General features: G+C 35.4%; 1 pseudogene; it reads right to left on the bottom strand.

Annotated features, from left to right (window-relative positions):
* Positions 1–47,188: 47,188 nt before the first annotated feature.
* LOC122229233 lies at positions 47,189–55,616 on the bottom strand (annotated as a pseudogene).
* Between the last annotated feature and the right edge of the window lie 16,473 nt (positions 55,617–72,089).

Here is a 72,089-nt window from a genome sequence, read left to right as displayed (position 1 = left end):
GTGACCAAATATGAGCATGTTCTTTTTTTTTCAATGTTTATTTTATTTTTGAGACAGAGAGAGACAGAGTGCGAGTGGGGGAGGGACAGAGAGAGGGAGACACAGAATCCGAAGCAGGCTCCAGGCTCCCAGCCATCAGCACAGAGCCTGATGCGGGGCTTGACTCATGAACTGTGAGATCATGACCTAAGCTGAAGTTGGATGCTCAACTGACTGAGCCAACCAGGCGCCCCATGAGTACGTTCTTATATATCACCTAGATATACATGATTTACATAAGCAAATTCTTAGAAAATGTACCTGAAGGATAAAGACGTACCCAAACAACAAGGGTCGCTATAGCTAACATGGAGATTGGCAACAAAGATGGTGGTCAGAAGGAAATTGTCTTATATTTTTATTTTTTGAAACTTGTATGTTGGTAATATTTATATTTTGATTGTGTAATTAAATATATAATATATATTTTAAATTATATTATTCTGAGATATTATTGCTTTGCAGTGTCCTATAGGAAATAGTAATTCAACTATGTGTTGAGTAATTTTTTTTTAATTAAATGATTTAGTGTTTCACAGAACTGATTTTCCACATAAATAATTTAAAATTAATATCCAAACTTAATTGTCTAAAAGAAAAATAAAGCATATTAAAAATCCAGAAGCAACATAAATGTTGATGAATGGTAATTAGATTTACTATAAACTTATTCAAAAGACAAATTTTAAGGTTTAAATATATGTGGGATATGAATTTGCTTTTTCTTGATTATTTAGGCAAATATCTGCATGTGAATTTTTTAATCTCTTTCAGTGACCCAAATAAACTTCAGAAGAATTTTGGGTTGTTTCCTACTATGTTATGTTAATAACATATGTATATATCTCTAACTATATGTCTGTTATTTGTAATAAATCTATGTATTTTTATGCTGATATATTTTATTATATGAGTGTTTTGGTATTAATAAAGCTTCATATGTGTATTCGTTTGCTAAGGCTGCCATAACAAATCACCATAGACTAAGTGGCTTAAACAACAAAAATTTATTCTAGGGGTTCTAGAGGATAGAAGTTCAAGACCAAGGTACTGGCAGGAGGGTTGGTTTCTCCTGAGGTCTCATTCCTTGGCATGCAGATGCTCCCTCCCCTTCACTCTGTATCTTTTTCTCTGTGTACACTAATCCCTGCTTGTGGGGAATAGGTTTAGGAATTCCCTGAGCTTGCACCAATGGGTTAACAAAGTTTAGGATGAAAGCATCCAAGATTAGGTAAACAGGGCCAAGCGCCCCCAACATAGTACAAAAGCAGAAAGCTGTTTTCACAGGAGGGAAGGTCCAGAATAGGTAAACAAGTAAACAGGGCTATAGCCACAGCAGAGTGAAACTGCACAGAGCAGATCTAATTAGCAAAAGAAAGGTGCCTTGTTGACCCTGAGGTAGTTTGCTGTATCTGTCTGATTCCCTAGGCAAGTTAAGATAAACATAAAGGTGCCTGGTGCCTGCTGTAAACAGCCATCTGCTCAGAGCTGGGATTTTGTTTTGTATTGACCCAAACCCCTAACACCGCATGACTTAGAAACCCCCTTTGTCTCACACACGAGTTAATGTTCACTATTTCATTGTCTCTTTGTGCATATCCATCATGTCTGTAAACCGTCTGATCCTCATAAAAACAGAGCAAGGACCCTTACTCGGGGCTCTTTTCTCCTCCTGGACATTAGCCTCTCTCGCATTTCAATTCTGCATCTGCTTTCTTGCTGGACAAGAGAGAACTCCAGACTCAGAGTCTACAACACCTGCCGTCTCTCTATATCCTAATGTCTTCTAAGGACATTATTCAGATTGGGTTAGGACTCACCCTAATGGCCCTGTTTTAACTAAATGATTCTTTAAGGGTCTTATCTTTAAATACACATATATCGATGGTTAGACCTTCAATATACAAATTTGGGGGGAGGGGGAACACAATTCAGTCCACAATAATATGCAGTTTTAAAAATATAGGTAAAATATTATTCACTATAGCATAATTACAAAATATAGAAAGCACATGAAGAAATAAAATAATCTATAATCCAATACTTTAATATAGCTATTCTAAATCCAACACTGTATAGCGTAGATGAGTTTGACATATTTAATGACTTATTCTATTGTATCTTGCAGTTATGTAAATAATCCCCCAAGTTAATTTTCAGGTAATTTATGTTTCACTATTATATATGTTATTTCAAACCATATGTCTGTGTATATATATATACAGTTTTTTGTCAACACTTGATATCATTTTTCTATTATCAATTTTCAACCGGGTAATCAACTTTTTTAGAAAGATTGTACAATTCATACTCATGTCAGCATTGCAGGTACGCCTATCTTACTGTATTGGGGTACTGACACTCTTGTAAGAAGCGAGAAAGTAAGAATGATACAATTCATATCAAGAATTAAAGGGAGAGAGAGGGGCGCCTGGGTGACTCAGTTGGTTAAGCATCCAACTTCAGCTCAGGTGATGATCTCGCGGTTGGTGAGTTCGAGCCCCGCATCAGGCTCTGTGCTGACCACTCAGAGCCTGGAGCCTGCTTCAGTTCTGTGTCTCCCTCTCTCTCTGTCCCTCCCCCACTCATGCTGTATCTCACTCTCTCTCTAAAATAAGTAAACATTAAAAAAAAAAAAAAAAGAACTAAAGAGACGCCTGGGTGGCTCAGTTGGTTGAGCAACCAACTCTTTATTTTGGCTCTGGTCATGATCTCATGGTCATGAGATCAAGTCCCACATCGAGCTCTGAGTTGGGCACAGAGCCTGCTTCGGATTCTCTCTCTCCTTCTCCCTCTGACCCTCCCCCACTCACTCGTGGGCATGCACACATACACACTCTCTCTACCTCTCTCTCTCTCAAAAAAAAAAAAAAAAAAAAAAAAAAGAATTGAAGAGGGATGGTTTTGTGGGGATCCCAAGTAATGAAAAGCTTAAAATAATCCTAAGGGTTGCAAAATAAGGTAACCCTTTTAGAATAATGAATCCTCTTTTAGCAGAGAAAACACACTGTCAGTCTCTTCATTGTCTGAACCCAATGATGTCCTTTGGATGGACTCACTTCACTGTGCTTTCAGCAGCTCCTTCAAATTACGCTGGTCTCTCAGCCCATATCACCAAACCTCGCTCGCTCCTTTCTAAAAATGTCTTTCTTTTACCTGCAGTATTTCCTGAATACTTTTTAGGTAGCAGACATGGTTTTGGTGTTGAACTTTCTATCTTCTTTTAATATAGATCTCAGCTTTGCCTTACTCTGCCATTTATGTGTCTTTATCTGGGTCTCAAATTCAGAGAGAGAATCTAAAGTATTCTGCCAGTTAACAACCAGCTACAATTTCTCTTATGGGGAGAATCCCCATCCCTGTTTACTTTATAATGACAAAATAGCTAAAGTGGCTACCTGTGGTGTAGGCACCTCCTTACTTTTCCTTCAAATCAACTGTTTCTAAGTTTAAGTAAAGTATCATAAAGCATGCTGCCCATTGCTGACATATTGAGGATTATTCCAAATGTATAGAAAGGTGTGAAGAACACTATGACAACCTCTCATAGATCCACCAACCAGACTTAACACATTTAATGATTTTTTTGCTGTATTCACTTTAGATATACATTATTTAGTTTAACAAGAAAACAAAAACAGATAGAGTTCAATCCCTAACATTTTATTCCATTCCCTTCACTTCTTGAATACACTAAATGATATAAACACAGTGTAGATTCATGGTGAAAAAAAAGGTACAAAAGAATGCCCACTATAGAAACCTACTAGCCGAAAACTGTTGGATCAGTCTTGTAGTTGAACTAAATTAGTGTCTGCGAAATAGGGGGAGCCATCTCACCAGACACTGTGTCTGCTTGCACCTTGAGCTTGGACCTCCCGCCCTCCAGAATGGTGAGAGATGAATGTTTGTTGTTGAAACCACCCAGTCCATGGTATTTGATTATAACAGCCTGGACTCACTAAGATAGTATGTGTATGTAATATAGTTTTAAAAATAATGATATCTGAATTTGGACTGACAAGACTAGAATTACAGTTTCAGCAGAAACAGAGTTTTTCCCTTTGTTTTTATTTTTCAAAATCTTTCAGGGAAGGTCATAAGATGAATGGAACTTTTAGCCTCTCTTGATTTTAAAATAAAATATAGCACTGATATATTTGTCACTACACAATTAAATATTATTTCTATTCCAATGAGCCATAATTGTTTTGATTAAATTATTTGTTCTTTTTGAAAAATATATTTTCATAACCAATTTATCTCTAGTAGGGAGAGAATAAGCCAATATTTTTTCCTCATTTGAAATATGTAAAAGATTTGAAGAACTATATTTGATTTTGCATTCTAGCATAAATATTATTGCTTGAGCATCTGCATATAAAAGTAAACATTTCCCATAAGGACATCTTAATGTACCACCAATGGTGAATGTCTTGGGAAAAAGCCTAATGGCTTATTTTTCTTTGCTGAACCACTTCAAATAGTAAGTGAATAATTCTGCTGCTCTCTTGCAGTTAGGCAAAGCAATGCCATCTCTTATTTACACGTAATATATATGCATTGTAAAACACTACATACACTATGATCACACAAAATATCCACATTTAAGCATATAGTGATACTTCTAATATTTACATTAACCAGTAGAAATACAGTAAAGCCTTGGATTGTGAGTAACTTGTTCTGGAAGTGTTCTGCAAGACAAGCAAACATTTCTAATAAATTTTAACTTGATAAATGAGCGATGTCTTGCAGTATGAGTAGTTCGTGATCCAAATGTCACATGATCACAACTGAGCCAACAATTCCTCTCTGTCTCTCTCCCTCTCTCTCTGTCTGTGGGATTGTGGGTGATCGTCTCCCATGCTTGGATGCTCAGTCTCAGGCCATGGTGTTGGGCAGAAATGAGTGATTTTTCAGAACATTAGAAGGTGCCCACAATTGGCCTAGTGTACTTTTTGTCACTTCCAAGCACCTATGAACAGTCCTTTGCTTTTCCATCAAGAGTAAGCTTAGTAATGTTTTGCTTCATTCTAGGTCAGTCTGTCTGCAGATATAGAATAAAAATAAATAAAACAGCAATTATAATTATATTCTATATTTTCAAAAAGTTTTATAGATAATGGAATTATATATTAAATTATATATTAAAAAGATCTCAAACTTCTAGAGATAAGATGTGTCAAATGAGAAATACATGGAAAGAGTTTAACAGCAGATTAAATATTGCAACACAAATATTGCAACACAAAAGTTTAGTAAACTTGAAGATAAAGCAGTAGGAAATACACAAAATTAAACAGAAAAAGAAGGGGGAAAAAATCACACTAGTAAACCTTGGAGCAGCCTCAAGCTCCCTCATGCACCTGTCAATTTTAATTTCCGAAGAAAAATGGAAGGATGGAGGGAGAAAAGGAAAATTTTGAAAAGAATGGCTAAAAATATTATAAAAGATTATACAAACACATATTGATGATGCTCAATAAAACTCAAGCCCAAGAAACATTTTAAATTTTTTTTTTTTTTTTTGACGTTTATTTATTTTTGAGACAGAGAGAGACAGAGCATGAACGGGGGAGGGGCAGAGAGAGAGGGAGACACAGAATCGGAAACAGGCTCCAGGCTCTGAGCCATCAGCCCAGAGCCTGACGCGGGGCTCGAACTCACGGACTGCGAGATCGTGACCTGAGCTGAAGTCGGACGCTCAACCGACTGAGCCACCCAGGCGCCCCCAAGAAACATTTTAAATATAAATAAAATGATGGCAAGGCACATTATCATCAGTTTGTACAAAACCAGTAACAATGTGAAAATCTTTTTATTTATTTATTTTTTAAGGTTTATTTATTTGAGAGAGAGGGAGAAAGAGAGAGAGCACAAGTGGGGGGAGAGTCAGAGAAGAGAGAGAGAATCCCAAACAGGCTCCACATTGTCAGTGCAGAGTCTGATGTAGGGCTCGAGATCTGCGAGATCATGACCTCAGCTGAAGTCAAACACTTAGCCAACTGAGCCACCAAGGTGCCCCTGAAAATCTTTTTAAAAACTAAGGAAAAATAAATATTCTGTAGAGAGAAACAAATATAAGAATGACAAGATTTTTTTGTAAAAATTAGCAAACTGATCTTAAGATATATTTGGAGAAGATATATAAGATATATCTTATATATAAAGATATATATATCTTTGGCTTATGAAAAGCCAAAACTTTGAAATAAAACATATTTAAGATACAAACACTATAAGATTTCAAGTAATTAAGATAGTGTGGTATCCTCATGAAGGTAGAAAACTAGATTAATGGAACAGAATAAAGATTCCTCAAATGAACCCACATATATGAGAACAAGTGACATTTCCAACAACGGTGCAAAGACAATTCAGTGAATAAATAATAGTCTGTTCAACAAATGGTATTAGAACAATTAGCCACAGGGGGAAAATTGAACTTCAAACCTTAAACCTTATTAAAAAAATCAATTGAAAAAAGTCATATACCTAAATTTAAAATCTTGTACTATGAAACTTGTAGAAGTAAAATAGAAAATCTCTGTGTTCTTGAGTTAAGCAAAAACTAATCAGATATAATACCAAAAATGATATCCATAAGAATTGATAAACAATTTATATTAAAATTAAAATCTTCCCCTTTTGAAAGATACGGCTAAGAGATTGAATACACAAGACAAAGATAATATTTGCAGATTATGTACCTGACAAAATATTTTTATCAGAATATATACAAAACTGTCAAAATTCATTAAGAAGACAAATAGCTCATTTAAAAATATAGGCAGGGGGCGCCTGGGTGGCTCAGTCGGTTAAGCCTCCGACTTCAGCTCAGGTCACGATCTCGCGGTCCGTGAGTTCGAGCCCCGCATCGGGCTCCGGGCTGATGGCTCAGAGCCTGGAGCCTGCTTCCGATTCTGTGTCTCCCTCTCTCTCTGCCCCTCCCCTGTTCATGCTCTGTCTCTCTCTGTCTCAAAAATAAATAAACTTAAAAAAAAAATAAAAAATAAAAACATAGGCAGGGGTGCGTGGGAGGCTCAGTCAGTTAAGCATCTGACTTCGGCTCAGGTCATGATCTCGCAGTTCGTGGGTTCGAGCCCCGCGTTGGGCTCTGTGTTGACAGCTCAGAGCCTGGAGCCTGCTTCGGATTCTGTGTCTCCTTCTCTCTCTGTTCCTCCCCTGCTCACTCTCTGTCTCTCTCTCTCTCTCAAAAATAAAGATTAAAAAAAAATAGGCAAATATTTGAACAGTCACCTCACCAAAGAAGATGTACAGATAACAGATAAGAACATGAACAATGCTCAACATCATCATTTATGAAATAAAATTTAAAACCACAGTGAGATACTACTGCACATTTATTAGAATAACTGAAATTCAAAAGACTGACCATGCCAAGTGTTGATGATGATTACAAGTGAGGAAACAGAATTCTCATAACTACTGATGGAAATTTAAAAGGGTATTAGAAAAGACTTGGGCAAATTTTAAAAACATTAATTATACATATGATACAGGCATTCAACTTCCAGGTGTTTATTAAAGAGAAATGTATACATCTCTCAAATACTGCTCTAGAAATGGTCACAGTATCTTGGTTTATAATATACAATCAAGTGCCTTTGAATAGGTAACTGGTGCATGGATAAACAGAATGAAGTATGTCTATATAATACAGTACTCTGCAGCAATTAAAATGTATTAACTGTTGATACCCAGACCACACAAATGCATATCAAAATAATTGTGTTGAATGAAAGAAGCTAGACAGAAATAGTTCATACCTACCTTATCATTACATTTCTATAAATATTTAGAAAATTTAAACTAATTTATAATGTCAGAAAGCACAAGAGTGGCTGTCTAAGAATGGCAGGATGACAGGAAGGAAGGACTACCAAAGGACAGAAGGAAACTTTTGACGGTGATTGATATGTGTGCTATCTTTGTTGTGCTGATGATTTCATAGCTGTATACATATGTCAAAATGTATAAAACTGTACACTTTAAATATGTGTGGCATATTATATATCAATTATATCCCAGTAAAGTTGTTTCTTTTTATTTTATTTTATTGTTTTTTTTAACATTTATTTATTTTTAAGATAGAGAGCACCAGGGGGAAGGGGCAGAGAGAGAGGAGGACAGAAGATCCCAAGTGGGCTTTGTGCTGACAGTGGCGAGCCTAGTGAGGGGCTTAAATCCATGAACCATGAGATTATGACCTGAGTTGAAGTCAGAAGCTCAACTGACTGAGCCACCCAGACACACGAATGAAGTTCTTTTTTAAAAAGTTAGAGATAGGGCTTCCTGGGTGGCTCAGTTGGCTGTGTGTCCAACTCTTGATTTCAGCTCAGGTCATGATCTCACAGTTTGGAAGATCAAGTCCCACACTGGGCTCTGCAGTGACAGTGTGGAGCCTGCTTGGGATCCTCTCTCTCCTTCTCTCTTTGCCCCTTCCCTGCTGTGCTCTCTCTCTCAAAATAAATAAATAAAAATTAATAAAATAAAATGATGAATTAAATTAAAAGTTTAAATTAAATTGAATGAAAGTTAGAGATAAATGAAGGTTGGATGATCCCCCCAACTTCCAGACTTAAATGAAAAGAGGTCACAGTCCAAATTCTATCATACCTTACAACATTTATTATCAAACAGACAAAAAAGAATCACCTTGTTCTGTAAGCTTAATGTGGGTACAATGGTCCTTCAATTTATTATTTTAACCACATTTTACAGGAAAACTTCATTTAAAAACAACAACAACAACAACAAAAACCCCAATATTTTTGAGACAGAATTTAGCTACTTTTATTACTATCAGATAACCAGCTAATCCAAATCTATGCCTAGACACTGGAAGATTCAGGGACTATGCCCAATAAAGTCTCACTGAACTAGAGCATTTAGGCTTACTAGATTCTTTGTTTCCTCATGCAGAAGAGGAAACCATCCCTAAAATAATTTATTCAAATCATCTATTTTGTTTAACACTAGTGTCAACAAACAAAAGCCTATCTCTTATATCCATTATGTCAGCAAGTCTCTATTTTCAGGCATGGAAACTGATTAATAAATTTCATTTAAATATTTAGCAATGTCACTGGTATTAACAATAAAGGAAACTTAAAGACTTATAGTAGCCACCACTGGTATACAGTCATTTTGACTTGAATGTTGCGGACATAGACCTAAAGTAGAAACACCCAGTTAGAGTCACTTCTTACACACAGAGTAAAGCAAACTACATTCTACTGTCTAACTTATGGTATGTTAAAATACACTCAATACATTTCAGCAGAGAATTTGCTGCCAGTTACATAACACATCACCTTATTCCAAAATTTCATTCACCAAATATATATTTAGTACTAATCATACAGTCCTGAGCTACCAACAACTAAAGCCTGAGAAAATATACCCTACAACTTTCCCCAAACTTCAATGATCATAAGAATCATCTAGAGTATTTGATAATATAATTTCCTCACCATTATAGTCAGCTTGAAAACATTTCTGGGGAATTTTAATTTTTAAAAACTTTTTTAAAGTAGGCTCCATGCCCAGCATGGGACTCAAACTCACAACCCCAAGGTCAAGAATCCTATGTTCTACCAACAAAGTCAGCCACATGCTCCTCATGAATTTTTATTTTTAACAAGTCTTTAGGTGATTTTTATTATTTTGAAGAGGTTTGGAAAACACTGCATAAGTGTTTGATACCACAAGTTCCTCTTTGGTAGGAAAATTATAATACTTATTTCTCATGAGAATAAAATCATAGGCTGGTTACTTACCATTAGTATTTTAATTTATTTTTTTCTCTTTTTTTTTTACATGTAGTAAAAATAAAACATACAAAGATAATCACTTCTGTTTCCATGTGCATCATTTTCGTGCCGCACTCTACAATAACTCTCAAAGTTTAATTTTCTTTTACTACCAGTAGAACTTAGTGATGCATCACTTACATACAACACCCAGGGCTCATCACAACAATGCCCATCACCCATCCAGCCCATCCCCCACCCACCTTCCCTCCAGCAACCTTCAGTTTGTTCTCTGCAGTTAAGAGTCTCTAATAGTTTGCTTCCCTCTCTTTTTTTTTTTTCCTTTTCCCTATGTTCACCTGTTTTGTTTCTTATATTTTACATATGAGTGAAATCATATGGTACTTGTCTTTCTCTGACTTATTTTGCTTAGCAGAATGTACTCTGGCATGTCCATCCATGTTGTTGCAAATGGCAAGATTATAAAGAATTTGGTTCTCTTAACTTCCATTCCACTTTTCTTCCAGTCTGGGATTTTAGAAAGATAAAAATTACCTTTCCCAAGTTCCCTTCCTCTTAATCTTTTGTACCAAAATTAGAGATTTTTTGGTTTTTCTATTTTTTTTCTATTTTTATTTTTTTAAGACATCCATAGAAGAAGTGAAATAAAAGCAGCCTTTCTAGTATTCTTTACTGCTATCAAGCAATTTGTGGAAAGTGAGAATTTGTAAGAATTTGCAGTAGTGAGACTTAGAATTCCATATTCATGGGTGTCCAGTGGCAGTGGTGGTAAATACAGTGATTGAAAAAATAACTTTTCATCCAGGCATCTGAACAACCACGAATGAGTAGATTAAATTCTTAAACAGTTCTCATATCAAGAGGTGGGGTTTGTGTTTCCTTCACTTGAATCTGGGATGGCCTGTGCCTTCTTCAATCAATGTGGCAAAAGTCACCTCAAAACTATTGTGAACCTAGCACTTAAGCAGACTGGGAGTTTTTGCTCTATTCTTCTTAGAGCACCAAGTCACAATATAAAGTCCAGTCCCTTGCCATACTGAGAGGAAGCACAGGCTATGTGGAGACACAGAAACAGGTATCGGGACAGTGTCCAATTGTTGCTTTGGTCATACCAGCAGAGGCCACAGATATTATGGAGCAGAGATGAGTCATATCTGTTGTTGCCTTTTCAACATTCCTGTCTCATGGGATCATGAACTATAATAATATAAATTATTGCTGTAAGCCACAAAGACTCGGGTGGTTTGTTACACAGTTTACCGGAACAAAAATTCAGTGCTGGAACTGATGTGACACTGTTAACAACCTAAGTTGTATAGCATTAGTTTTGGGACTGAGTAGAGCTGGCCCACCCAGAAAGATCTTAAGGAAATTGTTACTAATAGCATGGGAACACTTTGAGAACACATCATGAGAGCTTGAAGAATACTGATGAAAATGTTAGTGGAGGCTTGATGAAAAGGCTTTTCTCGTGGCAAAAGTTTTGGAGAAACCATTGCTGGTAATAATGTGGAAATTTGACAGCAAACCTAATGAACTCAAGGATCCGCATGGATATATTTCTTTTGTCTTTTCCTTTCTTCTTTCTTTCTTTCCTTCCTTTCCCCCCACCTTTTTTGGCCTGGGTATATTTCTAAGTAGAATGTAGAAAAGCCAATTGGCCACTTCATGCTTCTGATGATAGAACACAAGATGATAGATATGAACAAAACAAAACAAACAAACAAACAAAAAAACACAAGAAAAACAAAACCAAAACCAAAACCAAAACCAAAAAACCTGTTCACTTTTTAAGAAAAATCTGGAGGAAATATTTCTGACTCAACTTATTGGTATCAAAACTAAAACTGTCCTATTCTTTATTTTCTCTACATTAAAAAAAAAAAAAAGACTCAAAGGAAAAACGGATGGGGGTCCTTAGGACAAATATAAATTGTATAGTACTTCAAGATGTCAGTGAAAACTCCCAAGGGTATAACAGTAAGACACTCTGTTGATAACTTAGAAAGATTTAAGACAGTGCTTCATTGGAGTTTTCAGCTACACAAAAGGTATCCTAAGGGTTTTATGAGCATTCTTCATGGACCAAGACTTTCTGGGTACAAAAATAAAATGAGTTTTCATCCCAAGTCTTTTTTTAGCAGAACATGCTCAAAATTAGACAGATCTTCAAGAAAAAGGTGAAACAGGAAAAGCTGTCAAAAGAAAAAAAAGTCTCAGGCTAAAGATAAAGCTAAGGGTGTGACTGCAAATTAATTAGGAACTCATAGACAATGTGAAAGAGACAAGATATCTTTTAAATAGTTTTTGAATGTGTTTCACAGGCATACTTTTAAAACAAAAGGGCTGCTGAGAAGCGAGGAATGTTGTCCCCAGCAGCCTCACAGAGGGCACGAGGTAGAAAAGTATTTGTCTCAGAGATTTTGAGTATAGCACATTCAGCTGCAGTGTAACTAGTAAGTTTCATTAGAAACCTCCAAGGATTTTAAGATAATTATACAGGTGTAGTCTTCCCCAATTTAGAATAAGCAATGAAATAGTACAATGAAAAGAAGACTTTGGATCTGCAAAATCTAATGGGCAGGAAGCAACTGAGAAAGGTACTCAATTGTAAACATAGTCCATTTCTTATGAAAGAGGTAGGATGACCCAGAAGGGAACCAAAAGAAGACAGATGGCAGAGCTAGGAACAGATGATCATTCCCAGGGAGCAGGTTTGGCATTATTCAACTAATCAATGGTGACCAAGTGCCTTGATGGACTTCAGAACTTCCATGGTGATTGTCATGTGTATCCTCTTTTCTGCACTGTTGAATGGAATTGTCCATTGGAGTTGTCCTGGGCTGTCTCACTATAGTACATTGGAGGTATGTGTGAGAGTGGGGCAGAAAAATTTTCTAGGTGGTGGTCTTCAGATTGAGGAGAACTGTAATTGAAAATGTGTAACCATGGAAATGCACCCAAGGAGCCTTATCTGCACTTGGTTTCGATAATGACGTGCTAGAACTTGAGCCTGTGCCAAATGCTATAATGAGATGAGATTTTGCGTATTAGAATAATGTAAAGAATTTGTGGCCAGAGGGTAAATTCTGGTGGATAGGTGATTGCTGCTGTTTACTTAATGGTCCTTCTCTCAGAAGCTGGGGTTTGTGCACCATCCCTTTGAATCTAAGCTGTTCTATGATAACTTGACCAATAGTTTTTGATGAAGTAATGCTCTGCCTCTTCCAAACAATGATTTCAAGAGAACAGTTTCCCACTTTTTGGTGCTTGGAGCTGCCATAAAAGATGTGTGATTAGCTGGAAGACTTCATAGTAAGAGGAAGCTTAAGCCTACATAAAACATTAAGAGAGGGAGAAATCAAGAGAGAAAGAGATCCAGTCAGTCTCCAGAGTTTCAGCCTTTGATTGTTTGAGTCATCCTACCTGTCTCCATCATGAGACATCATGACATAGAAGCAAGCCATCTCATTCTGAACTCTCAACCCATAGCATTCTGAGATATAATAATCTGTTTTTCCTACTGCAATGGAAAAAATTCATTTGTTGAAATCCTAACTCTCATGGTGACAGTGTTAGGAGGTGGGGTTTGGGAGATGATTAGATGACAAGGGTGGAGCCCTCATGAATGGGATTAGTACCCTTATAAGAGGGAACCCCAAGAGCTGTTTTGCTGCCTTGCTGCCACGTAAGAATATAATCAGAAGACAGCAGTTTGCAATCTGGAAGAGAGCTCTCACCAGAACCTAACCATACTGGTAACCGGATCTGAAACTTTCACCCTCCATAACTGTGATTAGTAAATTTCTGTTGTTTATAACCCAGCTAGTCTGTGGTGCTTTGTTCCAGCTGCTCAAATTAAAACAGCCACTAAGTTTTGAGGTAGTTGCTACATATCAATAGATAACTTTGATTCTGATGCCCACTTCTAGTATAAGTACTGAATTCCTTTAATGTAATAAATTCTTTAATATTATAGTATTATTTTAGTTTTTTTGTGCTGCATCCTGACTGAAACAGCTTCTCGAATCTTTTCTTACTGGAAATAAAACCCTTTCTAACTAACAGTGATTTTAAAGTCTATTCAGTAATGAGTGTTATTTACGTATTGGCTGAGTATCTCTAGAAAATCTATGGTATTGACTGAATTGTGTCCCCCTGCAAATTCATGTGTTTGAAGCCCTAATCCTCAGTACCTTAAAATGTGACTGTATTTGGAGATAAGGCCAGAGAGGTAACCCAAGTAGAGTGAAGTCATCTAGGAGGGGTCCAACTCCAAGATGACTGTTATCCTTGTAAGAGTTGGAGACTGAGATACAAATGCACACAGAGGAAAAACCATGCGAAGACAAAAGGAAGAGATGGCCATCTACAAGCCAAGGAAAGAGACCTCAGAATGACCTTGCCGACACCTTGATCTCAGACTTCTAGCTTCTAGAATTGTGAGAAAATAAATCTGTTGTTTAAGCTACCTAGTCTTAGTAGATCTTGTTATGGCAGTCTTAGTAGGCTAATACAATCTATTTCTCCACAAATGAGTAATGGGTATGAACTTTTGTACATTTCACACTGTTTATTTTACTACTTAGGCAAATCAAGTATAGCCCAGTACCCACGACTGGCAATCACTCCAATACCCATTATTTATTTGGACTCCAGTCTCTTCTTTGGAAGTTTATATCTATCTGTCTATCTATCTCTTTCTCTAATATGTATATATGTGTACATACTTGTGTGTGTGTGTGTGTGTGTGTGTGTGTAGGAAATCAGAAGGAGGCCCTTTTTATTTCTTGTCTGTTGTTGTTCGTGCTTTTGTTCTTTCTTTGCCCAGTCCCTTGGAAGGCAGAAAAGTCAACTTTTTCTCTTCTCAGGACATATTAACCAATGTTGATGTTTCAAAGCTTAGAATCAATAAGATACCCGAAGCCAATCTTCACAGGCACCAATAAAGTCATTCTCATGGTAGCTCTAGAGTGGACTCTATTTTCTGTGACCACACACCTGTCCTTATACTGTTTCTTAGATAGAACCTGAGGTGATGGTATTGTTAGGAGTGATGGTAATATATACATAAGAAAACAGAAATGGGCCAAGAGACAGTCCTTGCTGGCTTCTGTGTTAAGGCACCAAGCCTCTGACTTCTGGTAAAATTGAAAATAGGGATACAAATTCACCTCCGACCATTTTTAGATATCTACAAAATCAAACAGATACATGATAATCTTTCAAAAGGAATCCCATTATAAAAACAAATAAATAAATTGAACTGTATTACTCTGGTACACTTGTTTTCTTATTTCAAAGCCGAACCACTTCCCAGTTAATATCACCTCTCTGTTCTCCAGCCATACTGCATAGTTACAGAGCGTTCTTTCTGGGAACGTCTTTTCTCTGCATTACCCTCCTCTGAAGAGCCTCAAAATGTGATCTCCACCTTTTCAGCTCACAGAGTCTGTGGGGTTCCACCTGCATTGACCCTTCTCATGCTACAGTCTGGAAACTCTCCTAGGGTTGTAATCCGGGACAGTCATGCCATCTACTTATTTGTTTTTGTCCATTTCTTTTGTTGCTTGATATCTGGTGTTATGAAGACATCCGTTTTATACATTTTTTCTTTGCTGTTATTCTAGACAAGTGAGTAAATTGGGTTCTTATTTCTCCATTTTGATCAGAAACAAAAATCCCCTCTTTCATCACTAAGTACAAAGACCACTTTTTACAATAATTACATATACTTGATGTAATATGTGACAGAAGACATATATACAAACTTCTAGAAGTGATTTTGAAGGAAATTCCATCATTTAAACACGGTCGTATAAACAAAGGGTCATATAAACAAAACTAACACAAAATATAAAATAAAACTAATTAGGGGCGTCTGGGTGGCTAAGTTGGTTAAGAGTCTGACTCATGATCTCAGCTCAGGTCTTGATCTCAGGGTCACGAGTTCAAGCCCCACACTGGGCACTGTGCTGGATGTGAAGCTTACTTCAAACGAAACAAAACAAAATAAAACAAAACTGGTTATAAACCTCTCGACCAATATACTTCAGATAAGTGGGGTAGTACAGACAACATGTGATATTATCATGATCATTATTTCAATATCACTTTAATTTCAATTACATTGATTTAAGTTTTCGATCTGAAAAAATAAGTCTGTGTTTGGGAAAAGCAAGTTTTTTAATATAATCTAATGAAGTGAGTAATGAGGTGCAAGTTCCAATTATGGCTGCTGGTTCTGTAGAAGAGCATGCCCTTCCCAGGAACTACCTTATCTGTCTATGCTACAGAATCACTCCTGCAAATAGTAGCCAAGAAAATTAAACTAGATTCTGAAAGGGAGTGATGAGTACCCAAGAGCCTTTGAGATGAACCATTCACATAATCATTTTAAGCCATGGCAAATTTGATTGTCACTGATGTGGGGGGAGGGGGTGCTAGCAACATTTATTTAGTATTTGGGGTCTTGAGATGGCTGAGCATCCTACAATTTGCCACAGCCCCACCAAATTTCAATAGCTTACCTATTTAAAAAATTAAAAAACAAGGAACCAGTTTCTTTCTTTCCTTCTTTGATTTGGGTTCAGAAAGGTCTAGCCAAACAGGAAGCCTGACACTAAAAACAACCCTCAGCCACTTACTTATTCACTGGTTACATTCATGCATATAATCAGTTTTTCTTCTAAAGCCTGGGAAGCGAAGAGTGAATGACAAAGCAGGTATTACATGAGATTCAGGACAAGCAAAGGTTAGGAGTAAAACTGCTATCGTTTGCTATATTGTCTGGCATTCTCCCGATGGAAAACTGGAGAAATAGACAACCAGTGGGTTAAGGATCATATAAAGAAAAGAAGCTTTGAGTCCAGTGCTATTCTTTTGTTCTTTTAATTTTGGCAACAATGTCCCACCTTCTTTTTTTTTTTTTTTTTTTTTTTTTCTCCTTTAATTGAAAGCCAGGGCTGTTTCCTCATTCACAAAGTGCAACATCTAGGCAGAAGGGAAAATGTTGCTAATTAGCATTAGCACAAGATTTTATCTCTGTGATTTTTTTTTTAATGATGTTTTTATTGAGCCTTCTGAGCTCTCTACCTCTCTGCATCAAAGAAAAGACCTGTGTCAAGGCTGACTCTCCATTCCCTCTTAGCTACTTTATCCTGGGGCCAACTAGCAGATCTGCTTTCAAAGTTTGTGGATAACAGAATAAAAGCAAATAGAAGTGGTGGTGCCCTGTCAACCATGAAGGCAATCTCCTCCAGCCATCACTTTTACAAAGTGAAGGTGTTAATTGACATCTACCAGCATGATCTGTTTTACTGATTTCCAACAACTTTATGTTATATTCTCAGGAATTTTAAGTTGACCTTCACGGTCTCCCCATGTTTTTTTGCACCTGGATGGCATTGTTCTATTTTATAACAGTAGTGGGCGTTTGCCTCCATTTTTATAGTTCTATGGCTATTTCAATTATGATCAGGTGAAATAAGAGAATAATATACCTATACTCACGTCATAATCTTTTCAGGAGATAATAAATCATGCACTTTAGATAATCACAAAGTAATAGAAAAATGGTGAGAGAGATATCCATCAAGTTTTTTAAAAGTTTTCAACTATCTACTAACATATGTTCTCTTTCTCTTTCTCATGTTTCTTCCTTTTTTTTTTTTTCTTTCACACTTATAATATAATTTCCTTATACGTTTGAATATGGGATTTCCCTCAGGATGAATCACTGGAGAAACATGGGCCATTGCTTCCTGGATCAACAGAAATGTATGTCTTATTCTAACACGGAACAGTAGAGTTTTCTTAATCATTTAAAAACTCAGTCTAAAATAGAACTGAGGACAGACCATAATAAACTACACATATAATATAAATGATAATCTTGGGAAACTTTAGCAATTCTAAGTGCTTTATCTTTACATATTCCAACTGAAAACCAAGGTTTTATTTTCCTTTTCTTTTAAATTTTTTTTAAATGTTTATTTATTTTTGAGACAGAGAGAGACAGAGCATGAACAGGGGAGGGGCAGAGAGAGAGGGAGACACAGAATCTGAAACGGGCTCCAGGCTCTGAGCTGTCAGCACAGAGCCCAACGCGGGGCTCGAACTCACAGACCGTGAGAAGACCGTGAGATCATGACCTGAGCCGAAGTTGGACGCTTAACCGACTGAGCCACCCAGGCGCCCCTTCCCTTTCTTTTAAATAAAGTTGCATTCATTAATCAAAAATGTTATATAGGTCTTCTCTGGTCCAGTCTCCCATTGCTTCTGTGTCTCCTCCTTGAAACTGAGGAAACTTTAGGAGTTTTGCCTGCCATGAATGTGACACAGGAAATTAGATTCTCCCTCTGAACCCCTCCCTGTGCTAACTCTGACCTATCTCTCTCCTGCCAAGTTACACTTGATGACCTATAAAATGAATAAATTCTTCTAGATGCAGCCTTTCTCGACCAGGTTATGGGAGATAATTAAACACTCATGTCCTAAGGCATACATTGTAGGTGCTATCCTTGAGAGAACTGAGGGAATAGTCACTGAAATCATTTCCATTGGACCTTTACAAATAAAGTGCTTACGTCATCCCCCTCTCTGGAGGTGATCACTTTGTCTCTGACTAATCCAAACTATCAGTTCTTTGCTGTTTTTTACTGGGTCCTGTAAGGCTGGACCTTTCCTGATTCTGATAGAAGGGAATTCCTTTTTAACATATCTTGTTTCACTTTTATTCTAAGCTTCATTGTAAAAACCTCTATGAAGTATGTCAAGTCTTGTTCTTGATATGTTAATGAAAGCATGCAAAAATCTGGAAAAACTTCTCTTAAAATGACTTCACATTCAAGATTATCTTGCTCTGGCCTCAAATAGTCTATCACAAGATAAGTATTGGTTCTTTTTTTCTCTCTGCATTTTTTTTCTCCCTATTTTAATCATTTCTGAAGCATATGGATGTCTGAGGCAAAAGAGAAACAGACATATTTATAAGGATGAGTGATAGAAGTATATGGATATATATATTTTTCACATTTGAACCCAGTCATTCTCATGCAGAAAATTCCTTTGTCTTTGAGCTATTCCTGTGGTACAAGTGTTGACATATGGTTCCATGAATTTGAATATCCACTGCTCAAAATACTCAGCTGAGCTTTGTTGAATCATCTGCCCAAGATATCAAGGTCCTGGTTGTTCTGAGGTCACATATAACCCCTAATGCTTGGGTATGAAGAATTTCTAACAATCATCCTGATTTCTTTACATATAAAGCCTAATATTCCTAAAGCCATTCTAATATTTTTACTCTGACCCCGATCATGCAAAACCCGTTCTAACGCCCTTCAAATCACAGGAACAAGCTTTAACTGTGTCCTTCAGGAGCTATCTAGCAATAGTGATACTTTATTAAGTCACATCTTAAGTAGAGGAAAATTTAATAAGCAGTTTTGCTTTGCCTACTAAGAAGTTGAGGGCTAGATAAACTATTCAAAAACAACATTCAAATTGTTTAGATTATTGGTTAATTAAAACTAAAAAGAATTTAGTATTTTACCACCTTGTCATAGCCATGGCTCTAATTATAAGTTAGAACAAAGTTTTTGTAAGCTAGCGAATTATGTTATTAAAAATATAAAGGAAAAAATATAAAGGGAAATCACATGCTGTGTTTTACTGTTAGTTGCCTTCCTACCTGCCTTGTTCTGTTGTTACTTATTTCTATGCAACCACAGCACTGTAGTGATTAACAATAAAAATGTCTTCTTTTTTCCTAATAAGATCTGGAACTGAAAAAGGTGAGCTCGTATAAGAAAAATAAGTCTGTATTTTAGAAACTTCATAACGATATTTTATGAGCAATTACAAATTCTCAGTGTTTCATGTAAAGAATTAGAAAAAGAATTAAGGTAGAAAAGTAGAATAATTTAAACTGAAACTATTAACTCATTTAAGTATAAATTAAATTTTTGGTCCCTGATGTACACTTGCATTTTTAATGATGTATGATTTTACAATTCTTATTCATGAAAAATATTCCTATTCCAATTAAAATGCAAGTAAATCTTGAACAGGGAATTTGATGTGTGTATTTGTTGTTAAAACAAGTAATTTAAATTCTGAAAATCTGTGTGAGTTTCTTTTTTGCCCAGTTCCTCATGGGAAAAACTTTATTTTAAGGCTTGAAATAGGAAACAGGGAAGACTACCATGATTATGTTTACAAGCTGTTGACTTGTTTCTTTTACTCTCTTTGGCAAATGTCCAAATATAGTATTATAATGAAACAAGTTTGCCATCTTCAGTGCCACCAAAGGTATCCTATATTGGTGACAATCAGATGGAATACCATCTGCTAAAAGTGACTTATTATTGAAAGGACCTTTATGCCGTGCCACCCTTTATATAGAGGTAAATGCACTGTATCTTTTTAAGATGATTACCTTAAACAGTTGAGTATCCCCTCTTAAAATTTACAGCCCCAAAGACCATATGTGTACAATGGCTGAATCCATGTATACAAATGGCTATATCCATGGGGCTTTTAACTCACTTTGTAAACTTCTGTTTTCTTTAAGACTGTGTATGACATGCTGAGTAATCTAATTATAGGCAGCTTGTTTGTAATAAACATTGTCCAAAAATGCAGGGAAGAAGATTGCTCCTGTCACAGAGCAGGAATTCCTGTTCATTCGAGATCCTTCAAGCAGGACTAAGAATTACATTGAAATGAGACAGATTAACAGGAGAAAATCAAATCTAATACTGTGTGTATGGAGAATCCACACAGATGTGGATATTCCAAAGACAGTTAGGGAAAATGAGATATAAGCATGCAATGCACTAAGGAAAAGGGGATAGAGGTTTGTGATTTCAGAGGAAAGGAATGAAATTTACAGGAAGATGGAAGAGTAAAATTTCAGTAAAGAAATGTTTGCTGGGCCACTGAGAAACAATGGGACAAAAAGAGGACTTTGATCAAAGTGGCCTTGCTAGGTTCCTCCTGGTCTACTGTACCTACTTCATATCATAATGCAGTTATCTATGGTAATAGCGGTCTTCCTAAAGTAGGTGCTCTGCATAAATTCTTTTTAGTCAGTTAAGAGGAGGTGAAAAGTTTTCTTGAATCTACTGGGTTTTGACTGCTTGCTAACTCGAAAAAATCTTCATGCCAAAGTGGTCCATCTTGGTGTAATCTGAAATTGGTCCCTACACTTCCTTACTGGAAGTGGTTTAAAAATGTTATTAAAGACTGTCAAGAAGAAGAAGGCAAAAAAAAAAAAAAAAAGAGGAATATAGTTGTTGGTTTGTAGGAATAAGTAGGCAAAAAACACAAGTGTTTGAACCTGAAAAATTCAGTTCTGATTTTCTCTCACTTATACACATATTCTTACCCAATGAATTTTATCCCAATGTGTAAAATGGACAAACCAATTAACTTGGGCTATTGAAATGCATATGTGGAATTATATATATTAATCCATAGCTATAATATATATCAGTACATAGGATATTTCTTATTGTATACTTAGTAGCATGTGTGTGTGTGTGCATGTGTAAACACCTATTGAACTTATGTACATTTGATCTTCTTAAACTGGATGCATATTACACTTTTTGGAGAATTTTCCTCAGGTCTAGAAAAATCAGTTACTATCTTTGAAGGCTGTTTGTAGTCTGCTCATATAAAGTAAAATTCAAGGCCAGTTTTAAGCAGAATTTAACATAGACATATTTGGAAACATCCTCATTCTTTGGAATACTTTCCTCTCTCCCCATTCTCTTCTCCAGCAAAAAGTACCTCTGTTGCTGAAGGACAGGAAATGTGTGGTACTCTTTTTAGGTAGATGCTAAGTCTTAGGATAAACATGGATTGCTTCCTAGAAGCATAGAATCCTAGAAGAATTTGTCATTTAGATACTAAATATACACACACATATATATTAAGTATATATGTTTTGAAAATTACATATATATGTACATATATGTTATTGTATGGAATATATATATTTTCAGTTTTTAATTCAAGCACAAGATATTGCTTATTTCACAACTTTCAGTTGGCCATATTTTTATAATCCTCCATGGTTGTTAAAATAATCATTCGCTTTACTTTATTATTGAGGTCATTTTGAAGAAAAAGCTGAAAAGTTATTTTTAAAATTTTCTTCACAATATGATCTCTGATCACCTGACTCAATATAATCTTACTCACTACAAATACGTATTGTTTTATAATTTCCTCATTCTTTGTTCCCACTCACAATTTCTGGGTTGTGTTGTATTGTTCTGTTTTGGTTTTTTATGTATTCTTATCTAAAATCTTCTTGACTAGCTAATTAATGATTGAAAGCAAGATCTGTTGGACCATTTCATGTTTGAATCCATTTGTTAACATATTCATCAACACTGTTGCTATTAAAAAGATCTTCATGTTGCACATGGGTTGTTTCCATTCATGCCTCCTTGTACCTTGCATATAATTCAAATATTAAAGTACTCAAATTATATTCAATTAGTGTATGAAAAATTACCCTATTTGATTGGAATATTGTTTTAAATTAAACAGTTATCATGGTTCTATTTTACCTATTTGAAGAAGTGATTAAATCAACATATTTATATTTTTGCTGGTAGAGATATAGCAGTAATTCTTTTGCCTCTAGTTTTATAGAATTATAACTACATCTCAGATCATGCTATTAAAAATTAGTCTGCACAAATACAAACATCCAGAGAAAATTCAAACATTAAAAGAAATTGCATATATATGGCGCCAATCTTTTGGATACATCAGTCTTATAATTTGGTCAGATTTATGCAAGTTTTACCTAATAACACAGCTAAGGTCAGTGAAGGGAAAAATACTAGAAATTTCAATAGAGAATATTTAATATACATAATTGGTTACAATCTTCATATTTAAATTGGTTACAAAGGAAACATGGAGATAATCCATAAATAATAACTATAGACAGTAACTATCAATTCTTAGCCCAGAAAAAACAAAAGAACTTAGGGTTCTCAAGTGTAAGAGCTTCTACATTAGAGGCAGCCTCCTGCAGCTAGAGACCAAACATCTTAACAGGGGATGCAATCTGACTCCTGCCTGTACAGCTTGTTTAGGGGTAGAGAGGCTAGTTTTCCAAGCGCCAAACAATGATGGAGGCTGGAACCAATAGGCACACTGGGGTGACATGACAGTAGATGGGGTAAAGTGTTGCTAATGGGTCACAACACAGAAAATAAATCCATCCATCTCCCCTTGTCTTATCTCCATTTTTCTCCCTACTGCCCTACAGATAGAATTTAGTATGAGACAGGCTGGAAAAGGAATCAGGGAAATGTATTTTGCAGTCCTCTCCCTAGTAGCACAGACCGTCATGTAGAAGGATAAGTTTGGAGCAGGGAGATCAACACTGGTTTCCCATTCTAGGAAAAAAAGCAACAAACTAAACAAAGATATAGCAGTATGGTTCTAGTTTTATCTATCTTACTGTATTTATTACCCTAATATTAACTATAATAATATATTAATGATGTCATTAACATTATTTTTACCTTTTTCTATCCCAACATTATTTGTCTCAAACATTTTATAATGGCACTTATTTGGGCTTTTTGTCTTTGCTGCTTTTTAATATTGGGACACATGCACTTTATGTGTGTATTACCTGAATGCCCATATGCTTTCATTGTATATAACAAAAATAAAATGATAATAACATTAGTATGGAATATTAGCATCTCCTCAACCCACATGTTCCCCTAGGAATTAAAGTCAGACTTTTATTCCCTCAAACACTTCAGAGATTCCTGCAAGGGTCTTTTCATGTGCCAACATACATTGTTCTTTGCCATTCCAAACTCTTTCTTCACTACAAGTTCCTCCGAGGGGAAAAATTTCTCCTCAACCCCTTTAGGATTCCTTACTGGGTCTGAAAATTAAACTGACAAAGACTGATTTTAACAGGAGAAAAGCATGCAAGTTTATTTGATAAAGGCTTTACATATCACAGAGCCTTCATTAGGAAATGAAGGCCCAAGGAAACAGATTTGAGTGTTTTTATGTTGGTTAGGTGAAGGATGGACGGTCGTGGAGAAATATGAGAAGCTAAGGAATGTGAAGTTAAGTAGGGAAAACTTAGCAAGGCCTGTTCAGATTCTTCTGGCATCCCTTTGTCTTCAGAGATAAGGTTGCTCCTTTCCTCCCAGTATAGGGAGGGCATCTCTCCCTGAAGGTTCTGTGACCTCTTTCAGGGATGAAAGGCAGGGACTTTCTGCTGTTTTTCAAACTCCTTCAGCTTAAAACATTCCGTATGCCAAGGTGCTATATTTTAGGGTAATGTGTCCTGAACCCCATCATTTTCAACCTGTCGGGTGGTCTCTGTAACTCAACACACACCCAGTCACAGGCTTTTGATCAAGGTGCCACTGCAGCAGCAAACTTGCCACTGGCAATAAATAGAACAGCCAGTTTTGGATGAGGGTGTGGTCAGGGAAGACCATAGGGGTTTTTAGGACTCTGAAGTATAGAGTTTAGTGAAATGGCTCTTTCTTTACTTACATGTAGTGCAAGGTAGAAGGTGGCTGAGTCATATGGCGCCTGGGTGGCTCAGTCAGTTAAGCATCAGACTTCGGCTCAGGTCATGATCTCGCGGTTTGTGGGTTTGAGCCCTGTATCCGGCTCTGTGCTGACAGTTCAGAACCTGGAGCCTGCTTCGGATTCTGTGTCTCCTTCTCTGTCAGCCCCTCTGCCACTCACACTGTCTCTCTCTCTCTTAAAAATAAAGATAAAAAAAAAGAATTTAAAGAAAAGAAGATGGCTGAGTCAGGATTGGGGACATCTGACAACTGCCTCACTTTTACCACCATCCTGTCTCCCTCAAACACAGAGATATTTGGATCATGTAGGTGAATCTGATTAGTTATATAGACATCTTCTCTATGAGAGACTCGACTTTCAGGCTAGAGGAATAACAGGAATAAAGCAATTATCTAAGCAGTACTCTAAAGAGGAATCAGACGAATTAGAAAGTAAAAAATCCCACAGAAAAATAAGATCAAAGCAACCAAAGGAAGAAAGCCTATTGAAGATCGAAAACAAAGTAATTAAAAGGTTTAAAAACCAGATGCAAAATATAACCTGGTTTGGACTGATCAGCTGCAAAAGATATATGGGGAGTCAGTGGAAGAGGAAAAAATATAAATGTAGTCCAAATATTATATCTCACTAAAGAATTATTACTAATGTTATTGGTTTTGAAAATACTTTAGCATGGAAAATTTTAAGAATATAATATTTGAAATATCTACTGGAGAAAGCTTGTTTATAATTTACTTTAAAATATTTCACCTTAGAGAACATGAAATGTAATATGTAGTTGTCTTAAATGACACCTTTGGTATGATGGATTGTCCCTATCAAGACCATTCACCCCAGGCCTGGCACCCTGCAGGGGCTAGCTAAGGCAGACACATCTGCTTTCTAAATCTCAGGAAATACAATACATTTATTAATTAACATTATGAATTTCAAAAAATGTGATTTCATTGATGAATGCTGAAGCTTAGTATTCATATAATGAATGTTAGAAATGTGTTCTTAATAGAGAAAATAGGAATTATTCAAGATATATTGATTGCCAGAAATATTCTAGATGGTTTACTCACTCTTTCTTGAAAAAAAAAATGTATTAAATCTTGGTGCTTGTATACTCAGCAGAGGAGCCTGAGAGAGGATTCCTGAAGAGTCAGTGGTTAACCAAAGATTCAGAAGATTCTTGTGTAATTATGCAGATGTTAAGTCATACATCCTACTGCTAGCATACTGCCTTGATGCCTTGAATGAAACTCCGTTGTAAGGAAAGTCAGATCCCCTGAGTGGACAGAGATTTGGGACTTCTGTAAGCTTAGCAAACATCACGTAGGAACTACCTGTGCCTGCTTGTAAGTATCTGCCAGATTTTGATCTAAAAGCTGTTTTCTTTAAAAGTTAGTAGTAAGTTTATTGGGGACTAGTTTAATGATTGGCAGCTACTTTTGTATATCACAAAGAAGAGAAGATATACCCAATGTAACTGATCAAATTGACTTTGCTCATGTCACAATAGTGCTTCATTCAAAATTTAATAACTACTATAACTTGGAACAGTTTGTTGCTTATTACACACACTGTGTATTCAATTTAAAACATGAATCAGCTATTCACTAAGTATGTATCCTTTTTTTCTCTTCTCTTTCCAAATTTCTTCTCTACCTACTTATATTACCTCAATTTTTATATGTCAACATATAATAAATTGATTTCTTCTCCTGCAAGTAACTCAAACCAGTTATTACTAATGATCTCTTGATTAACAAAGTCAGTAATATATTTTTAGTTCTTGATTTATCTTTTATTTTGGGAGACAGAGAGAGAGAGAGACAGATCACCGAACAGGGGAGGGGCAGAGAGTGGGAAACAGAATCCAAAACAGGCTCCAGGCTCTGAGCTGTCAGGACAGAGCCCAACACAAGGCTCAAACTCAGGAACCTTGAGATCATGACTTGAGCAGAAGTCAGACGCTTGACAGACTGAGCCACCCAGGCTCCCCATTTTATCTGGCTTTTTAAAAGCGCTAGTAATTTGATAGTGTAAACTACAGTCAACTTCTTAAATTTTTTCTTATCTTCCCTTAAACTTTTATGCCTCATTTTCTTTCTTAAACTTTGATTTGATCTTTAAGTAGCCAGACTTATTTGTCAATATTTTCTAGTTTTTGCCATGACTTTTAATACTCTATACACACTCCATGACCAATCTCACCCCTCCAATGATAGCAACTATTACATAATCACAAATGACCTTCAAATATCTATTGTAAGACAGACTCCTTCTAAGCCCAGGCACACATAGTAAACTGTCAGCACCTCCAAGAGAATATCCACAGATACTTCAACTACAAAATATTTACAATTTCCCTTTACCTTAATTATTATCTGCATTACCTGTTGCATATCCTGTCTTAGATGCTGATAATGATATCCACCTAGGATTTTAAAAAAAGAATACATATGAGGATAAAATATAATGGTGTTTGGCATTCAGTTGCTTTATAATAACATTTCTCTTCAGTCACATGGGTAAATACATATTTTAGATGGGCACATGTTGTCTTTAAATGTACTCAATAATATAGATAAACTTCTGAAGGAAGTACACAGCAGACACTTCATTTTACCGAGTTTTACTTACACTTCTAATTTTCTATTAAAAATATTTAGACTGGGGCGCCTGGGTGGCGCAGTTGGTTAAGCGTCCGACTTCACCCAGGTCACGATCTCGCGGTCCGTGAGTTCGAGCCCCGCGTCAGGCTCTGGGCTGATGGCTCGGAGCCTGGAGCCTGTTTCCGATTCTGTGTCTCCCTCTCTCTCTGACCCTCCCCCGTTCATGCTCTGTCTCTCTCTGTCCCAAAAATAAATAAAAAACGTTGAAAAAAAAAAAAAATATTTAGACTGAATAGCTTCAGGCTACAGACATGCTTCTGGACTAAGGATAGTTAATGAGGTGGTTACAGTGCTGCTCTACTCTGGAATTGTTTGTACAAAGCACAAAGCAATTTTTTCCGTATAAAACTACAAATCACAATATCTAATACAGAACCCAAATAGTATTTTGGGATTTAAACAATTATTTCCCTAGCTGTGGAGAATGCTGTTATCTAAGAGCTCTCAGATGCCGGAATTATTTGGAAATTCCCAAAGGTTGAAGAGAGCCATCGGACCAAAGATCATGTTCTTTCCATGAGGGCAACCTGCATCCTCACCCACATTCAGAACAACTCTGAAGAGCTATCATAGTTTCTGAGCTTCCTGAAGGGTCGCCCTGAGGCCTCTGTGAAGACTACATCAAACCTCAGTGTCTTCCTCTCCCAATCCTGCTTCTTTCATTTCTCCACCAGCATTGATCCCAAAATTACTCTTTAACAAACTACTTGCATGCTAATGTTCATGTAAGGTCTGCTTCTTAGCAAACTGTACCAGCAAAAGTTGGTTCTCTGAGTGGTTCAAGGAAAACGTCTCTAAGATGGTATTTGGAAGCTGGGAGCTGGATCACTAACTCCTGTTCCCTTTTAGCTGGAGAACAGAGAAGCCAAAAATAATGGTGATATAAATACCTGCTTACTATTCAAGTTTCTTCTTTGCTCACAAAACTTAAGAGGGCTAATATTCCTGTGCTTTCATTGTGTTAGTTTTCTACTTCTGCTATAACAAGTTATCATAAACTTAGAGAGTTAAAGCAACAAAAATTTATTATCTTACAGTAAATCTTACAGACCTAAAGTCAAGGAGTTGACTGAGCTGCAATGCTTTCCAGATGATTAAGGAAGAATACATGTCCAGCTCCTTGAGACTGCTCACATTCCTTGGCTCATGGCCTATTTCTTCCATCTTCTAAGCCAGCCATGCTGCATCTTTCCAACCTTGCGTCCACTTATTACATCCTCTCAGAGAAAATTATTATCTGTGTTAAAACAGGGCCCACCAGGATAATCCAAGATAATCTTCCCATCTCGAGGGCCTTAATCACATCTGCAAAATCCTCTTTGCAACAGATAGCAACATATTCACCAGTTCCAGAGATTAGCACATGGACATCTCTGGGAACCCATTTTCTGCCTACCACAGCTTTCCTTATGTTGGAAAGTGTAAAATGTAATCATTTGTTCTTTACTTCAGAGAAAATATATAGGCATGACACAGATTTCTAAGAAGTTTACTGATGTGGCAGACCTCTAAATATAATTGCACCAAATACACCCATTTGGTCAAAGTGTCAAATGATTTGCTGATTTTGGTTAAGACATGTGTACTTTAGAAAAATGACAGGAAAATAATACGGAGTTTCAGAGCTGGAAGAGGGTGTTGGAGGGGGAGGGCATTATTATCAATGAATGAAGAGAAAACCCAGACTTGGTTCATTAATGGCAATGGGTGAGTTTAATATTCACATTAGAGAAGTAAGTAAAATGAGGCTGTTCTATAGCCCCATTCAGGAGTGGTCATGAAAAAGAGCAGTGGGGGCAGGGAATTCTCTCAATAGGCACAGTTTTTGGTGGTATACGTGGCAATCTAATCTGGGTTTAAAGAAAAGTGGCCAGGTTCTGGTCCTGCTAGAGCTGGAAAAGTCGACTGTATTGCAACCAATGTCTTCTGTTGATTACAAGTAAAACTCTGGCAACTAACCTAGGACTCTGAAAAGTGTAAACAAATATGGGAAGATTATAAAAGGGGTGAATTTCTGGTATATATATTTCCCATTTTAGCTTTCATAACTTTGTTGTAAGAGTGAGCTCCAGTCACATTCTTGTTTAAGGGAGCAGCAGCATAGAGGGCTAAACCACTAATATATATCTTACATTTCTGTATACACACACACACACACACACACACACACACACACACCCTATATCTCTGGATAAGAAAAAGGGCTCCCTGTTGGCTAAAGAGTGAAAGGTAGGGATTCTAGAGAGGGGCCAGTTGGAGAAGGGAGTTCCTTAATTCTGGATATAAGCTTACAAAAGTCTCAAGTTCACCCCTGAGACGTGCAACAGACAGACCCCAAAACAACGTGGTGAAAACTTTGAGAATTGAACTACTATTTGATCACTACCTAAGTTTCAGATTCATCCCTGAGTGACACACATATAAGACAAATCCAAATAAAAAAAAATTTTTAATGTTTATTTATTTTTGAGAGAGAGAGAGACAGAGTGTGAGCAGGGGAGGCACAGAGAGAGAGGGAGACACAGAATCCAAAGCAGGCTCCAAGGCTCTGAGCTGTCAGCACAGAGCCCAAGGTGGGGCTTGAACCCACGAACCATGAGCTCATGACCGGAGTCAAAGTTGGACGCCCAGCCAACTGAGCCACCCAGGTGCTCCAAGACAAACCCAAATCAAAGCAGTGAAGGCTCTGAGAACTAAATAAGATTTAAACAGTGGCCAAAGTCATAACCCCTGAATAACACATGCACGTGAGAGATCCAAAGCAGCATAACAAAGGCTCTGAAAACAGAACTGATGTTGGAACCATCACCCATAGAAGGCAAGATAGAACTTGTGGTCAAAATCTAACTGGATTTATAGACTAAAAAGAACAAAAAAACAGCAATAAACATTCTTCAGGCTATTGTAACAAGACCTAGAATGTATACAAAATAGTATTCAAAATATCTAGAATTCAATCCCCAAACATTAGACATACAAAGGACCAGAAAAATTTGATCAAAGCTTAAAGAAACGGCAATCGACATAGGCCAAACACAAGATGCCTCAGTTATTGGAATGATCTGATAAATTCTTTAAAGCAAATGTCATATTTTGCCACATAAAGATAAACATACTTGGATTTTTTGGAACTGAAAAAAATATGATAGTTGAAATAAAAAAATAAAAATGGTCTCAACAGAAAAAAATTAGAGGAAAAGAAAAAAGTGGGTTAATTGGAAAACCGATGAATAACATTATCTAAACTGGGGCACAGATTTTAAAAATTGATATAAAAAAACAAAGCAGAACCTCAAGGACTTACTGGACAGAATCAAATAGCCTAATATAAGTGTATCACTGGAGACCAGGAGAGAAGAAAGTGACTGGGGCAGGAACAAATATTTGAAGAATTAGTAGTCAAAAACTTGCAGATTTGGCTTCATGACTATATCTCCTCACGTAAATTGGTGATTTAATTAAATGAAAAAAAAATGGAAATTACTGGAAACATGTTCTTTCTTTAATTATTAACATGCATTGAATTTTCTTAGCACCCTGAACAAAATCAATTGACTGTAAATGTGAGAGTTGATTTCTGTATTTTCAATTCTACTGCCGTGATCTATATGTCTTCCCTTATGCCGCTAACACATTCTTATTTTTGTATCACTGTATTAAAATTTGAAATCAGTAAGTATGAGTCTTTCAACTTTGGTCTTTTTTGAAGTTGTTTTAGTCATTCTGGGTCCCTTGGATATTCAAATGAATATTATAATCAACTTGTCGATTTCTACAAAGAAGTCAGATGATATTTTGATAGGGATTATGTTGAGTCTGTACATCAAACTGGAGAGTATTGCCTCTTAAAGGCATTAAGCCTTCTCAGAAATTAACATGGGATATTTTTCCATTTAATTGGGTCATGTTTAATTTCTTTCAATAATGTTTTGTAGTTTCAGAGTATAAGTCTTGTCCTTCTTTTGCTAAATTTATTCATAGGCATTTTACTCTTATTGATGATACTGAGAATGTAATTGTTTAGTTAATTTTATTTTTGATTTTTTCATTGCTAATGTGTAGAAATACGATTGACTTTTGTAAATTAATAATGCGTTCTGCAGTTTTAGTGAACTTATTTATTAAAATTTTTTTAAATATTTATTTATTTTTGAGAGAGATAGAGACAGAGTGCGAGCAGTGGAGGGGCAGAGAGAGAGGGAGACACAGATCCAAAGTAAGCTACAGGCTCTGAGCTGTCAGCACAGAGTCCGACGCAGGGCTCGAACCCACAAACCATGAGATCACGACCTGAGACTAAGTCCGAAGCTCAACCAACAGAGCCACCCAGATGCCCCTGAGCTTATTTATTAATTGTAATAGATTTTTAGTGGATTCTTTATAATTTGATATCTATAAGAACATGTCATCTGCAAATAGAGGTTGCTCTACTTCCTTTCTATTCTGGAAATTGTAATAATACTTTCTTGCTTCTTTTACTTAGTAATATGCATTTAAGTTTCCCCCATGTCTATATATGGCTTGATAACTCATTTCTTTTTAGCTCTGAATAATATCCATTGTCTACATGTACTCTCGTTTATTCATCCATTACCTACTAAAGGATATGTTGATTACTTCCAAGTTTTGGAAATTATGAATGAGGCTTCTACAAACATCTATATGCAGGTTTTTGTGTAGATATAAGGTTTCATTTCTGAGTAAATAACAAGGAACATGAATCCTGTATTATATGGCAAGAGCATTTTTGGTTTTGTAGGAAAGTGCCAAACAGTCTCCACAGTAGCTGCGCTATTTTTCATTCCCACCAGCAATGAATGTGTGTTCCCATTGCTTCACACCCTCACCAGTATTTGGTATTGCCAGTGATTTGGATTTTGGATATTCTAATAAGTGTGTGGTGATATCTTATTTTTTTAAATTTGCATTTCCCCAATAAAACATAATATGAAGCATTTTTTTCTAATGTTTATTTGCCATCTGTGCATATAATTTGGTAAGGTGTCTGTCAAGGTCTTTGGCCTATATTTTAATCTGGTTGTTTATTTACTTATTGCTGTATTTTAAGAGTTTTATTTGTTCTTTTGGAAAGGAATTCTTTACCAGGTAGTTTTTGCAAATATTTTCTATTCTGTGACTTGTTTTCTCATCTTGACATTGTACTTGCAGACAAAAGTTTTTAATATATTTTAAAGTTTTGTTTTTATTTTGAGAGAGGAGACAGAGAGAGCATGCATGAGCAGGTAAAGGACAGAGAGAGAGAGAGAGAGAGAGAGAGAGAGAGACAATCCCAAGCAGATTCTGTGCTGTCAGCAGGGACCCTGACATGGAGCTCAAACGCAAGAACCATGAGATCATCACCTGAGCCAAAATCGAGATTCAAGGGCTTAACTGATTGAGCCATCCAGGCACCCCAAAAGTTTTTAATTTTAATAAACTTTACCTTACCAAGTATATGTTTCATGGATCATGTCTTTGGTGTTGCATCTAAAATGTCATCACCATACCTAAGATCATCTAAGTTTTCTCCTATGTTATCATCTAAAAGTTTATCTAAAAGATAAAAGTATGTTATCTTCTAAAATTAAAAAAAAATTTATACTTATGTCTTTGATTCATTTTGAGTTAATTTTTGTGGTGACCGTAAGATCTGTGTCTAGATGTATTTTCTTGCATGCTCAATTGTTCCAGCACTGTTTGTTGAAGAAACTGTACTTTCTCCATTGTATAGCCTTTATTCCTTTGGCAGAGATTAGTTGACTATACTCACATAGATCTATTTGTGGGCTCTCTGTTCTGTTCCACTGATCTATTCTTTCACCATACCACATAGCCTTAATTAATGTATCTGTATACAAAATCTTGAAGTTAACAGTCCTCCAACTTTCTTCTCCTTCAGTATATGTTGGCTATTCTGGGTCTTTTGCTTCTTCTACATAAACTTTAGAATAAATTCTTAATATCTACAAAACAACTTGCTGGCATTTTGATTGGGACTGCATTAAATCTATAGATCAGTTTAGGAAGAAATGAAATCTTGAAAATATTGAGTCTTCCTATCCATGAACATGGACTGTCTCTTCGTTTATTTAATTCTTTCATTTCATTTACTGAAGTTTTATAGTTTTCTTCATAGAGATCTTGTATATATTTTTGTTATTAGGTTTATACCTAAGTGTTTCCATTTTAAGGGATGCCAATGTTTATGACACTGTGTTTTAATTTCAAATGCCACTTGTTCATTCCTGATATATAGGAAAGTGATTGGCTTTTGTGCATTAACCATGTGTCTTGCAGTTTTGCTGTAATCCCTTACTAGTTCCAGGATAATTTGTGTGATTACTTCAGATGTTGTACATATATGATTATGTGATTTGTGCACAAGGAGGTTTATTTTGTCTTTCTTAACCTGTATATTTTTAAAGGTTCTTTTCTTGTCTTATTGTATTAGAACTTCTAGTACATAGTTAAAAAGCAGTTGTGAGAGGGGACATCTGTTCCTGGTCTTAATGGGAAAGCTTCAGTTTTCTCACTATTAAGTGTGATGTCAGCTACAGGTTTTATACAGGTATACAAATTTATACAGATATACAAATTGATTAAATCTATTCCTAGTTTAGAGAGAGTTTTTATCATGAATGAGTGTTAGAAAGAATCATAATCTTTTGGCAGGGGACATTGTCACAATAAACTTAAAGTTCTGTTATAGTGAAAAAGTAGAAAATGAATGTTGGAATATCAGCAGACTGCAGTATCTATCACAGAACTCAAAATTGGTCATCATTTCTGTTCTATTTGACATTTTGTAAGTGCTTTCATCTATAGTATCTTTTTTGAATACCAAATACATTTGAGCAATTATTTCTATAAAGACTAATTTACTAAACCTCACAGAAGACAATGTCCTGCACAAGGTACACATACATGCTTTAGTCATTTGATCCTTAGGGTGGCTCAGTCAGATAAGTGTTGACTTCGACTCAGGTCATGATCTCATGGTTCAGGATTTCAAGTCTCACATTGAAATTTCTGCTGTCACCGCTGAGCCCACTTCGGATCTGCTGTCTCCCTCTCTTTGCCTCTCCCCTCCCCCACCTTTCTCTCTCTCAAAAATAAAATAAACATTTTTTTAAAAAACGTATAAAATGTGTTACTCCCCTCTTAAAGTACATATTAAGAAATTCCATAAATGCTATATGAGGTTTGAAAGCAAATAATTAATATGGAGAATATAAAAGTTCATTATTTGTTGTTAATTTAGCACAATGACATTTATTTAGCAAGCACTAATTAAATATTCAGCAAACAACTAAATTACCACTATTATATGAATGAATATAAGAATCAGAATGATTCTAGAGAATACTCATAACTTCTTTGATCTGGTTATTTTTCAGTTAGGTGTATTAGAAAATTCAGGGCACCTGTAGGATTTTTAAGAGTAAATATGGGTAGTAACAACAAAGATATATACTGAATGGTATGTCTTCTTTGTTATTCTGTTACATTTGATTTATTTTATGAGTCAGCTACTGATCATTCTGTAATAAAGATAAAAAAATATTGTTCTCTTTCCAAAGATTTTATATAAAAATATATAAATATACCTGAGGTATATGAAACTTAATCGACTTTTTAAAGATTAGACAGAAAGTGAGATTTAGACCTCTAATTAGAATCTTTAAGGTGCAATGGCCCATTTGTACTATGGCCCAAAAGTATTTTTGAACTGTAGAGACTGAGATAGCTCAGTGTGAATGCAAGAAAGTTAAGTCATTATTGATTGATTGGCTGGAGAATAGGACTGTCCAGGTGATCATGAATTGTTTAAAAACAGAACACATTCCAAGTAGCATGCATATAATAGCCAGTCTTAAAGAATTAGAGTCATATATGTACATACCAAAGCAAAGAAAATTTTATCTTTTATGAACAAAAAGCACTAGTGTCTATCAAGAGCTGTTCAAAAAACCTCATGAAAATTCATAATCACATTTTATTTTTCAGACTTTATGGTGTGGGAGCCAAAAGAGAGTGAATTTAATATATATGGCAAAGTTGTTAAATGTGTCTCCATTTACTCTAATGTTTGAAAACATTCACCATCGCCCTAATAACTATAATTGATGCTTGCTTTTTCACCCTTCTTTTTTCCCCTCAAGAATACATCTTTGGAAGAAAACCCAGCAATAGTACAAACACTTGACTTGAATGCTTTTCTCCTTACATTTAGAGATTCCCTACTGGGATAGCAGATTAGAAATGAGATCATACATAATACATAGATCCTAGAGCATAATTCTGATAATACTGAAGAAATCACAAAACCAAAAACATATCCACTTAATTTTTGTTTAGCCATCCATAAGATCAGAAAATTCTGTCTTATGTTGACCTTAAAGTTTATTTCCATAATTTATTTTAATTTTTCTATCAAAAAATTTCATTTATAAATTATTTTTATGAATTATTTTTATAATTTTTATAATTCATAAAATTTTTTAAATGTTTATTTACTTTTGAAGGAGAGAGAGAGAGACAGAGTGCGAGTGGGGGAGGGGAAGAGAGAGAAGGAAACAATTTGAAGCAGACTCCAGACTCTGAGCTGTCAGCACAGAGCCTGACGCTGGGCTCTAATCCCTGAACTATGAGATCATGACCTGAGCCAAAGTCAGATGCTTAATGGACTGAGCCCTTATCTCATAATTAATAAATGGAAAACATGTTACTCTTTAGAGGAAGAATGTGTATTCTGTGCTTGTGTTTTGCTTTTGTTTGACCTCCTGTGTTGAAACTTTTCAGTATTAAATTTAAAAATACCTTCCTCTATTAGTTTAGGATACTATATGCTCACAGCACTCAATTTGTAGATTTAACACTACCTACTTGATTTGTAGAAGGCACTTTTAACATCACAAATATGATCCATAAAATAAATATGCTAGAATATATGTTTCTTTTTATTACAATAAAATTAAATTTTAAACAATAAAATATAGTTCATTAACAATAATCCTTCATTTTTTTCAATCATTTTACTTTTTGGTAAGAAATTGTTAATTCTTTCCCTTTTGCTTCTGGCAGTGAAAAGATGTGCTTTGTTCATTCATGCTCTGCAATTTCCAGATAGATATTTTTTAGGAGGTGGAGATTTCTGCTATTGCTGATAACCAGGCACTAACCACTGCGAGGAATAGAGCCCATGAGTGGAAAACAGTGAAAGCCTTAGATAGTTTCACAGAAAATATTGTTATCAAATGAAGAAAGCTATCCACATGTGATCAGCTGCCTAGGAACTTATTAGGGGGCAGAAAAGGAACAATTAAGGAAGGGGGCAGTCATGTCAATAAAAATGCCCTATAGTCATAAGACCTAAGGACAGAGGAGAGTGTATATAAAGTATAATTTTCAAAAATTCTCACATAAACATGGAAACACACACACACACACACACACACACACACACACACACACACATTACTTAAAATAACTTAATTACTGCCTTTGAGTCTGGACTCTGGCCCATACGTGTCTTTGAGTCTGGACTCTGGCCCATACGTGTCTCTGATATTTCAACTGTATATGCTTTGGTAATCTAGAAACTTGATAAAATAACATTGTTCCTTCTGTATAGACTAAAAATCTAGTAAAGTTTCAAATTAAATCTAGATGTAAGGGGATTATAAATCATATCCATGGTCTCACAGATTTGTATGAATTTAGAAATTGTGAATATTTGTTTTTAAAGTGTTGTAAGGCTTATCAAAACTGAAGATTAGGTTTGATTGCATTTTAAATTAAATTGAGTAATTGTTTTAGATTTGCAATTTTAAATTGAAATACTTGACAGCTTGTAAAATTACTATATTATCATGTTTAAGAGAATTGAATATACATTTACAAAATGAAGTTTGGTTGATTACATTGAAATTAGTTGTTTAAATGCTTGAGAAGGATGCATTTGTCAGTTCCTGGCAGTGACAGCTTCAAGATGATTAAATTCATTACATTTAAAATATAATTTAAAATACTTACAGAAACATATTAATTATGCTCTTTTATAATTTAGGGTGTTTTTCTTGAGTTGATCCTTGAAACTGTTAAAACCAAAGATGATTAGTTTTGGTTTGTTTTAATATGTTTATTGAATAAACTAATATTAATGTAAACATCCAAACAAAGGCATGAGGTTTTTTATGAGAAGATAAAATGTTCTACACTTTACTTTGGTGATGGTTGCACATATCTGCAAATGTTCCTTAAAACATTAATTGTAAATTTTAAGTGTGTGAAATGTATGGTATATGAATTTTTGGCTCAATAAGACTGCTAAAAAATAAGTTGACATAGTTTTCTTTGCTCAAGATTCATCCCTGTCACTAAAAGTCCATCTCATTATGTGATTAGCCATGAATTTTTCTTTTGAGAAATCATCAGTGATAGAAATGTAGGCTGTTCTCACTTCCCCATTTAAAAATTTAATTTATTTTCAAAAAGATTTAAATGCCATCTTGCTCATAAATTATTGCACGTCTCATCATCCCTTAGAATAAATTATAATAATTATTAAAGTGCTTGAAAATTAAGAATTTGATTAAAAACTTTGATTGCTTTCTTAAATTCCTATAGCAACTTATACTTTTTACCTTTAGTGTATTATAGTCCACATCTTACCATATCCAGCTATACAAAGTATTTCATTTTTTTTAAAACTATACTAATTCTATTCAAGGCATGATATCTCATTATCACTAATGTTTTAATATAGATTTACTGAGAACCAGTGGCGATAACATGTTTTTCTTTATATATGTCTGTATCAATCTAGGTCCAAGTGGGAAAGAGAAACCATGCAGTAATATGATCAGGAAAAATTTAATAAAGAGTTACTAACTATAACAAGGGATTAGAATAATGATTTAACTTGCACAAAGTAAAAATTCTAAATATGGGCATAGCAGATATAAGAAAAACCATTACCCCTTGGGCAGAGATAGAACAACTAAGGAAGACTCTTCCCCCACCTCATTTCGCTCCCAACACAGGGCTGAAATCCTGAATTTCTTAGAGAGGGGCTGATCAGGGCCAAAAAAAAAAAAAAATCACTATGGTGCATTAAAATGGAACTTGCTGACATTCTATCCTTAGGGTGCCACCGGGAGGTGTTTTGTGGCAGATGTAGGGCTACAAAGCTGCCCTAAAGAATTCTGAAAAGGGCTGTTGGCTGACGAGTGTTCCTGGTCACTGTGGACTGGACGAATTAGGTACTAGAAATCTTGCAAGTGCTGGGGGCCCGAGTGCTGGGGATTCCTTGTGCCCTAGTGGAGCCTGAGAAGCAATCATACCAGAACCAGGAAGCAAATGTTTGTTCCTGTAATGTCACTCCAGCACTCACTACTGGCAAAGCTTTCTTTCATGGAGGAGGGAGAAAGAAAAATATTTAAAATGGCCCATATTCACAGAGCAGGCACAGAAGATGAATTTGGAGTTGGTAAGAAATAGATTCATAAACAGTACAATGTCTTTAATGTTTTTATATTTAGAATTGTACATTCATTTACATTAAAATGTTTCAATCAGAAGGTGACTTTTGGTACTTATTTTAAGATACTTTGTCACAGTTTTAGAAAATGATTAGAATTTGTAACTTATGTTTCTGTTTGGGTTGCATTTTGATTTACCATAGATTTTAATGTTTATGCAAGAAACTTATTCATGTTTTTCTCTGATTATACTATTGAAAATAAATGTTTTTAATGTTTATTCATTTCTGAGAGAGAGAGATACAGAGAGACAGAGCGTGAGTGGGGGAGGGGGAGAGAGAGAGGGAGACACAGAATCTGAAGCAGGCTCCAGGCTTTGACCTGTCAGCACAGAATCCAATGTGGGGCTTGAACTCACCAATCGTAAGATCATGACCTGGGCTGAAGTCAGACACTTAATCGACTGAGCCACGCAGGTGCCCTTTCTCTGATTTTACTATTAAAACACATTTCACCAGATTGCATAGTTTATATATTTATCTCTATTTTTATAACTGTGTTATTTTTATAGTTAAGAAAATAGAGATAAATATTTTCCAAAGGGATTACAAATATTAAGTATAATTTGGAAATTATTTTATTATATCACATTGGGACATTTTATTGTTGGCATCTGTTGAGGACCTAAGACCAGCTGCATCGATGTGGGTTGTACTTTGTCCCATAAATCTTCCTGTTTTATATTTCCCTCAGGAAGAGAGATCCATCCAGTAGAATCTATAAAGAGCAATTCCAAGAATCACCTGAAGAAATGGATCTGAGGAGAAAAACTGTTGTGTAGTGTGAGTCTCCTTGCAAAAACAAAGCATTTTCTTCTTCATTTTTGAGCAGCTAAATTACTGCCTTAGACAGTCCTCAGCTGTCAGGCTTCTTCAGAAATTGCCTCAGCTTGACACAGCCATCTCACCCAGTGTCATGCTTCCTTTCCAGAAAGGACCAGGTGCAATAATTACAATGAGTTGGTGATAATTAGGGGTGAGATGTGGTCTAATGTTAGATCCCTTGCTGACCTGATACACTACTGAAGGGCAATTCCAGCCTCCTAATTCTCCAAAGGGACAATTGAGCCCATTTCTAAGACTGCATCACAGTTCAACGACTGTCTTTGCCCAATCTTGTTTATCTTCTCTTCCAAAATGTTGGTTCTCAAATACTTCCAAAGCACTTACTACACTTGTGAGCACTGACTACCTTCTTTCTTTCTTTTGAAAACACACTTTACTCTTAATTAATTAATTAATTTGAGCAAAAGAGAGAGGGTGCATGTGTGAGTGAGTCAGGGGCAGAGAGAGAGGAGGACAGAAAATCCCAAACAGGCTCCCTGTGCAGCACAAGATGGACCCCGGGGGCTAACTCCCATGACCGTGAGATCATGGCCTGAGCTGAAATCAAGAGTTGGAGGCTTAACCGACTGAGCCATCCAGGCACCACTGCATGCTAATTTCAATCTCAGGGTTTGCTATGTAGACAATCTGTGTCTTTTTTTTTAACATTTAATCTGTGTATTTTTTTTAACATTTTAATAGTTCATCATATTCTGGACTCTGAACCCATTTTTACAAATTGTACTTTAAAAATAACCATTTGATGAAGTCAACAGTTGTTTGTTAACACTGTAGTAGTCATTGAGCATTAACTGTAATAGCACATTAGTACCTTATGCTCTTTTCCACCCATTAGTTTGAACCGGTTATATGATTATTCAAGGATTCATAATTGCAGTCATGTTTTGTAACATGCCTGCATTTTTAAAAAGATGATTACATTTATGTCATTGTAATTCCATTTTAGATACTATCTTATAATTTGAGAATCTCTGCCTACATTTCCATGCATTTACTTTTCATTCTCATTTGCCAGGATCTGACATGTGTATCTCATTTTACTCTGAGTTCCATCCCTTTCCCTACAATTTTAAGAAGTGTTTATCTCTGTGAAATTGTGTTTTTTTCTTTATTCAAGTAAAATATGTTTACAGACATATAAAGCTAATAAATATAGAGAACAAGAATCACATTTGCTGGTTGTCCAATGTTGATTTAAAAAATAAGCTAAAAATTTTCTAAATCCCCAAAGTGATGAATGTTAGGTAACATTTAATCAGGGTGTGGGGAGAACAGATAATCTTACAAAATGTTAGAGAGCTACAAATCAACTGCTTGTGTAGACACTGCCATTGCAGAAATCATTATATGCCATTAGAGGGCAACTTGACAGATACAGTTTCTTTGCTATTTTAAAGATAAAATTGAAAGCAGTTTGACAATAGCATTTGCAGCAAAGACATTTCAACAACCACATTTAGGACATGTACAGAGCAGAGATGTCATTATGCCACTGGAAAGTACCTTGATGTGGGCATTTTCTGGCTGTCAAGATCAGATGGGCTATTTTAGGACTATCTGCATTTCTATTCACTGAAGATATACTCTGTGACTCTATTATGCAACAGGAATTGACATCTGTCAGATATCTGATCAGAACTCCTTTGGCCAGACTATATCAAATACAAATTGGCCAAGGCAATTGACAGTACTATCTTTTCTAAACACTTGTTACTTTTTCCCCTTCTTAATAATATAACCAACATAAATGAGTAAAAAAAGAATTTTAACTTTATGTTTGTTTTAACCATAACTGCTAACACACTTACAAAGGCATTGGTAAATTTAACCAATATTTCTTAAATGTAAGTCCCTTTCATTAAAATGTCTATCAGAGATTGAGAGTAAGAAATCTCAGGATCTATACATAACATACTCCACCAATAAAGAACAGGTTTTGGGGCACCTGGGTGGCTCAGTTGGTTGGGCATCCAACTTCGGCTCAGGTCATGGTCTCCTGGTTTGTGAGTTCGAGCCCCACGTCAGCCTCTGTGCTGACAGCTCAGAGCCTGGAGCCTGCTTCAGATTCTGTGTCTCCACCTCTCTCTGCCCCTCCCATACTCATTCTCTGTCTCTCAATAATGAATAAACATTAAAAAAATAAAAAAAGAACAGGTTTTGTTCATGAAGCCTTATGATTTTTTTGTTTATTTGTTTGTTTCCTGGCAATTGGTTCTTTGAAACGTGGAATAGTCTACCACAAAATTTCTGCTACAGCAAAATCATGAATGTTAGTTATTTGAGAAAATATAACCAGAGGGAAAATTTTTTGGCTAAACATTTCATAGGTCAAAGACTGTGTGATTAGCCAAAGATAAAGCTTATGTTCCACTCATGCTTTTCCTTGAACTTGTCAGGTTCAAGGAACCTGAGCAACAGGTTTTCTTCTTGAGCTCTTTTTGCACTTTGAAAATGAGTTAAAATCAATGGACTGTAAGTTCTCTTTACACTAATCTTACTAATCTTAACTATATCTAAAAACATCCTTGACACCTTTTAAATCGGTGTCCAAGACTATGACTACAAAGAAAGGATATTGGTATTTTGCTTTTATGTATGTTAGTCAAGCCAAACAGAAAAAGCAGTGAACCATCACAATCGATATTTTTTAACATGTTTTTGTTTGTTTGTTTTTTTTGTAACATATTGATTTAGAATTCAATATAAAACCAATCCATTTATCAAAATTGAACTCCCATTTTTAGCTTGCAAAAACATTAAGAAATCAGAACCCCAGACTGTCCCAAATGAACAAGTTTTACTCAACAAAGGAAACTATCAACAAAATGAAATGGCAGCCTACAGAACTGGAGAAAGTATTTTCAAACCATATATATGATAAGGGGTTAATATGAAAATATACAAGAAACTCATACAACTCAAGAGAAAAAAAGAAATAATTAAAAAATTATGTGAAGATTTCAATAGACATTTTTCCAAAGACATACTGGAACCTGCTTCAGATTCTGTGCCTCCTTCTCTCTCTTCTCCCCCACTCAGGCTGTCTCACTCTGTGCCTCAAAAATAAATAAATGTAAAAAAAAAAAAAGAACTATGAAATGACCAACAATTCTACTTATGGGTATGTATCTGAAAGAAATGAAATCACTATCTAAAAGAGGTACCTGTACTATCTTGTTCATTGCAGCATTATTCACAATAGCCAAGGTATGGAAACAACCTAAGTCTCAATCAATGGATGAATACATAAAGAAAATGTGGTATACATATGTATATGTATTTATATATATATATATATATATTTTTTTTTTTTCATATATGTATGTATGTATATATGTATGTATACACACAAACTGGAATATTATTTCAGACAAAAAAAAAAAAAAAGAAATTTTGTCATTTGTGACAACATGGAAATGCTTGAAAGGCATTCTGCTAAGCCAGGCAGAGGAAGACAAATACGATATGATCTCACTTATATGTGAAATCTCAACAAACCAAACTCATAGAAACAAAGTAGAATGTTGGTTGCCACGGGCTGGGGAGTGGGAAAAACAAAGAAAAGTTTGTAAAAGGCTACAGACATTCAGTTATAAAAGAAAATAAGGTCTGAGGAACTAATGTATAACATGGTTACTACAGATGATAACGCTGAATTGTACAACTGGAATTTGCTAAGAGAGTAGAAATTAAATGTTCTCACAAAGAAAAAGTAAATCTATGAAGTGATGGATGCTTTAGCTCGATGGAGAATCAATCCTTCCACAATATGTACGTACATCATCTTATCACATTGTACACTCTAAACATATTATAATTTTGTGAACTACACCTCAACAAAGCTGAAAAAAAAAAGGAAATCAGAGCCTCAGAAATATAGAATTTGGAAGGCTCTCTTCTCACAAAGACTTCTGGGAACAGTTGTAGTTTGTGTTTAAATGTTTAAATATCAAACTGATATCTTTGTACGTTCACAGCCCCAAAGGGATAGGGCTTGGCACATGGGAAAAGCAATGTTGTAACATGAAATTTCACAATAAAAATTTTACATCGCTGTGCTAGAAAATAATGTTTTGACTTAGTAATACTTTGTGTCAGCAATGAGCATCAGAATCTCCTGGATAATTATTTCAAAATAAATATACCTGTGACCTTCTTTCCAAAGATTCTAATTTAGTTTTTCTGTTTCTGTAGCAAATTATGAGCTACTCCACGAATCTTGGACTAGCTCTTCCAATACAAAGATGCTAGGCTATAAATGGATAATCTTTCCCTTAATGTAAATTATCTGATTATTACCTACACTGAACATTTTTCTATGAGCTAATCATTTGAAGTTATTAGGACATTTCTGCCTTTGCCTATTTCTCTCTCCTCCTTCTCCTTAAACATGTATCCCAGTTATTGTTTTTTTTTTTCTTTTTCTGAAGCTTTCCTATAGTCTTTGAAAGGTAGCCTTCTTCCTCATTGTGTTCCAAAACAAAATACATCACTAACACTTCTATTACAGCACTTAACACATTATGTGGCAATGATTTGTTTATAGTATGTCTCACCCACTAGATTATCAGTCTCCAGGGCAATAATCAAGTTTGTAAGCATATTACTAAGCAGTAGCAACAGAGATTGCTTTATAAAATTGGTTAAAATAAACATTGGCGATGACATCCCAGCTGCAATAAGATCACAGCAATTCAATGTCATGGCACTGTGATTTTTAGATAATACTGGTTTCACTTCCTTGTGTTGGTTTTTGGCAGCAATAGCACTTGAAGGGCAATTTTGGGAAAACTCAGCTAATATTCTTGGCAGATATTTAACCTTATGAAAAGAAATCACTTACCCAGGACTTCAGTATTTTCATTTCAGTGACATTTAAAATGGTAATGACTCCATTTTCTTTTCAGATTTTTAAAATATGTTTTGGTTCAAAATTCAACCCATTCAGTGAATTAATCAACGAGCACAAAATCAGAATATAAAGGAATTGAAAAAGCAGACTTTTTTTCAACGAGGCCCTTGTATCTGATACATTCTATATTCTATATTGACTGTAACAACATGTAAAACATACTAATTGATATTCAATAAACTAATCACTTCTAGGACACTGTGAATATTTAGCTTTATTTCTCTATGCATATAAGATAATTTAGATAATTTCAGGATATATTTGTACCTTTACTCATCCCAGAAAAATTATTTAAAAATATATTTTCTTTATAGATTTTGGTATCGATTAATAATAGCTTTTAAATCTTATCTCATTTTTGTATGATTATGATACTAAAAAAAATTATAGGAAGGCAGTGAAAACAAAATGTAAACAGAATTAATCTCTAAGGTATCTGCAGTCACTTTTTGTTTGTTTGAAGTTAATAGGATTCACTGCCCTAAAAACACTGTACCTACAGACTTTGACAACATAACTTAAAATGAAAATCTCCCTTGTCTTCCTTAAGGTTGCATGTTGAAAGAATAAACAGTCCCCTGCAATAGCCAACATTGGTACCCGGTCTAAGTTTAAAGTCAAATAGCTAAACAGGACCAAAACAGGGCCAAGTGCATTGTAACTTAATAGTCAGCAAGTACAAACATCATTGAACAAAGAAAGTTGCAGGCACCAAATAAAACAAAGGCCCTCATCAGCATAAAAAGATTTACATTTGGTTGAAGGTGAGGTCAACACCCTGCCTGTGAATATGTATGCCAATCCTAGAAGCTAATGTGGAACCACAGAAACAAAAATTAAAAACCTTAAGTCTAACAACTACATGGAATGTAAAATTCAAAGCTTGAACTCACCCAGGAAATTCTCCAAAATCTAGAGCTAAAACTGCTTTTTGATGCACCAGGAAGATCTGTTGTAATGACTTGGTCACTTAGATTTGTGTTAACATACATAAAATTTAAAGTATACTTTTCTCCACTGCTCCTACTATGTCTGAATGTGCTATGCTTAACTACTCAGCTCATGCACTAATCCATTAAAAATGATGAAATCTACTACCGTGACTTTTTCTGAGAACTCACACCATGTTAACAGTTAACACTTAATATAGCTTCCTAAGAATGCCCCAAGAGAAAACACTTTGTTCAGGTTGGTGTTTGCTGTGACATAATACTAACAGAATATAATTTTCTCAGCCACTACTTCAAATATCTGAGTCTAACTTTTGTTCAATTTTGTTTTTTACATAGAATGTTTTTAGTTACAAGATTTTAGACTTTTTAAAAATTTATTTACTTAAATTCCAGTTAGTTAACATACAGTGTTGTCTTGGCCTCAGGAGTAGAAACCCGAAGAATCTCTTACATATGACACCTAGTGTTCATCCTGAAAATTGCTCTCCTTAATACCCATCACCCACTTAACCCAGGCCCCCACCCACCTCCCTTCCAGCAACCCTCAGTTTGTTTTCTGTATTTAAGAGTCTTTTATTTTTTTTTTTTAAATTTTTTCAACGTTTTTTATTTATTTTTGGGACAGAGAGAGACAGAGCATGAACGGGGGAGGGGCAGTGAGAGAGGGAGACACAGAATCGGAAACAGGCTCCAGGCTCCGAGCCATCAGCCCAGAGCCCGACGCGGGGCTCGAACTCACGGACCGCGAGATCGTGACCTGGCTGAAGTCGGACGCTCAACCGACTGCGCCACCCAGGCGCCCCTTAAGAGTCTTTTATGGTTTGCCTCCCTCTCTGTTTTTATCTTATTTTTTCTTCCTCTTCCCTTCCCCTATGTTCATCTGTTAAGTTTCTCAAATTCCACATATGAGTGAAATTATATGATATCTGTCTTACCCTGACTTATAACTTTTGCTCAAATTTTAACAGTCTCATATCTGTATGCCAAAATCCTTGTTAAAATGTAGCTCCAATACACAGTTTAACAGTGCTTTTAAAACCATGGGTATATCTGGACATTTTTATCAACAGAATAATTAAAGTCATGGTATTATGATTAGCCAAAGGTCTTTCTAGCAGAGCACTGATGAAGTCTGATTTAGCATATCATAACAAATGGCTTTCCAGAGACAGGAATAAAACACAATGATTTTTGTTCATAAAAGAGCTAACACCATATGCTTAAATGTCAAAACATAATCCAGAAAATTCAGGGTCTGTTAGAAGGCTTCCACTAATGACAACACTATGACAGGGTCTCCAGATAGATATACAGAGAAGGAACATTCAAGATGTGGTGGAAACCTCAGTTAACAGGGAAACAAAGCCTTGGAGCATAGAATACATCTAACAAAAATGGGGAACAGGGTGACATTGGCTATTCCTAAAGGACCACGGTTTCTCTGTATGGACCCAAACTCCCTACAAAATAAAATGTGCCTTAATTATTGCTTATTTAAAATTATACTTTTACAGAGCTGTTTAGTACCTGACACAGAGAAACAATCACATAGGGAAGCATTTGTTGGAGGTTTAACATGAAATCACACAAATAAAATTTGTATAAACAGAAATCCACATCGAGTCATGACACACAAAAGACAAAGTAAATACATAGAAAACTAATTGGCGGCTATCAGCAGTTGGGCACAGTTGTGTCAGTTGTGTCTTGTACACGAGAAAGTCTTTTACAAAATAATCATTTTAGATCAACAGAAGGCCAGTCTTCACTGTCATCCTGCAAGATGGGTTACTTGAGCAAGCTCCTCTTGTTTTCTCCAACATCCTCCTTTAGTACGGCTGGTAATTGTTTTGGTGATCGCCACCCTCTCCAGACGCCTTGCCCTAAGCGTCTGTTGGCCACTGTAGTCTGCATATCCCTGTCCATATCCATAGTTCCCATAGTTATACCCAATATAATCCTAGTGGCCCTAGCCACAATAGTTTTGATTACCACCATAGGCACTACTGTAATTTCCATGTCTTTGATCATAATAGTTATTAAATCCTTGGTTCCAGTGTTGGTGCTGACTTCATCCATGAGAAGGCTTCTAGCACCACCTTGACCACTAGCTGCAGCCCCTCTTCCTCCTTCTTCTTGTTGCTGTTGCTGCTATATACCTCTTTGGGTTGTGCAATTGATTTCACACTTCCCAGAACCAAATCGATGATATCTGCTTTCTAACAGTTTCTTCACTGGCTCTTTGTCAGTACATGTGATAAAACAAAATCCTCTTCTTTCATTTGTTTTCATAGCTGTGGGAACATCAATATTTTCAATCTCTCTAAAGTCTCTGAAACATTTTTAAATTTGTTCTTCAGAAGTATCTGAACTCAATCCACCCACAGAAACCTTTTTAGGGGGGGTTCTTTTTCTTTTAAATCTTTAGCCTTGGGGCACCTAGGTGATTCAGTCGATGAAACGACTGACCCTTGATTTCAGCTCAGGTCATGACCTCATGGTTCATGGGATCTGGCCCCACGTTGGGCTCTGTGCTTATAGTGCGGAGCCTGCTTGGGATTCTCTCTCTCCCTCTCTTTCTGTTCTCCCCTACTCTTGTGTACATACTCTCTTTCTCTTTCTCAAAATAAATAAATAAACATTTTCCAAAAGGTTTTAGACCTTTTGGGATCTATCAATTTCCCATCCAGTTTGTTTCTTTCAGTGCCAAAACTTTATCAACACTCGTAGCTTCTTTGAAAAGCACAAATCCAAATCCTCTTGATCTTCCAGTCACTGGGTCTGTTTTAACTGTGCAGCCTACAACTTCTCCAAATTGAGACAAATATTCAGTCAGGTCTTTCTTGCTTGTGTCACAATAAACATTTTACTGTCATTCTGCTGGCGTTGATCTTGTATCCCTCTGCAAATTCCTCTATACTGATGTATTCATTCATGTTCTCCGTGGTGGCTGAGTTGTCCACTGCGGGTGCCGGCCACGCGGTCCAGGTCAGGCTGCAACAGCAGGTGTGGAGCCTTGTATGGAGCTAGGTTTAAAATGGCGGTGAAACTACGGACATACCACCCTGAACGCGCCCGAACTCATCTAAAATGGTGGTGAAAGAGTTGTAGCTACTTTTATGAAAGATTATTTTCATTGTTTTATAAAAAAGAAACAGGTTGAGTAATGAATACATTAAGATAACTTTTGACAATCTAATAGATTGAAAGTGGTGACTGGATTTAAGGGGACTGTATGTAGTATTTTGGTTGGGCTTATTTTCCCATCTTAGGATGACTCCCAAACTTCAATATTATGTCCAAATCCAAAAGCCTCCTGGATAACGTACATCTTAATGAGGGAGGAGAACATTGACTTACACCCTACCTAGCACATTTGTCTTCTAAAAATAAAATATTTTAAACATTTTTATCTTTCTTCCTGACCCCTCCTTCTGTATCTCCTGCCACATCTTTTCATTGGCTACTCATCAATCATCTCTGGAGTTTTTAATTAACCTGGTTCAAGTAACTGTCCCACACTTCCCATAATACTGCACTGAGCACTCCGCAAACTACAAGTATCAACACTTTCAAGCAGAAGAAATGAAGCAAAACAGGTCATTTTCCCCAACTAATGTTTTTCTTCTAGCATGTTCTTTGGGATTTTTAGTTCATCTATCTCTAGAGAACTGCAGTGTAATGCCCTAAAATATATAATTCATACTTCTAGAGACTAACATACAGTAGATTGATAAATGTGTAACAATAAGCTCGGTAAACAACAACAAGAAAAAACCCTGATTGTAACATTTGCCCATTTCTATGGTCTGATTATGCATCCCTGCTATGACGACTTTTGAACTACCAATGTGATATTATGATGTTATTGAATGTAAAGTTAGAAGAAATGTGTTGTAGTACACTATTATGTATTTCCCCCGTATAGATTAAATAGACAAAATAACCTCAAGACCATACATGACAGTAAAATATAGTAAAATAATTAGGATGCAGTTTTCAGCCTTTATTACCTTTTAAAAATAATTCTAGTAAGTTTATATAGCTTAACTTTCAAGGACAGCTGTATTTAATAACCAACTTGTAAAAACAGCTTTCATTATCCAGCACATGCTGGATCTAGCATACCACTGGTAGTAGATGTTTTTCATACCTTTTGCTTGTTTTCATTAAGTATCTGAAATGAACAGGTTATCACTTGGTTTTAGTGATTGAGCATTTTGAACAAAATGAAAATTGATTTAAACATTTACTACCTTCCTTTAAATTGACAAAAGAAAAAGCAGTGTCTAGAAAGAAAAAAAAAAGCTGTGCCTAACAGACCTAGAAAATTTCTTGGCCCTTCCTCTATAGTGTCTATTTCATTTATGTTATTTTCATGTAAATATATTCATGAATTCCTTTTTAAAAATGTGAAACTGTATGAAATGAAAAGATAATGAAAGCAAGGGATTGCACTGTTAATTTATCTAGTAATTTCAGCTTGGATTAAACTTTTCTTGACAGTTGCCTCTCACCTGTTTTATTTGTGGAAATGAAGAGGACAAAAGTCAGGTGCCTTTCTTGGAGATGTGTACACATTGCTGAGTTCAATACAAAAGACACAGTGATAAAAGTGCTCGAAGTTTTAAAACCTTGAAGTGGAATGATATTTCTTGATTCATTTAAGATTACATTCTAAGATTCATTGTACAATTCACTCTAAGATTACACTATAGACAGGCTGCTGCTTTTTTGGGAAATTTGCTATGAGCCATTATATTCCACTATGGCTCATTCTCTTGGCCCTCTCTGGATAGATTAGCAATGGACACCTTTCCAAGTTGGCTCATTGTCGTATGTTTCCCTGAATTTGCAACTGGGACCAATTAGCCAGTTCACAAGGCTGGAATTATAACACATGACCTCAATATCAATACAGATAGACAGATTTGTCATGGGGTCTAGAGAAGCAAAGGCATTTCTAGAAGGGGAAATAAATAGATAAATAGGGAAACAGGGAGAAAAGAGAAAGGCTAAGAGCTTTACAATGCTTGATTTCAGTTTCTTCCTAAATTTCCATGCATTTCTGCTTTGGGCTTCTGTGAGGCATATTTAAGTTAGTTCTGTTATATATTTGAAAAGCACTGAATAACATATAAGGTTTAAGAGTATCTGTATTTCTGGCTCTGTTCATGTCAAAATGAACTACAGTGTCATTGATCTCTGCAAAAATGCACCGGTATGCATTTCATCCTGGTTCACCAATCCAGGTACAAGAATTTTAAAGCAAGGAAAGAAACACAATACACTTTTAAATACATAGATTAGATGTGTTCTGGAAAGCAGTAAGAAAGTAACAAGGGAGTACCCTGTGTGTACCCCAGAAATAACGAATTCCCTGATCTCAGGATTACTCTTTGTGTTTTCCAGGCAGTATTTAGCCAGTGAGTCAGTTAATTAACATTTATCAATTATGAGCTGACAGGTAATACAGAGGGGTCAGAATACAGAACATCATGTCTTCCCTGTACACAATCGGTTAAGTCTTGGGAAACAGTTACAAACACATGGACAAAGAGTTTGTAATAATAATAAACATAGCTCTTGACTCTTATTCTCTGTGGGTCATGCTATTCTTTTTCATCTTCAAATCCATTATTCTTCTCTATTTAAGGTATCTGTGCATTAAGACTAATATCCTTGAGGAGATAAAAGCCAAATGCAAAAGCAGATTTGATCACAAGTTACGCAGATGGTGGTGATTTGATTAGGAATTTGAGCACTGGGCTGTCATCTGCAATCTCTGTAGGACTTGACTTTTTCCCTCTCCTGTTGTGTTGTTGGACCACTTGTGGTGAATGATAGTTCAAAAAAATACAGTTTGGTCAATACTGTAGTGATATACAACTCCCGATTTTTAAAATTCAATTTTCTTGAAATCTGCAAGATTTCATTTTTCTTGTCTTCTCAACAAAATTATCAGTCACTTTTTCTTTCTAGCTTCCATCACAGTATAATTCTTATATATAATAATTTACAATTATCTAACATGCTGCCATCTGCCATTGTGGAAGAAAACTCTTTAATGCTTATCTGCTGAGAGTTATGAAATTATACTGATGATAATGTCTACATCAATCCATTATCTGTAGGTATTCTCTATAAGTGAGAAAGTGAAAATAAATTAACAGGAACAAAATGGTATATTGCACCTTTCAGACATGAGATTTCCATAAAGAAATGGGTTAAAGTCATAAGAACTTAGTAAGTGAAAAGGCAATATAGAACATTATTATTTTCATACAATTACTTACTGAATCCTTAACCTGACTTAAAAAAAATTATATTAGCATATATTTGAGAAAACATACTTGTAATTGATTCTATAATCTAGAAAATAATTTGCAGATACTATAATTATGGAACTGATAAATTATAGCAAAAATTTTAAAAATTTATAATGGGTAAATATATGATAATGTTCAATTTTCTTATATATCCACAGCTTAATTATTATACTCTATATTTTAATAACTTAAAAATAAGGATTTCACTGTTAAAATTTGCAAACTGGCTCTTGCCTTCAATCTAAGATCATGACCTTAACTATACTTTTAGAATATATTCTTGGTCATATGCCTATCTGTGTTTCAAGGTGGTGTCTTCTAAAAGTAATGTGGCCTCTTAGTTTCAGGAATAGTGCTCCTTATGTTCATAAAATATCTTAGCATCCTACAAAGATGTTGCATTCATAATCACTACGGCGCACAGGAATGCTTTCTAAGCACCTTCACCATCCTTGATGTGTTATCAAACTGAACCAATGATTATTGAAAAATGATTATTTCCTTCAAGATACCACCCTATTCAATTTGATAACTTATATTCTCATTGGTTCTTAGAGAAGTTTTAGCAGCATTACCTTTATGCAAATCATTTCTCACCATTTCTAAAGGGCCAGAGCTGTCTGTGTCGCCTTTAACCATTCCAATGGGTCCTGTAACATCACTGCTAATTTTGAATGCTTTGCCTTTCTTTAGTAAGAAAGAACATCTTATGAAATGCAGAGTCCAAAAGTGGTTGTATTAGCTATGTATTGCAGCATAATAATATTGCCATAAATTTGGAAGCTTAAAATAACACCCATATATTGTCTTACTCTTTCTGCAAGTCAAGAGTCTTGTCTTTGGTTAGCTGGAAACTCTGCTTTAGGGTCTTAAACAGGCAATCAAGATGATGGTTAAGGCTGCAGTTTGCAGCCTCTTACGAGGTCTGACTGGGGAGAACCTACTTCCAAACACACATGGTTGTTGACAGATTTCACTTCTTTTCAGGCTACTGGACTGAGATCTGATTTTTCTTGCTGATTTCTGGCTACCCTCAGCTCTTTGACTTTTGATCTGAACATAGAAGCTTGCTTCTCCCAGGCCAGCAAGGAAGAGTTTTTTCCCAATATGGGTGTTGCAGTTTTATCAACATAATCATGTATATGCGGTCACATATACCCTATCAACTTTGCCATATTCTATCAGATTAAAGCTAGTCACAGGTCTGCCACTCTCAAGGGGAAGTCATAGCATAAAGATGTGAATACCAGGAGGTAAGAATCATAGAGTTTACCTTACAACCTGTGTCTCACAAAGAACCTCATTCTCAAAAAGCTAGCTGAAAATCTACTATTTGGCCATATCACCTTCTCCTCAAGTTTGTCAACCTCTTGGGTTGTTGGCTGGGTTCATTGTGAGAAGATTGCATTGCCTGAAAGTTCACACAGCTAACCTCTGGAACATCTTGTAACATGGGATAATTCCTGTGAGGATATTGTTCTACAAATGTATTTATTTTTATTCTCGTTACTTTACAGTGGACAGATATCAGAACCTATCTGTGGTGACAGAATCAAACTATATTCAACATGTCTTCCTCATCAGATATTACTTCAGTGACTTACACTTTTCAGTTAAAATGGCTTTTTTCTTCATTTGGGGAACAGATGTGAACCATCTGTTTTTAATCAAAAATCCATATTAAATTACACCTTTAATTCTAGTGATAAGTAGGGAAACATCTTAAATGCAATTTGACTTGTGTATATGATTTCTTCATTAGATTTACCTCCTTTTAAATATGTCAAAACCTCATTATCTTGAATGCTGATGATGTGATGAAGAGATTAAGATTCTGCACACTGTATAAACTATGCAGAGCTATAGGAGCAAATCTGAATTACAAAAGCATGTGTTGAGAGGATCATTAAGTAATTTGGTCCATTTAACATTATATGCCCATGTGACTATTCCATACTTTGATACTTTTATATCTTGAAGCAAGAATAGATTTAAAACAACTTTTGAAACTATTATTCGTTTATCTTACTTTTGCCTATGTATCTCCTTCAAAAGTCATGGGTAAAAAAATCAGAAATCTTTAGGTATCTAATCCACATAATCTTCAAACAAAGATTTACCTTTGTTACCTTTGTTAAAGATTACCTTTAAAAGGTAAAGGAAATGCTTTTGTATGATGTGAAGAGTTTTATATTCTCTTCTATTTTTATGGGCAAAGTCACGGCCATGGAGGGAGAGCTTACCCTAAATGATTGAAAGCTTTTCCACCAAAGAGGTAATTTACCTTCTAATATCAGACACTCTAGACTATTACAGGCTCTTATCACAAAAATGTCTTCATCATTTAGGACGTAATGGAGGGAGATTCCTCTCCCCACTCATTGGATACAATGTCAGTACAGCTCTGTACTACCACAATTCCGGAGACACAAGTGAGAGAAAAAAACAAAGAGAAAGCAGATTAATGCAGCTGTGACAATTTCCCTTTTGGCAGTTTATGGTTCCGTCTGGGGAAAACACTGTTGTCTTTTTGATGCTACCTGTATAGTCTTGCTTTGCGGACATATTCACAGTCCGTTTCACAGCCCTGACTTGGCCCCAGAAACTCATATCTTTCCAAATCAGAGGCAAAAAGTCTTAGCAAGACTTTATCCATAATAGATGCAAACTTAAATTCTACCCAAATCACGTATATTTTTCTTTTGCTTTCATTAAAAAAAATCATGTTAACAACATAGTGTATTCCAAAACATTCAAAGCACTGACTTTAGATAAAAAAGTAAGTTGAAAGAGATGATCTTTAGGACTGGAGCAGGAAATGTTGTAATAGTTTCAGATGTGTAGTTAGCTAGAACCAGCTGAATGTGTGCACGATCAGGCTTCAGGGGAAGCACCAAAAGAAAGTCTGCATGGGATGTGTGGCTCAACCAAGCAGGCAGACACTGGATTGATTTCCCTTACAGGCCAGAAAATCAGGAGAGACAACTCTGTGTAATGCCAAAGCCCAAGGAGCAGACAGGCAGAAAGACCTCACAACATTAGTTATGATGAGTGAGTGATTAAGAGTGGTGTCAGTTATGAAACTGTTGCTCGTAATGCTGCCAAATGCTGAGAAAAGTTACCAGACAATGAGCCCACAGGCATAGAGAGACATCAGACTTCCAAATGCCTCCTTACTAAATAGATAAAGGCTATTAAAACCGTGCCAAATCTGACTTGTGCTCCTATCTGGTACAGAGAGGAGGGCTGGGGACAGCTTAATGGAGAGCTGGAAAACACACAACTCACTGGAAGATAAGAAATAACAATGCACGTGGCAGGAAAAAAAAACACAGAAGATAATAGTAATAAGATAAGATAAGATGATAAGATAAAATAAAATAAATTAAATTAAATTAAAATAAAATAAAAAACAGTGTGCATGTTTATTGAGTAGAAACTACATGGCAGGGCTCCCTCTAACATTGGAGATGCATCCAAGTCCTGGCTTCTCACACTCAGGTGGAAGATCACAGACCATCAACAAAACAACTAAGTCAGTTATGCTGTGTCAGAAGAGAGTGCATTTCAGAAGAAAATTGAAGTAGACAAAGAAAATAGCCAGATGATTTGCATTTGTGGGGCTTAGGGATAGGATTGGATTTTCAACAGAGCTGTAGGCGTGGCCTCCTTGATAAGGTAACACAGAGCAAGCAAAGTGGCCAGGTTTCTGGAAATACAGTGGAACAGGCCAAGGGAGCAGCACTTGGCAAATGTCCTGAGAGCAGAACATGCCTGGGGAGGGAGCGGTGGCAAGAGAGGCTCTGCTCTGAGATCCCACCTGGTGCATGCCAGAACAGCAAGAGCCCAGTGTGGCTGGTGGAGAATGAGTGAACTGGGGAGTCACAGGGATGGGGTCAGAGATATAAGAGAAGCGAGTACAGATCATCATGGCCCTCTTAAGCCATTGTTAGAACTGAGAGTTTGTTGTCTGAGAAATGAGAAAACATCGAAGTGCTTGAGAAGAAAAGTGAAATGATATGACATATGTTTAAGTCTCACGCCAGCTGCTGTATTGGATGATTTTTTTTTTCTTTTCAGAGCCTCCTAAACTTTCTGTATTGTTCTATATTGTGTTTAATTATAATTAAAATTAAGGTTTCATTCCTTTTTTTTCCCTTAAGGCTAGTGCCAAGAACTGGAACAAAAACTTCACCATTTTTGGGGACTCCAATAGAAAGTGTGGAAATAGTAAGACATTATCATTATAAAGTAACAGCAGCACTTACAAAAAGATAGGGCTATGGTAGTGGTCAAGTAAATGTTATATAAGTTTGGAATTGTATATATATCAATGTATTTTATTATTAATATATTATACTATATAAGTTATTAATATATATTATTAATATATAGAAGTATATTTTGCTGATATGTGTGTGTGTGTGTGTGTGTGTGTGTGTGTGTGTGTGTTTGTGTATCACCCTCTGGCAGCAGTAATTATTCAAATTATAAGCAATCTTTTGCAGAGAAGATAAGGAAGGGATATGGACTCAACCTATTACCTGAAAAAGGAAAAACTGTCAGGGATGCTCATCACACTCCTCCCACAGTCTTGAAATCCACAGAACACCCCTCAAGTCACTGTTTTGCTCTTTTGTATTATTGTTGTTCTGGAAAGCATGTGGAAGTCACAGGCTGTTATCATAGTCCATTGTGCTGAGGCAAGATTCTTCTGGAACTTTTGCATTCCCACCCAAAATGCAGATTATCTGTGAGGACAAACCAGGAGTGCATGGAATTCTTGCAAATTACCTGAGTCGTCTGTCTCCAACTAAAATTATCCCTGCTTTCTTTTAATGTTTCCATCCTCACAATACTAAATCCAGCACTGCATGGCCACATGTTGGTTGAGTTATAGTTGAGTATCTTGGCAAAGCCATAATGTCTGTCCTACTTAAGTTGTCAGTGTTTTTACTGAATAGTGAGTTCATATGTGGGTCATTACATAAGTAAAAATAAATGAACTAACCAACAGGTAAGTAACAGAGGGCTATGTTTGGACCCAGGAATGACAGGATGTCATAAACTAAAGATTATACTTAATTCTCTCCTGTGTAATTGAGGTCTATTCAAGAAAAAATGTTAAAAAACATTAAAAGTTAGGAAAAACCATTTGTTTGGCCTCAGCTATTTGGTGCACTGGACATTCTTCCCCATCGTCATTAAAAGAATCTCAAAGAGCTCCCAGTCAGTATTCTCTAATTAAAAAATAAAGTGAAAATTTTAATTAGAATGAAATTCATTTTGAAAATCAAGTTTATTTTTTATTCTGTGGTTTCTTTTATTAAAATAGTCTCAGGGGTGCCTGGGTGGCTCAGTCAGATAAGTGGCTGACTCTGGATTTCTGCTCAGGTCATGATCTCATGGTTCATGGGTTCAAGCTCTGTGTTGGGCTCTGATTCTGACAGCGTGAAGCCTGCTTGGGATTCTCTCTCTCCTTCTCTCTCTCTCTCTGTCTGCCTCTCCCTCACTCAAGTATTCTCTTTCTCCTCTCTCAAAAATAAACTTAAAGAACATTTTCAAAGATGAAAGACAATCTCTGAAAAAATGAAAGCAGTCACTTTTGCCCACATTATACTCTCCCTGGACATGTAAATTTATTAAAGTCAGTCAGGAATTAGGTAGCAGTGCTTTTTAATAAATAAGAAATCCAAACCTGTCAAAGAAATTTATAAATTGTCATTAATATTAATTGAGTAAATTGACTAGCATTAATTGACTAAATTAAGTGTGAGTTTTTAAAATAATAAAGATTATACTTTTCCACTTTCATTCCAACCTTATGTGGGTATAGTCAGAGTCTAATCAATTCTCACTTGTCACCCTCAGTGAAGATTTCTGAAAAAATTGTATGTCTGTGAAAGTTCTATCTTTGGTGATTACAAATGGAAAATGAGTATCCAGTTTGTGAATTTAAGGGCACTGTCATGAGAGAGTGAAAGTAACATGCTTCAACTGGTTAGCAAGTAATTCCCTCAAGATTTTCCTCAGCCGCTGGTGTTACTAAACACTTTCTTGTTCAGAAAACTAAAGCAGTTGAGGCAAAACGAATGAAGCCCTAATTTCAACTGAGAAAGGCTCACAGGTAAATCTCATGTGGTCTGTGCTTCTGAGGTAATAACCCTGTGGGTGATGAACAGGTTGCCTGGCCTCCCAAATCAGATTATAAGAACAGAAGAGGAATCGCTGAAAGGGGAATCTGTTTCTTCACACGCTGCCCTGCTTTGGTATGCAGTCACTGGGTTCTAAAGATGCTTTAAGACTTTATTAAAGAATGAATACCTGAAAATGGAAGCCAATGAACATCCAAATCATGTTCTGAGAGAAGTCAGTAAGACTTGCCAATTGCCAGCCTGCTATTCTTGTTTTCAGCTTTATTGAAGCTGAGAAATATGATTAAGAAACTTAAAAGTGCACGAGGTGGTGATATGATAAATGCATACATTCTGAAAGGATTCCTCTCATCTGGATAATTAATGCATCCATCACCTCATATATTTACCCCCTCTTTTTTTTTTTTTTTTTGATTAAGAACATTCAAGCTCTACTCTTTTAGCAAATTTCAATTATACAATGCAGCCTTATCAGCTAGAATAGCCTTGTTCTACACTAGAGCCTCAGACCTTATTTATCTTACAACTGAAAGTTGGTACCCTTTTCCAACCTTTCCCTGTGTCCCCCACTTCCATCCCCCTGGCAACTGCTTCTATCCAGTCATCAGTCAGCATCACAGGAAAAATGCATAGGTTGTAAGTGATGCTTCCTTCATGAAAAACAGTGGGAAAATTGGTTAATGGAGTGAGTGCTATTACAGGTTTCTTATTTACTGTACATTTATTAAAAAAAATAGAACTCATTTATTTTTTTATTTTTTTGTGTGTGGGAACTAGGTCTTAGGTAGCCATTTACATTAAACCATGTGAGAAGGCTGTGGAAGGTTGGGAACAACTGCTTCATTTGAGCCTTATTTCTCTATCCATTGTCTCCAACAAGAATGGACCATGTACCAAAAAAGAAACGATTTTGTTGGTAGGGTATTGAGTTACATCTTCACAGTATTCTCCACATGCGTATACCATATGTGTTCTTCTGGAGAATCCTCCAACATCCTTGTGGAAACCACACGAATCGGAGCACACTTCATGCTGCTGAAATCCCTGAACTGCTTGGAGAATGGCGGATGACTTTTCCTCTGAAGTATGTGTACTGCTTACATTTTATGTTGCTAGAATTTTACTGGGAAGAGAGAAACTCCCTTGGGTAGCTTGGGAGGTAGAGAAGGGAAAAATGAAAGAAATTCTAGCAACATTCAAAGGACATTATATCTCCTTTGGCACTTAGTTTTAAAGGTTTTATAAATGTTTTCCTCATTACTTTTTCATAATTCATATCTTTCTTTCTTCCATTTCCTTTTACAATGACTAGATATTTCTATTTCTTTCTATATCTATCTCTATCTGTCTCTCTATTATCTATCTGTCTGTCTATCTATCTATCTATCTATCTATCTATTTCCAGAGTCTTTCTGAGAGAGAGAGAGCGAAAGAGAAATGGAGAGGGGGAGAGAAGAAACAGACTTCTTTGAGGCAGGGCAAAAAAGAGAAGAGAAAACGTGCTTACTTATTTATCTGTCAAACTCTGGTCTCAGTTTTGGTGGAGTCATCACTGCCCCAAATTTTCTTTTCTAAGTATCCTAGAGTCAGTCTCACCTAGAAATTCTCCCCCTAGAAATTCTCTTCTTCAGATGGTTTTGTTTTTTTGCCATAAGTCTAAGGAAACACAAGTCTTTTCCTTGTCATGCACTAATGAAAATTGTCTCCTCTCATGGGTCAGTGAATGATAATTTCAGTTGCTAAGAGACAGATGCTACTCCAAAGAGTTAAGTAATAGGGTCTTTTTATTTTATATTTAAGATAGTTATGTGATATTAGCCACCATAATTTCTTAGCCTTCTGCTCTTTAAATAACTTTCCTTGAATTCTTTTTTTTTTCCCAGAAATATTAGCAGTGAAGGAGCTCTTCCTCGCTCGGTAATTCTACCACCTCCTAGTCTTTAAAGACACACCCCCAGAGAGGTTCATTCACAGTCAAGTACAGAAGACATTGCGTATTACTGTCTAGCCTCAGGCCCACTGAACAGCTGCACTTCTCCATACCTGACATGACTGACACTAGGCTTTCATCCATAGCATTGCTTATTTTCTTTTTCAGAGCTCTGATAATCAGTCTCTTTTATTTCTGCAATCAAAACCTTTATAAATAGCAAGCAAGCAAAACTTCTCATAATATAGAATTAGATATAAAAACTAAAAAAAAAAAAACCTCATGAATTTTTCCTGCCCATTGATGTAACATACTTAAATAATTTCTTGAGAAATTAGATGTATATGATACTACACAAGGGTGAGTCATTATGTCCGTCACTCTTCCTGATGAAGGAAGGATCTTCACAGGCAGATGGCAATGTAGCCTTGAACAGTAATACACGGTTTTCTAAAGGTCCCTTACTATCTCCTCCTCTTATATCCTGCTTACTCATTAAATCATATATTTTTATTTGAATTATTTTTTAAGTTTATTTTGAAAGAGAGAGAGAGAGAGAGAGCATGCACAAGTGGGGGGAGGGGCAGAGAAAGAGGGAGAGATTGAGAATCCCAAGCAGGCTTCATGCTGTAAGCATGGAGATCTTACACAGAGCCCGACGTGGGGCTCAAATTCATGAACCGTGAGATCACGACCTGAGCTGAAACCAGGAGTCGGACGTTTAACCAACTGAGCCACCCAGGCGCCCCTCAAATCATTTTTTTTTTAATTTTTATTAGGAAGACCTAACTCATATACTGAGCAAGGACAAAGTACAATTATTCTTTTTGCCTATCTTTCTATAATGATCTCGTGATCCTTAATTATTTTTCTTCAGCTTAAAAGGGTCACCTCTATTTCTGCTGTGGCAGAACATGGATATGTTACAGTGCTGTAGACCTTTGAGTTATAACTTACTTTTATGTGATTTCCACGTTGGTCTGAATGCTCTCTGGGAAGAAATTCTTTAGAACAATGTGAAAACAAGATCTCTCATATTACCTTTCTTACAGGCTTAATCAATTCATTTTTTTTTCTATGAAAACATTAGAGATTCTTCTTGGTTATTGTAAAATATTCCTATTATAATGTTTTTTGAAATGCCAGGAATATTTAAAATGCAATAAAAAGGTACTTGCTTTGTAGAAAGTGTTTGAGTAGGAAAATATAAGAAAATATAATGATGTTTAAGATGAAGACGTAAATCATCTATTCAACATTTTGTTCTGAGTAGCAGGTTTTAAGATGAAGATAGATACATATGAAATGTTATCAATGACAAAGACAGCAAAACACAGTATTTTTAGCATGTATTTATAATTTTTTATTGGGAATAATATATCCAAAACATAGTATTTTTGAGTGAAGTCGTGTTTTATTTAAAGCTTCCAGGTATGTCTTTTCTCATATTGGGTTAGTTCCCAGGTTTGTTAGTACTTCAATCATAGTGAATGACTAAAAGGAAGAAGCTAAAACAGTACATGCAGATCTAAAGGGAGTTGTCCAACTATAACATTAGCCCATCAGGAAGTGGATAAAATTATAAATTATAGTCTGCAAGGGAGGGGTTCTCTTTGAACTTAATTTGAGCAAATACTTATATTTAGAGTGTCTATTGGGAAAAGGGTCTTATGCTACCATTCATTGCTAGGCAGCAGGTACCCTGCAAGTCAATAGATTACAGAATTGTGGGTCCCAGTGGTTCAACAAAGATAGATCGAGAGTACTACCAAAATGAAGATTGACAAGGAACACAAGCCAGTTTTTTAAAGAGCAGGCTGGAAACAACTAGTCCGTCTCATGAGGGATCTGGCAACCTTGTATTTGCGTAGCATGTACTGCAAGATTAGAAGAATAAAACAAATGGAAGCCTAGGCTGAAGGCATACAATAGGGAGGAAAAACGTCAAAACTTGGAGATAGATGTTAGTTAGAGGCATGATGGCAATCAAGACATGGCCATGGTATGTACCATATCTAGAATTCATTTGGGTATTGTTTTAAATATCTGTTGAAGTTTATATACCCATGAATATGAAAAAAATGCAAGATTTTTTTCAGTTAGCAGAAATATCTTTATATGTCTTAAAAGCCAAGAAAATGCAACATCCAACTGTGTGTTCAACCTTTAAGTTGCATATTTCAGTTAGAAGAAAGAGAATTAGATAATTTGAGCCTTAAGGACAATGATCTTTCAAGCTCTTAAACCTATTCAGAAAGGTCTCAGTATGACAATCTAGTAGATGAAAAACACTCTGGGTGTCTGTTGCCCTGGCCTCAGACCTGGCCAAAATCTCTGCTTGTAATATCCTGTTAAATTGGATGGGGATGGCCTTCCTTGAATGAGTAAGGCTCTTTTAACATCGGAATGATTTAGAATTAAGTATATACATCATTAAGAAAATAAATGTCCTTGTACTCATATTTGTGAGTTAAGAAACTGTGCATATTTGATCTTTTTATACTCTTGTAATGTTTCAGAGAATTATGCCCATTAAAGAATCAACTATGTAGCTCCAATTTGCAGGTGCAATTAAAGAATTGATTTAAACTTAGGATGTTAAATTAAGCTCTTCCTAAATTTGTTCAGACCATTATAATATTTTGAGAATATAAAGGTCACCATATTTAGTCATAAAATTTCATTAGTTAAAAGGGAAATCAAACATATTAGGTTTATAATACAGTTTAGAATCTCTGGTGATATTAAGTGAGCAAATGGATAACACTTTACTCTGAAACCTCTCAAAGGTGAATAACATCTTATACAGTTAAAATAGAATTAAGTATCTGTTTTATGAATTAAGTTTAATAAATTAAAACATATCTTAAGGGTCTAATACATTAAAACATATCTTAAGGGTCCTTTGCTTGCATAAATCATCCCTATAGATCTTTTAAAAACTCATATATATCATCAATGGAAAGATACAAAATTTGGTGCATATTCCTGGGGTGAAGGTATTTCTGAAAAACAAATATGTTTCTGGCATCTAGCTGGAAGATGAGATATCAGTTTTCTGATAATTTTCTGATAGCTTTTGATATCAAATAATAGTAGGAATGAATCTGCAATTATGATAATATATAAGGATCTGGGAAAGGCAAATTTCTATAACCACCCCCTCCACACACACATATACACACACATTCTCTTCTTGGGTCTTTTCAATTCTTTAGTCAATAAAATGAAAAGGGCATAACCTCCCACATAGATATCTCTGCTATTATTATTTCTGGTTAGATGAAAGGGAAATACAAACTAGAGAAGACTTTATAGAAACTTTAATATATCTTTACCTTTAATAACTAAAACAAGTATCTTTAATAACTAAAACAAATGTCTTAAATAATTAAAATTACCCTGCATTTGTTTAGTGAAAATATATATTGTTCAATAGAAATAGTGAGTAATGGCTTCCCTTTACATTTTCACCTGCAAGTCATTAATTCTTTTATCTGAATAATGTAAAGTCTCTGATTTAAAATAATTGTATATTGGGGCGCCTGTGTGGCTCAGTTGGTTGAGCATCTGACTTCAGCTCAGGTCATGATCTCGCAGTTTGTGAGTTCGAGCCCCGCGTCGGGCTCTGTGCTGACAACTCAGAGCCTGGAGCCTGCTTCCGAGTCTGTGTCTCCATCTCTTTCTGCCTCTCCCCTGCTCATTCTCTGCCTCTCTCTCTGTCAAAAATAAATAAACTTAAAAAAATAAATAAAATAATTGTATATTCTCTAGATGAACATTAACATGGAAAAACAAGTTTCAAAATCTTTTAAGGTAATATTATAACTATGCTTTAAAATACAGCTTCTATATATTCTATTTTTGACCTGTTTCTCTTAATTACAAATGTTTTTATGATAATATTTTTAATGTTTCCACATAATCCAAAGAGAAAAATAGAAAAAAATTCTTTAGTAAAAATGTTGTCAGTTTTGAATAAGTAAAGCATAAATAAAAGTGACTTAAGTGTGTTGTTCAGACCTTTAGTAGTTATAAAACTAAAAATAGTTTAACCTAAAACTTCAAATATAAACTAATTTGAAAGTAAAAATAAAATAAAACATGGTATTTTCATGATTTTTTTAGCAGAAGAGTAATTTTTAGACATTTAGCTATATATTTGAATTTATAACCCTTTTAAAAATGTCTATTTAGTGCCCTTGAGTTGATTTTTCCATTTTTTGCATCAGCCTACTTTCTTTTAGCTTAGTATGCTAATATATTCTCTCTCAATCTTTTTCAAAAATCTTTAAAATGTGTTTATTATGCACTGCTAATTTGAGAAATAGAATGATTGAAAAAATCATTTATAAGTTATACAAACTTATACATGACAAGTGGCTGATATTTACTGTCTTTTCCCTAAATTCATTATTCCTGAATTTTTCATTCATACACAAATAGAGGGAGAGCAGGAAAGTGACAGGGATTTCTCAAGTTCTTCTATTATGCATAGAAATCAAGTTTATGGTTCCAAGCAGTAGCCTAAGTCAAATAGGAAAAGTCTAGATGTCATTCAGAATATCTCTCTTTTACGTTTTCATGTTAAATCAAAATGAAATACAACTCAACACCAACAATGAAAAGAAAGCACATTCAATATACAAATAGAAGCCATAATTATCAACCTATCATATATACCAGTCAGTTGTAAATTTTAATTGTAAAGAAATTACTTTTGAGCTAACATATATGCTGCTGTATTAACACTAAAATCTATATTTTCAGTAGGAATAATACCTGTGAAACTCAGAAGACTACATAGGCACTATCTCATTTTTTTTTTGATACCATAATTGTGATATATGAAGGACAAGTTATTTTCACCATCCTGAAGATAGGAGAACAAAGGTGCAAAACCAGATTTTTGTCCAGGTGACTAAGGAAATAATTACACAATTAGAAATTTTCATCATTGGGCGGCTGTGTGGCTCAGTCAGGTGAGCGTCCAACTCTTGATTTCAGCTCAAGTCATAATCTCACAGTTAGTGGGATCTAGCCCCACATGGAGCCCTGCATGGAGCCCCACATGGGGCTTTGCACTGAGTGTGGAGCCTGCTTGGCATTCTCTCTCTTTCCCTCTGTCTCTGCTTCCTCTGCTCGCATGCATGTGTGTGCACTCTCTCTCTCTCCAAAATAAGTAAATAAACTTAAAAAGACAAATTCTCATCATAACTTGCACCCTCTGTATATACTTCATCTAGATAAAATAATATCTACCAGTATTATTTATGGATTATTTTCATTTACCCTGCCTTGCACCTTGCACTTTATATGAACCATCTTATTAAATTTGCACAGAAACTACTTAAGGGAATTACTCCTCTCATCCTCATTCTCCTGATGAGAAGCTGAGTACTGAAGGGTGGTACATGTCATCTAAGGTCAGTAGCGGTCATACGTGGCAGAGCCATCACCCAAGGCAGGCATTCCAGTGTCAAAACCTATGCATTTATTTAAACCCCTTGATTTTATAGACTGAATTCTGTGTCTCCAAATTCACATGTTTAAAAAAAAAAATAAATAAATAAATAAAAAAATAAATAAAAATAAAAATTAAAAAAAAAAACAAAAAAAAAAAAAAACCCTGAACTCCAATGTGACTGTATTTGGAGATATGGCCTTTAAGGAAATAATTAATGTTAAATTAAGTCCTAAGGGTGGGGACCTAGTCCAAAAGGGCAGGTGTCTTTATAAAAAGAGGAAGAGATACAGGAAGACACATGCGTGGAGGGTACCTGTGCATGTGAGACACAATGAAAAGCTGGTCTCACCAGAAACCATCACTTTGGTACCTTGGTCTTGGACTTGGAGCCTGCAGAACTGTGGAAAAATAAATTTATTTTCTTTCAGACATCCAGTCTGTGGTATTCTGTTAGGGCAGTCTGAGCAGGCTCATACAATTGCATCTGGTTCAATGATTTGGTGCCAAGTCTTCTGATTTTGGTCCTCCCTGGACTATATTTAAGATGTATACCTTTATCAATAAACAGTTGCCTTCACACCCCCGGTTGCTTCTCCTCCTCTTTTTCTTTTTTTTATTATTGTAAGCTAAGGGGATATTTGAACATTGTTGGTGATTTGTGCTGTTGCAATGAGTTGGGAAGAAGCTTACTTTTTGCTTATTGAACCTGAAAGAACTTATGCTATGAGAGGCATGCTTTCCTTTGGTTATCCGTGTCTCTACTCTGGTATTATATATCAAGTGTCTTCCCCACTGTTGGTCATACCTCAAAGAGCAGCATTAACAGCAGCAGATGTCACAAGAGACGTATTGACAACGAAACAGGCAGCCAGAATGTAATGGCTCAAACCAGACAGTGGTAGGGGCTAAATCGTTACTATTAATAGTGTAAATGTTTAATTTGCCCACACTTTCAAATAATATAAATGTTTCTACTCCTCTGCCGAGCCATATATGTATATATCTGTGTGCATTTGCCTAAGCCTACATATGTGTGTTTGTGTGCATGAGCATTCTGGATTTACATTACTATCACTAAATATTTCTCTTGGGGGCTGTGAGGGGAGAAACATGAGCTTGATTTCTTTAGACCCTCAAGAGGCCATTCTAAATTTTATATCTCTGAGTGGTCCAATGCACAGTCATAAGATTAATGTGCTGCAGTTCTCAGGATCCTTCTAGTGAAACTGACTCTCTGGATGCGTATTATTTATGGATTTTATGTTACCTTCTTAAATGAGAAAGAGAGAGAAAGAACTTGAGAACTTGTAAACTAAAATCAATAGAGATAATAGCCTCTCACACCGAGAAGGTTGGGATGTCTCTGTTTATTTCATAAATGTTCTTGTGGATTAGACATACTCTTTCTCACTAAATGACTTCATGCTTTCTTTGTGTTTCTTCCTTCTTTTTCTTTTTCTGCTCCATCATATTTCATTTTCTTTCTCTGCTTTTTTATCTCCCACACAGAAAATCATATTGGATTTCATGTGATTACTTGACTAAATAAAGTCACTGAAACAGGCCACAGGAGGAGGCAGGAACCCATTTATTTCACAGTGTGATAGTGATAGTTCAATATTCAGAAGAGAGCAATAATAGTGTATATGGAAGTTCTTTTCATGCATGATCATTATTTGAAAGATTTCATCCTTAATAGTGTCTTGTTTTAGGGGTTTGTAAAATAGTATTGAACAAACTGATGTCTAGAGAGATGTTTGGAAATACATATTTTTTAAAAGCTCACTACTTATATAGAGCAAAATTCAATATAATCAGCAATTAAAAAAAAACATCCAAAAGGATTGGATAACTGAATATATTTCTTTGGCTTATTCCTGTGTCTGTGTTAAAGTGAGACTATATTCTTAAAGACATATTTAACTACTATAAATGTTCTGAATGAATTATGACTTCGTTTTAAGATATGATACAAAAGAAACCTTAATGCTTCTTCCTTTATGGCCAAAGCCATAAAGAATATAAAATTCATTCTGACACTTATTAGTCACATATTTTTTCTTCTATCAAATTAAATATGCGTATTAATCTATACAATATCTAAATGTTTCTGTATGTATTTACTCAGACTTCTCTACATCATTTTAAATTCTTATCCTCCTCATAAGAATCAGAGAAATGCTGCTTTCAGGATTTCGGTATTGGCACTTTATAATGAGCACGTATTGACAATAATGACTGGTGGCAATTGCGATCTATCATACTATGTAACTCTACCTCAAGACCAATGATACATGTTCACCCCAGTACACTTGATAGAGATGTTCAAAACATGTTGCTAATTATGCTAATAAATTAAGGAGTGGAAACTTTCCCTTTATATTTGCATTGCCCTTTATGCTGATGATCCTGAAAATCTTTTAATAAGAATGGAAATTTCATTTTATAGACACATTCAACATATAGTATATAATGCAAAACAATTCATTGATTAGGACAAAGGAATTACCAAGTATTATTTCACACTATGTAGAAAAAGATAACCATTGCATTCTTGAATTTTCAGAATATTCAACCACCTGAGATCCATTAATTGGACAAATATTACACACCACGTTCTGCCTTATTGATCCCCATTGTGTCAAAGAAAACTACAATATGAACATAATTTTAAAAAACATATAAATGTACAGATCATCTTCACTTTCTTCCAAATAATGCTGGTTATATCATTATTAGTTGAGTATTAAACGAAAGGACACAAAATTTCAGCAGTTGCTTTTTCTGTTAACCATAATTTAGATTTAATTTCTGCATTTTATTTTCACTATCACTAGAAAAAGGTTTTATTCGGACTATTGTTACCATGAGTTTTAGATTAATTTAATTATGTCTATAAGTTCTAAATTCCACATGACTTTAAACCTATACTGTTTTAATAAGCATCACCATATATGCATTTTAGTTACTTTTTTTACTAATGTGGGAAATTAATAATTTCCATTTGTGACATAAAATATAATGTGGGACTAAAAATCATTTAATTTTTTTCTTTTAAAAATTTTATTTAAATTTTAGATAGTTAATATATAGTACAATATTGGCTTCAAGAGTAGAATTCAGGGATTCATCACTTACATACAACACCCAGTGTTCACCATAACAAGTGCCCTCCTTAATACCCTTCACCCATCTAGCCCATACACCACCCGCTTCCCTCCATCAAACCTGTTTGTTCTCTATCTTTAAGAGTCTCTCATGGTTTTCTCCCTCTGTTTTTCCCCTCACCCCCTACAACATATTCATCTGTTTTGTTTCTTAAATTCCACATCTGAGTGAAATCATAATGATATTTGTCTTTCCCTGATTTATTTCAATTAGCATAACACACTCTAGCTCTGTCCATGTGGTTACAAAAGACAAGATTTCATTCTTTGGATGGCTGATTAATATTCCAGTGTGTGTGTGTGTGTGTGTGTGTGTGTGTGTGTGTATACAACACATCTTCTTTATCCACTCATCAATTGATGGATATTTGGGCTTTCTCCATAGTTTGGCCATTGTTGATATTGTTGCTAAAAACTTCGGGGTGCATGTATCCTTTCAAATATATATTTTTGTATCCTTTGGGTAGACACCTAGTGATACAATTGCTGGATCCTAGAGTAGTTCGATTTTTAACTTTATGAGGAACCTCCATACTGTTCTTCAGAGTGGCTGCACTATTTTGCATTACCACCAAACAGTGCAAGAGAGTTCCCCTTCCTCTGTATCCTCACTAACACCTATTATTTCTTGTGTTGCTAATTTTAGCCATTATGACAGATGTTAAGTGGTATTTCATTGTGTTTTTTATTTGTATTTCTCTGATGATGAGTGATGTTGAGCATCTTTTCCTGTGTCTATTAGTCATCAGGATGTCTTATTTGGAAAAGTGTCTATTTGTGTCTTCTGCCCATTTCTTAACTGGGTATTTTGTTTTTTTGGTTGTGGAGTTTAATAAGTTCTTTATAGATTAAAAATAATTTTATAGTTAATGTGAGATACATGTCTTTGATTATAGTTTATAGCTATCTTATGGAAGGCCCTTGAATATTTGCCACTGTGTCTTATACCTGAAGTTGTCCCAATGTGTTAGATCAAAAGATTATGAATGAGGTAGAGAACAGGCATAAATTTATAAACATAGTCATTGCTAATAATAATAGTTTATTGTTGTATAAAATTGGAGGAATTCAAACTCTTTTCTAGTTTATCTCGGGAATATCTATCAATATGTTAAATTTCAAAACTTTCTCATCATACTCATTTTTAGGGACAATGCATGGCTTTCTCTTACATTCATTAAGAACTCTAATTTGTGGCAGGAAAGGAAAACTCCTTAATGTATGTCTCAGGTGACTAATGAAAGAATTGTAGTACCATTAATAATCAAATTACTGGTGAAACATGGTTTCATTATTTTTTTTCCTTACAATAGAGACCAATAAAGTGATGGGTAATGATTGACATTGCAAAAGAGAGAACTCTATATGGCAATAAAGTCAAGTTGATCAGGGGGAAAAAAGGCATGTGATATTGTAAATATCAAAAAACTGTCATATGATTGGAAGTGATAGAAATCAATTAACATAAAGAAGTTACTTTTTCCCATTGACATAGTGGAAAAGCTTGAGAAAAAGCAAAAATTATGAGGAAAAAAACCCTACATGATGAAAGATAACGTCTACAGGATTATCTTCATTAATGATTTAAAAATATGCTAATTAAGGTGTCTTTCAGCATCAAGTTGTCAGGCTACAATCCTGTGTTTGGTGCTAAAGCTGAGAATCTGAAACCTGTGTTTCTACTTTGTCTGTAGCCTTCCTATTAGTTTCTGTCAAGAAGGAGCACTAGAAGAAGACTGGAGGACAGAGGATGAAGGAGAGACTTGCTTCTCCACTTGTCTTTCAGGAATTAACTTAGATGATGATCTTTTTCTAATATCTTCCATAACCTCCATAAATGGCTGAAGTAGCTCCATATCCACCTGCCATGTTACCACTGAACACTTACTATAATACTTATCATGCTATTTACAGATATCCATTTACTTGTCTTTCTCTTCTACTACACAGTAAGGTCTTTGAGGAACGGAACCAACTCTTCTTCATTGGAACTTGAACATTAGTATTACTGCCACATACTAGGTGCTCAATAAATAAGTATTGTATGAATGAATAAATAAATATTCTTGAGATGGGTTATTTTTTTCAGAATTATGGTTGTTAGGTTTAACAGATAAAAACATAAGTCTGCAAGTTAAGTTTGACTTTCAGTAAAATAATGAATAATTTATTTAGCATAAATATGTCTCAAGTATCACATGCTAAAATAATATACATTGTTTATATGGAATTCAAATTTAACTGAGTGTCCTGTATTTTTTGGGGGGCTACTGTAGTCTGAATGAAATATTTTCACTTCAACAATGACTACTGATTGAATGACTTCTGAGAAAAAAATCTTATGCCTCATGTAGAACAGCATTTTTCTCTGTAACTTTGGTTTAAATATTCAGACATGATTCTTCTCAGTGCAATATATAGGTAAAGAGCTGTGATATTGGTCCATTTTATCATACAGTGAGTTGTTGACCAGATGGATGCAAGTGACTTTTAGATGTTTTTTACAACAGTGCATACATATTGAAACAGTATGTTTATATACAGATGTATTCATTTACATTTGTGCTGGCTATGAAAATCATGAGACTATTTATTTTACTATGTCATTTGATGGATGGAGCATGCTGATTGCCATAATAGGCAGACTTGATTCCTTATATTCAAGATTAATACTTTTCTAGTAACAGTGAAACATACTTCATCTCCCAGCAGAACATGTCTGGATGTCTATTGACAGACCCTATAGTATGACTACCTAGGCAAATACCAGCTTGAAGGTCACCCTTTGAAAATAATACTGTTCCAGAAAGATTCAATAGTGTCAATCAATCCTGGACTAGTCATCAAGCTTCTAATACATTGTGGTCTTGAAATATAAATATCCCAAGCACAATTTTTGACAGCTAATAATTGCTCACTGAATGATGGCTTTCTTTCCCAGTGTATGTGAATCCATTTCATAAAAATTAAAAGATTGTTTCAAAGAAACTTCTGAGCCCTGAAAGGCCAGAATTTTAGAATCATATCATCTACTATTAACCTATGATACAGGATGGTTATGGGGGTTTCATAGAATGCTGAAGAACACACTGTTCTTGCTTAACAGAAAAAAATCAGCTACCCAAACCCCTCAATATATATCCTGGAAACTTTTGGTACATCAGTGTTTTTTATTAAGCTTGTTTCAATTAGAAACTTGAATAAGCACATACATTAAAAATGCCTGTGTCGCTTACAATTTTAAGACTCATTATTATGACCATCAATGCTCATTTATTCTAACTTCAAGTTTTGTGGCCTTAGAACCTGAATGAATGGAGCTACCACTGAATGAGATATATGGGAAAAGGTGGAGATGAAGCAGATTTGGACAGGAGGTAGCGATGGAAGAAGATTTAGGAATTTAGATCTGAATATTTTAACTTTGACAAGTCTGTCAGACATCCAAAAGGAGATGTTAAATAGGCAGCCAAGAATGGGTCTGGAATTCGTAACAGAAATTAGGACTAGAGTTACATTTGAGAATCACCTCCATGTAGATGCTATTTAAAGCCACATGACTTGAGGAAATCTTCAAGGGAGAGGTAGATAAAAAAGGTGATGGGACCTAGGACTGAGCCTTGAGTCATTCACTTGAACTTCCCCTTCACACAGCTTTACTGAGGAATAATTGACAAATATA

The sequence above is a fragment of the Panthera leo genome, chromosome C2 (assembly GCF_018350215.1).
Source record: "Panthera leo isolate Ple1 chromosome C2, P.leo_Ple1_pat1.1, whole genome shotgun sequence".
NCBI lineage: Eukaryota > Metazoa > Chordata > Mammalia > Carnivora > Felidae > Panthera > Panthera leo.
This window is presented reverse-complemented; position numbering and strand designations above follow the sequence as displayed.